The following is a 72,089-nucleotide window of genomic DNA, read 5'->3' on the forward strand; positions in this document are numbered from 1 at the left end:
TCAAGGAAGCGGTGGGTGAGAATGGACACCCATTAAGTTGCCATTTTATAAGAAACAACCTTATACCCCCTTATAGACCGGCTTCGTGAATGAGGCGTACTAGCGGTAAGACGACTTGATCTTATACATATATAAATATTATTAAACTTATAATATTATAAAGTATAAGGGTTGAATTTTAAATTTTAAAATTCTAGGGGTTGGAACTAAAGTTTTTACTATGACTTTACATGTTCCAAAACTTGAGGGCAAGTTTTGTAAACTTTCAAAACTTTTCATTTCTCATAACTTATGAGTTAATGGTTATTAAAAATGAAGACTCTTCATATTTTGTAACCTATGTGTTCTTTTAATGGTTATTTATAAATGTGACTTTTGGTTATCCATAACTTAAGACACATAAAGATCAAGAATTAATCTAATCAATTATTAGCACATACTTTCTTTGATCTTCTAAACTCATATGTTTATGAATGTTCATATCAAAAATTTCAAGAATCGTAAGTACATATACAAAACTTGAAATTTTGATACGAGCTTTTGAACAAAACTTCGATTTTCAAGTTTTTTATTTATTTTTTTTTATTTTATTTTTTTGCATCAAGTATCAAATAAACAAACCAGTCTCTGATACCACTCATGGGTTTTCAGCATTCTAACACTCCTATGGTGTACATGCAACCCTAGAAACCTTGGATCTATGTTTGACTAAGATACATGCAAATAATTATTTTTTCCAAGGTTCTTATCCTAACTAGCATGGCATGGGGTACTTGAATCAAATAAAACTAGTAGAATTACTTACCTTGTAGTAGTAGTTGATTGCTTGGAGTTTGAGAGCCTAGCACCAATAATGTGGATGCCTCAAATGGAAGTCACAAATCACCACAAACTTGGAAACTTGAGAGAATAGTCACAAACTTCTTGAAATCGGCCCTCTTAGTTTACACACATCAACTAGTGCTATTTCAAGAACCAAAGCCTCCTTTATATAGTGTGGTGGATTAGGGTTACATCCATGTAAACCCTAATACCCATGTCTTTTCATTTCCATGAGATCCATGGGTTAAACCTCCATGGAGTATCCATGGACTTTCCATGCAAGCCTAGCCCATTCCAAATAAGCATTAGCCCACAGTATATAAATACAAGAGCCCATATTTAATTAGTCATACTTTTGATCTCTAAATTAATTCTAAATTAATTATAGATCAACACTAATTAAATAATATGATTTTATATTAATATATTAGAACTTATAATATATTAATAAATCATAACTTATACTATTCTCAAAAGATTATCCGTAAATTGTTTGGGTGAAGTGCAACCCAAATGGACCATGCCGGGTCGGGTCAAGTACATACCAAATATAGTTATGGATTTAGACACTATCTCCAACAGTCTCCCACTTGGATAAGTCTAATAACTATAGTTGCAAGTATGACTTCAGGAACCGATCAGCAATCGTAGCTCTTAAAACTCTGTTGAACTATGAAGCGCCATTTTAGATAAGTGATCATATAATCCTCTGTTCGAGATATCAACCGGACAAATACATGGAACATGGTCTTGCTTATTGTCCAGCATTTGTTTCCCGATTTCTGATTTGTTTGACATAGAACTTAACTGAACACATCAATTTAGTTCTGACCGGGCCCGGTACATAGGTCAAAACAAAATCATCGAGGGGCCCAGATATCGCTTCTAATCCTAGAAGGAACAGATAAACTTCGACTCATATATTTGCTCAACTACTTGTTGAACTACACACAAAGGCACGGTTTATAACATCGACTTACCAATGCGTTTTCGTGCAATCAATGCATAACCAACTCATAGGCAACAAATCATATCTCTAGGTTTGAAGACTTATATGATATTACCGTCTCACGATCACTCGAGATAAATTCCATGAAGTGATACAAGTGAGCGTGGGTTGAATCCAATACTCAGAACTTATGAGCACTCATGAGTGCTGTAGCCCCGCTTTGTCTAACATCTTAGACCTCTACAAGCCAACCCATGACAGTCTTGATTCATATCTACTTCCAACATATGACCGACTGTGGAGAGTTTGAATAATATGATATAAACCATAACATAATTATTCTGGAAGTCAAAACATGCAAAAAGAAATAATAGTAAACGATTGACAAGAGATAGCAACACTTTACTCATAAATAACAGCTTTTATTTATCATCAAATGTCAATTACATTTTACAAATTTCAGGATTATCTAACTACTAAAACTAATATCATCCTTCAGCCCTATGCTCCGAGCATGCTGGAGATGCTTAGCCCGAGTCAGTCCCTTCGTGAGGGGATCTGCTGGGTTCTCATCCGATGACACCCTCTTTGCCACGAGGATTCCTTCTTCTATTCGATGTCTGATGAAGTGATATTTTCTGTCAATGTGTCTGGATCTCCCATGATCTCTTGGTTCCTTGGCTAAGGCAACCGTACTATTGCTGTCACAGAAAATTTCCATTGGCTCCTTTATCGCTGGTACAACTCCAAGGTCTCCGATGAAGTTCTTTAGCCATATAGCCTCCTTTGCTGCCTCGCTTGCTGCTATATACTCTGATTCACAAATGGAATCAGCCACTGTCTCCTGCTTGGAACTTTTCCAAGTAATTGCCCCTCCGTTTAGAGTAAAGACCCAGCCCGATTGAGAGCGGAAATTATCCCTGTCAGTCTGAAAGCTAGCATCACTGTACCCTACAACTCTCAAGTCCTCACTGCCACCGAGGGTAAGGAACCAGTCCTTAGTCCTCTGTAGGTACTTGAGGATATTATTTTCCGCAGTCCAGTGTGCCTTGCTAGGGTTCCCCTGATACCTGCTAACCATGCTCAAAGCAAAGGCGACATCAGGTCGAATACACATCATAGCATACATGATCGATCCTACAGCTGAAGCATAAGGTATTCGACTCATTTCTGCTATCTCAGCCTCAATACTAGGGCTTTGTGTCTTACTCAATTTGGTGTTACTCTGGATGGGTAACTCTCCTTTCTTGGAGTTATGCATGTTGAACCTTTTCAATACTTTTTCCACATAGGTGCTTTGACTAAGTCCAATTAGTCTTTTACTCCTGTTTCTCAAAATCCTTATCCCTAAGATATAGGCAGCTTCTCCAAGGTCCTTCATAGCGAAACACTTCCCAAGCCAGGACTTTACTTCCTGCAGGGTTGGGATGTCATTTCCTATGCGTAGTATACAGTACCAAAAAGCTGACTATACTCCCACTAGCCTTGATATAGACACAAGATTCATCTTCACTCCTTGAAAAGCCAAATTCTTTGACTTTCTCATCAAAGCAAAGATTCCATCTGCGAGGTGCCTGTTTTAATCCATAAATGGATTTCTCGAGCTTACACACTCTACTGCAGTACTCTGTACTAACAAAACCCTCTGGATGAACCATGTAAACATCTTCAGCCAACTTTCCATTAAGGAAAGCGGTTTTGACATCCATTTGCCATATTTCATAATCATGAAATGCAGCAATGGCTAACAGAACCCTAATAGACTTAATCTTGGCCACTGGTGAAAAGGTCTCATCATAATCAACTCCCGGAGTTTGAGAATAACCCTTTGCAACCAGTCGTGCCTTATAAGTGTGTACATTACCATCCATGTCGGTCTTCTTCTTGAAGATCCATTTGCACCCAACTATCTTACTATCAGGTACATTGTCAACCAAGTTCCAAACTTGATTGTCATACATGGACTGTATCTCGCTATCCATAGCCTCTTTCCATTTAGCAGCCTCAGGGCCTGCCATGACTTCCGTGTAGCTGTTAGGCTCATCCAGATTTACCAGTGTGTTATCACTGATAAGTGTCTCACCTTCTGCAGTAATATGAAAACCATAATAATACTCAGGTGCATTCCTAACTCTGGTGGAACGCCTCAGAGGTATAGATTCTTCAGTCGGCTCAACAGGAGTTTCCTCCTCAGGTTGAGGGCTAGGGTTTGAGGTTCCTTCACCACTTGACTCTTGAATTTCCTCAAGGTCAATTTGCCTCCCACTGTCTCCTTGGTTCATGAATTCTCTCTCTCGAAAGAATCCTCTTCTTGCTGCAAAGACCACATTATCACTGGGTCTGTAGAAGATGTAACCAAAGGATTTCTGTGGGTAGCCGATGAAAATACACCTTTCGCTTCGGGGTTCGAGCTTATCGTGAGTCTCGCGTCTCACGAAAGCCTCGCAACCCCAAATCTTGATGTGGTCTAGATTAGGAACTTTTCCAGTCCACACCTCGTGAGGTGTTTTGGCAACCTTCTTTGTAGGGACTAGATTAAGGATATGGGCGGCAGTCTCTAAGGCATACCCCTAAGATGAGATTGGTAGCGAAGCTCGACTCATCATGGAACGAACCATGTCCAACAAGGTCCGATTGCGCCTCTCAGCTACTCCATTCAACTGTGGTGTCCTAGGAGGTGTCAATTGTGAGACAATCCCACATTCCTTAAGATAGTCAAGGAACTCAGTACTAAGATACTCACCACCACGATCGGATCGAAGCATCTTAATGTTCCTGCCCAACTGATTCTCCACTTCTTGCTTAAACTCTTTGAATTTCTCAAAGGTTTCTGACTTATGCTTGATTAGGTAGACATATCCATATCTACTAAAATCATCAGTAAAAGTCACATAGAACCGATTAGCATCTCTTGTGGCGGTTCTGAAGGGTCCACACACATCCGTGTGTATCAGGTCCAACAAACCTTCACCCCTAGCACAAGTGCCAGTAAAAGGTGACTTTGTCATTTTACCAAGCAAACAAGATTCACAACTATCATCTGACTTTAGGTCAAATGACTCCAAGACTCCATCCTTTTGGAGTTGGCCTATGCGTTTCTTGCTTACATGTCCAAGACGACAATGCCATAAGGATGCTTTATCTAAGCTAGTGGAAGAATTAATACACAATACATTATTTCCTAGACTATCTACAACAGATACAGTTTCATACACGCCATCACAAGGTAATGCTTTAAAATAAAGAACATTATTAAAGAAAGCATCAATACTACCATTATTATTATCAAAATAAAAGGTAAGACCTTGTTTATACAATGCATGAAAGGAAATAACATTTCTTGCCATTTCTGGCGAATAATAACATTTATTAAAATCTAATGTAAACCCACTATTTAGCACTAAGGAATAAACTCCTATCTTGGTGACAGGTGAAGCTTTTCTGTTTCCCATGATCAAGTTTATCTTTCCCTGCTCCACATTCTCACTTCTTTTTAGTCCCTACAAATCACAACATATGTGAATACCACAACCTGTATCAACGACCCAAGACTTAGAATGAGGTGAGTTATTAGACAATATAGTGTATATACCTGCATGGTTGGGTTTTACTTTCCCATCCTTCAAATCTTGCTGGTACTTTGGGCAGTTTCGCTTCCAGTGCGACTTTTCATGGAAATAGAAGCATTCAGCCTCATTAGGGTTAGCAGAAGGAGTGACAAAACCTTTCTTGGTTTTGATTGAAGAGGGGCCTTCAAGGGTCTTACCCTTGGTACCCTTAGAAGGGTTCTTTCTCTTCTTCCCTTTGCCATGCCCGATTGCCAAGACATTGGCCGCAGTTGGAGTAGGAGTAGGAGTAGTAACAACCGACTTACCCTTTAGACCACTTTCGGCGGTCTTCAAGAGTCCTTGAAGTTTGCTGAGGGTGACTTCTTCCTTGTTCATGTGATATGTCATGCGGAATTGATCATAACACGATGGCAAGGAGTGCAAAATGATGTCTATTGCTAACTCCTCAGGGAAGTTCACATTCAGCTTTAGTAAACGGTCCACATACCTTTGCATTTTCTATATGTGGCCCGTGATGGGTTCACTATCCTTCATTCAGGTTGTTATCATGGAGGAGATTATTTCATATCGCTCTTGACGAGCACTTTGATGGTAGCGGTCCATCAAGTCCTGGTGCATCTCAAAAGGAAAATAGTCCTCATAGGACTTTTGGAGCTCGGCTGTCATGGTGGCCATCATGATGCATGCCACTTTTGTAGCATCTCTTTCTTGTACCTCATATTCAGTAAGCTCTTCAGGAGTAGCAGTTGGCTCGGGTACCTTCAGCTCCTTGTCGAGAACATATTCTTTGTTCTAACACCGAGTGACCATCCTGATGTTTCTGATCCAATTTGTAAAGTTGGACCCATCAAAGATGACTCTCCCACAAAGATTTATGAGAGAGAAGGAGCTAGTAGGGTTTGAGCCAGAAGCATTGTTATTGGAAGACATCTGAAAAGAAGAGGGAATAGATTAGATTATATATAGAGATAGTCCTTAACAAAACACCCAAATGTAATATTAAGGCTAGGACCCAACACAATATTTTATAACTTAGAAGAGGGATGCCGTAATCTAAGCTATAAGATATTTGAAGGTAGGTGAATGGCGATTCACCAATTTCCACCATGAAAAACGAAATATTTAAGTAGGTTTTAATTGGTTTAGAAACTCCTAGATTCTTTGAGATTCATTGAACTTTCTTCAATGGCATGTTTCAATCTCGAGTGTGCCCTTCAAGTTTTGTGACTGGGATGCCGAGGATCACAAAACAAGGTGTGAAGTAACCATACAAATTACTTTGTACCCTTAATGTATTACCCCTCAATCGATGTGCCGGTTAACCACACACGCTCCATCGATACTATGATAAACATTAAGTCACCTTTTACCTACCTTGTTAAGTTCAAGTTAGTGTGCCGGTTAACCACACACGCTCCACTAACGACTTAAACAAAGTGTAAAGTGTAATTTCATGGATTAGCACCTTATTCATATTTTCCTAAAATAACTAAGATTGGGAATTCAATAAAGTTTAGTTACTTTAGTATTATCGTTATAATTTTAATAAGAATTTATAAGTCTTTGTCCTACCCGTTCGGCTAACGACCCTCCACCGATCAAGGAAGCGGTGGGTGAGAATGGACACCCATTAAGTTGCCATTTTATAAGAAACAACCTTATACCCCCTTATAGACCGGCTTCGTGAATGAGGCGTACTAGCGGTAAGACGACTTGATCTTATACATATATAAATATTATTAAACTTATAATATTATAAAGTATAAGGGTTGAATTTTAAATTTTAAAATTCTAGGGGTTGGAACTAAAGTTTTTGCTATGACTTTACATGTTCCAAAACTTGAGGGCAAGTTTTGTAAACTTTCAAAACTTTTCATTTCTCATAACTTATGAGTTAATGGTTATTAAAAATGAAGACTCTTCATATTTTGTAACCTATGTGTTCTTTTAATGGTTATTTATAAATGTGACTTTTGGTTATCCATAACTTAAAACACATAAAGATCAAGAATTAATCTAATCAATTATTAGCACATAATTTCTATGATCTTCTAAACTCATATGTTTATGAATGTTCATATCAAAAATTTCAAGAATCGTAAGTACATATACAAAACTTGAAATTTTGATACGAGCTTTTGAACAAAACTTCGATTTTCAAGTTTTTTATTTATTTTTTTTTATTTTATTTTTTTGCATCAAGTATCAAATAAACAAACCAGTCTCTGATACCACTCATGGGTTTTCAGCATTCTAACACTCCTATGGTGTACATGCAACCCTAGAAACCTTGGATCTATGTTTGACTAAGATACATGCAAATAATTATTTTTTCCAAGGTTCTTATCCTAACTAGCATGGCATGGGGTACTTGAATCAAATAAAACTAGTAGAATTACTTACCTTGTAGTAGTAGTTGATTGCTTGGAGTTTGAGAGCCTAGCACCAATAATGTGGATGCCTCAAATGGAAGTCACAAATCACCACAAACTTGGAAACTTGAGAGAATAGTCACAAACTTCTTGAAATCGGCCCTCTTAGTTTACACACATCAACTAGTGCTATTTCAAGAACCAAAGCCTCCTTTATATAGTGTGGTGGATTAGGGTTACATCCATGTAAACCCTAATACCCATGTCTTTTCATTTCCATGAGATCCATGGGTTAAACCTCCATGGAGTATCCATGGACTTTCCATGCAAGCCTAGCCCATTCCAAATAAGCATTAGCCCACAGTATATAAATACAAGAGCCCATATTTAATTAGTCATACTTTTGATCTCTAAATTAATTCTAAATTAATTATAGATCAACACTAATTAAATAATATGATTTTATATTAATATATTAGAACTTATAATATATTAATAAATCAAAACTTATACTATTCTCAAAAGATTATCCGTAAATTGTTTGGGTGAAGTGCAACCCAAATGGACCATGCCGGGTCGGGTCAAGTACATACCAAATATAGTTATGGATTTAGACACTATCTCCAACAGTCTCCCACTTGGATAAGTCTAATAACTATAGTTGCAAGTATGACTTCAGGAACCGATCAGCAATCGTAGCTCTTAAAACTCTGTTGAACTATGAAGCGCCATTTTAGATAAGTGATCATATAATCCTCTGTTCGAGATATCAACCGGACAAATACATGGAACATGGTCTTGCTTATAGTCCAGCATTTGTTTCCCGATTTCTGATTTGTTTGACATAGAACTTAACTGAACACATCAATTTAGTTCTGACCGGGCCCGGTACATAGGTCAAAACAAAATCATCGAGGGGCCCAGATATCGCTTCTAATCCTAGAAGGAACAGATAAACTTCGACTCATATGTTTGCTCTACTACTTGTTGAACTACACACAAAGGCACGGTTTATAACATCGACTTACCAATGCGTTTTCGTGCAATCAATGCATAACCAACTCATAGGCAACAAATCATATCTCTAGGTTTGAAGACTTATATGATATTACCGTCTCACGATCACTCGAGATAAATTCCATGAAGTGATACAAGTGAGCGTGGGTTGAATCCAATACTCAGAACTTATGAGCACTCATGAGTGTTGTAGCCCCGCTTTGTCTAACATCTTAGACCTCTACAAGCCAACCCATGACAGTCTTGATTCATATCTACTTCCAACATATGACCGACTGTGGAGAGTTTGAATAATATGATATAAACCATAACATAATTATTCTGGAAGTCAAAACATGCAAAAAGAAATAATAGTAAACGATTGACAAGAGATAGCAACACTTTACTCATAAATAACAGCTTTTATTTATCATCAAATGTCAATTACATTTTACAAATTTCAGGATTATCTAACTACTAAAACTAATATCATCCTTCAGCCCTATGCTCCGAGCATGCTGGAGATGCTTAGCCCGAGTCAGTCCCTTCGTGAGGGGATCTGCTGGGTTCTCATCCGATGATACCCTCTTTGCCACGAGGATTCCTTCTTCTATTCGATGTCTGATGAAGTGATATTTTCTGTCAATGTGTCTGGATCTCCCATGATCTCTTGGTTCCTTGGCTAAGGCAACCGCACTATTGCTGTCACAGAAAATTTCCATTGGCTCCTTTATCGCTGGTACAACTCCAAGGTCTCCGATGAAGTTCTTTAGCCATATAGCCTCCTTTGCTGCCTCGCTTGCTGCTATATACTCTGATTCACAAATGGAATCAGCCACTGTCTCCTGCTTGGAACTTTTCCAAGTAATTGCCCCTCCGTTTAGAGTAAAGACCCAGCCCGACTGAGAGCGGAAATTATCCCTGTCAGTCTGAAAGCTAGCATCACTGTACCCTACAACTCTCAAGTCCTCACTGCCACCGAGGGTAAGGAACCAGTCCTTAGTCCTCTGTAGGTACTTGAGGATATTATTTTCCGCAGTCCAGTGTGCCTTGCTAGGGTTCCCCTGATACCTGCTAACCATGCTCAAAGCAAAGGCGACATCAGGTCGAATACACATCATAGCATACATGATCGATCCTACAGCTGAAGCATAAGGTATTCGACTCATTTCTGCTATCTCAGCCTCAATACTAGGGCTTTGTGTCTTACTCAATTTGGTGTTACTCTGGATGGGTAACTCTCCTTTCTTGGAGTTATGCATGTTGAACCTTTTCAATACTTTGTCCACATGCGTGCTTTGACTAAGTCCAATTAGTCTTTTACTCCTGTTTCTCAAAATCCTTATCCCTAAGATATAGGCAGCTTCTCCAAGGTCCTTCATAGCGAAACACTTCCCAAGCCAGGACTTTACTTCCTGCAGGGTTGGGATGTCATTTCCTATGCGTAGTATACAGTACCAAAAAGCTGACTATACTCCCACTAGCCTTGATATAGACACAAGATTCATCTTCACTCCTTGAAAAGCCAAATTCTTTGACTTTCTCATCAAAGCAAAGATTCCATCTGCGAGGTGCCTGTTTTAATCCATAAATGGATTTCTCGAGCTTACACACTCTACTGCAGTACTCTGTACTAACAAAACCCTCTGGATGAACCATGTAAACATCTTCAGCCAACTTTCCATTAAGGAAAGCGGTTTTGACATCCATTTGCCATATTTCATAATCATGAAATGCAGCAATGGCTAACAGAACCCTAATAGACTTAATCTTGGCCACTGGTGAAAAGGTCTCATCATAATCAACTCCCGGAGTTTGAGAATAACCCTTTGCAACCAGTCGTGCCTTATAAGTGTGTACATTACCATCCATGTCGGTCTTCTTCTTGAAGATCCATTTGCACCCAACTATCTTACTATCAGGTACATTGTCAACCAAGTTCCAAACTTGATTGTCATACATGGACTGTATCTCGCTATCCATAGCCTCTTTCCATTTAGCAGCCTCAGGGCCTGCCATGGCTTCCGTGTAGCTGTTAGGCTCATCCAGATTTACCAGTGTGTTATCACTGATAAGTGTCTCACCTTCTGCAGTAATATGAAAACCATAATAATACTCAGGTGCATTCCTAACTCTGGTGGAACGCCTCAGAGGTATAGATTCTTCAGTTGGCTCAACAGGAGTTTCCTCCTCAGGTTGAGGGCTAGGGTTTGAGGTTCCTTCACCACTTGACTCTTGAATTTCCTCAAGGTCAATTTGCCTCCCACTGTCTCCTTGGTTCATGAATTCTCTCTCTCGAAAGAATCCTCTTCTTGCTACAAAGACCACATTATCACTGGGTCTGTAGAAGATGTAACCAAAGGATTTCTGTGGGTAGCCGATGAAAATACACCTTTCGCTTCGGGGTTCGAGCTTATCGTGAGTCTCGCGTCTCACGAAAGCCTCGCAACCCCAAATCTTGATGTGGTCTAGATTAGGAACTTTTCCAGTCCACACCTCGTGAGGTGTTTTGGCAACCTTCTTTGTAGGGACTAGATTAAGGATATGGGCGGCAGTCTCTAAGGCATACCCCCAAGATGAGATTGGTAGCGAAGCTCGACTCATCATGGAACGAACCATGTCCAACAAGGTCCGATTGCGCCTCTCAGCTACTCCATTCAACTGTGGTGTCCTAGGAGGTGTCAATTGTGAGACAATCCCACATTCCTTAAGATAGTCAAGGAACTCAGTACTAAGATACTCACCACCACGATCGGATCGAAGCATCTTAATGTTCCTGCCCAACTGATTCTCCACTTCTTGCTTAAACTCTTTGAATTTCTCAAAGGTTTCTGACTTATGCTTGATTAGGTAGACATATCCATATCTACTAAAATCATCAGTAAAAGTCACATAGAACCGATTAGCATCTCTTGTGGCGGTTCTGAAGGGTCCACACACATCCGTGTGTATCAGGTCCAACAAACCTTCACCCCTAGCACAAGTGCCAGTAAAAGGTGACTTTGTCATTTTACCAAGCAAACAAGATTCACAACTATCATCTGACTTTAGGTCAAATGACTCCAAGACTCCATCCTTTTGGAGTTGGCCTATGCGTTTCTTGCTTACATGTCCAAGACGACAATGCCATAAGGATGCTTTATCTAAGCTAGTGGAAGAATTAATACACAATACATTATTTCCTAGACTATCTACAACAGATACAGTTTCATACACGCCATCACAAGGTAATGCTTTAAAATAAAGAACATTATTAAAGAAAGCATCAATACTACCATTATTATTATCAAAATAAAAGGTAAGACCTTGTTTATACAATGCATGAAAGGAAATAACATTTCTTGCCATTTCTGGCGAATAATAACATTTATTAAAATCTAATGTAAACCCACTATTTAGCACTAAGGAATAAACTCCTATCTTGGTGACAGGTGAAGCTTTTCTGTTTCCCATGATCAAGTTTATCTTTCCCTGCTCCACATTCTCACTTCTTTTTAGTCCCTACAAATCACAACATATGTGAATACCACAACCTGTATCAACGACCCAAGACTTAGAATGAGGTGAGTTATTAGACAATATAGTGTATATACCTGCATGGTTGGGTTTTACTTTCCCATCCTTCAAATCTTGCTGGTACTTTGGGCAGTTTCGCTTCCAGTGCGACTTTTCATGGAAATAGAAGCATTCAGCCTCATTAGGGTTAGCAGAAGGAGTGACAAAACCTTTCTTGGTTTTGATTGAAGAGGGGCCTTCAAGGGTCTTACCCTTGGTACCCTTAGAAGGGTTCTTTCTCTTCTTCCCTTTGCCATGCCCGATTGCCAAGACATTGGCCGCAGTTGGAGTAGGAGTAGGAGTAGTAACAACCGACTTACCCTTTAGACCACTTTCGGCGGTCTTCAAGAGTCCTTGAAGTTTGCTGAGGGTGACTTCTTCCTTGTTCATGTGATATGTCATGCGGAATTGATCATAACACGATGGCAAGGAGTGCAAAATGATGTCTATTGCTAACTCCTCAGGGAAGTTCACATTCAGCTTTAGTAAACGGTCCACATACCTTTGCATTTTCTATATGTGGCCCGTGATGGGTTCACTATCCTTCATTCAGGTTGTTATCATGGAGGAGATTATTTCATATCGCTCTTGACGAGCACTTTGATGGTAGCGGTCCATCAAGTCCTGGTGCATCTCAAAAGGAAAATAGTCCTCATAGGACTTTTGGAGCTCGGCTGTCATGGTGGCCATCATGATGCATGCCACTTTTGTAGCATCTCTTTCTTGTACCTCATATTCAGTAAGCTCTTCAGGAGTAGCAGTTGGCTCGGGTACCTTCAGCTCCTTGTCGAGAACATATTCTTTGTTCTAACACCGAGTGACCATCCTGATGTTTCTGATCCAATCTGTAAAGTTGGACCCATCAAAGATGACTCTCCCACAAAGATTTATGAGAGAGAAGGAGCTAGTAGGGTTTGAGCCAGAAGCATTGTTATTGGAAGACATCTGAAAAGAAGAGGGAATAGATTAGATTATATATAGAGATAGTCCTTAACAAAACACCCAAATGTAATATTAAGGCTAGGACCCAACACAATATTTTATAACTTAGAAGAGGGATGCCGTAATCTAAGCTATAAGATATTTGAAGGTAGGTGAATGGCGATTCACCAATTTCCACCATGAAAAACGAAATATTTAAGTAGGTTTTAATTGGTTTAGAAACTCCTAGATTCTTTGAGATTCATTGAACTTTCTTCAATGGCATGTTTCAATCTCGAGTGTGCCCTTCAAGTTTTGTGACTGGGATGCCGAGGATCACAAAACCAGGTGTGAAGTAACCATACAAATTACTTTGTACCCTTAATGTATTACCCCTCAATCGATGTGCCGGTTAACCACACACGCTCCATCGATACTATGATAAACATTAAGTCACCTTTTACCTACCTTGTTAAGTTCAAGTTAGTGTGCCGGTTAACCACACACGCTCCACTAACGACTTAAACAAAGTGTAAAGTGTAATTTCATGGATTAGCACCTTATTCACATTTTCCTAAAATAACTAAGATTGGGAATTCAATAAAGTTTAGTTACTTTAGTATTATCGTTATAATTTTAATAAGAATTTATAAGTCTTTGTCCTACCCGTTCGGCTAACGACCCTCCACCGATCAAGGAAGCGGTGGGTGAGAATAGACACCCATTAAGTTGCCATTTTATAAGAAACAACCTTATACCCCCTTATAGACCGGCTTCGTGAATGAGGCGTACTAGCGGTAAGACGACTTGATCTTATACATATATAAATATTATTAAACTTATAATATTATAAAGTATAAGGGTTGAATTTTAAATTTTAAAATTCTAGGGGTTGGAACTAAAGTTTTTACTATGACTTTACATGTTCCAAAACTTGAGGGCAAGTTTTGTAAACTTTTAAAACTTTTCATTTCTCATAACTTATGAGTTAATGGTTATTAAAAATGAAGACTCTTCATATTTTGTAACCTATGTGTTCTTTTAATGGTTATTTATAAATGTGACTTTTGGTTATCCATAACTTAAGACACATAAAGATCAAGAATTAATCTAATCAATTATTAGCACATAATTTCTATGATCTTCTAAACTCATATGTTTATGAATGTTCATATCAAAAATTTCAGGAATCGTAAGTACATATACAAAACTTGAAATTTTGATACGAGCTTTTGAACAAAACTTCGATTTTCAAGTTTTTTATTTATTTTTTTTTATTTTATTTTTTTGCATCAAGTATCAAATAAACAAACCAGTCTCTGATACCACTGATGGGTTTTCAGCATTCTAACACTCCTATGGTGTACATGCAACCCTAGAAACCTTGGATCTATGTTTGACTAAGATACATGCAAATAATTATTTTTTCCAAGGTTCTTATCCTAACTAGCATGGCATGGGGTACTTGAATCAAATAAAACTAGTAGAATTACTTACCTTGTAGTAGTAGTTGATTGCTTGGAGTTTGAGAGCCTAGCACCAATAATGTGGATGCCTCAAATGGAAGTCACAAATCACCACAAACTTGGAAACTTGAGAGAATAGTCACAAACTTCTTGAAATCGGCCCTCTTAGTTTACACACATCAACTAGTGCTATTTCAAGAACCAAAGCCTCCTTTATATAGTGTGGTGGATTAGGGTTACATCCATGTAAACCCTAATACCCATGTCTTTTCATTTCCATGAGATCCATGGGTTAAAGCTCCATGGAGTATCCATGGACTTTCCATGCAAGCCTAGCCCATTCCAAATAAGCATTAGCCCACAGTATATAAATACAAGAGCCCATATTTAATTAGTCATACTTTTGATCTCTAAATTAATTCTAAATTAATTATAGATCAACACTAATTAAATAATATGATTTTATATTAATATATTAGAACTTATAATATATTAATAAATCATAACTTATACTATTCTCAAAAGATTATCCGTAAATTGTTTGGGTGAAGTGCAACCCAAATGGACCATGCCGGGTCGGGTCAAGTACATACCAAATATAGTTATGGACTTAGACACTATCTCCAACAGATTGGGCCAAACATGTGTGAGGATACGAGGGTATACCATCCTTGGGATGACTGGACCCGTCGTAGGCGTACCTGGTATTCCAGCCCGAGGCTGATTGGGCCAGGTATGAGCGTTTATGTGATATAGCTGGTTGTTCATGGGAGTTGCCCGGAAGCTGAAGGATGCATCATCCAGTCAGCGCGGAAAGGGACTAGATTCAGGAAGGGGACATGATGAGTTTCCAATATTGCAAGTTACTCGGGTTATCGCCAGTTTTGGAAAGGGGAAGATAGATTAGTCCTGTGAGGGAGCCCGGTGAATTATAGTAGTATCAAACTTTCGCAAGTCACGAAAGTGTGTTCATGACATGAAGGAGTTGTCCTTAGAAGGGACGCGGTAGTAGCGCCTGAAGAGATTTGGGCTGGTTTGGGAGACCGGAGGCTGCAATGTAGGAGTGTTATCTGAAATTGTGTGCTGCAGCAGGCTTCGAGGACGAAACCTAATTTAAGTGGGGGAGAGTTGTAACATCCAAAATTCAGGAATATAATTCTGGGGTGCTATGTGTAAATAAAGGAGTAGACTCGACGAGTAGGTATCTTAACTCGTCGAGTCGGAGCGGGTGTTGGGCATGAAATAAGTGACCCGACTCGCCGAGTCAGCGGCTGGACTCAACAAGTCAGTGCTGGGAAGATAAAACCCTAAATTTAGGGTTTTCACCCTATTTAAAGGACCTTATGTCCTCACCCCAGCCTCTTTGTTACCCCTTGAGAGTCAGTAAACCCTAAAATCGTGTGTGAGCCATTGGTGAGAGTTTTTGAGCTTTGGAAGGTGGTTCTAGTGAAGGAAGCTTGTAGATCAAGAGGCTAGCATCAAGGAATTCGTGTAGATCCAGAATCTACTTCAGCTTGGGCACACTTTGGAGGTAACAAGTCGTTGCCTTGAGTTCTTCCCTTCTAGATCTAATCATGGATGATGATTTGGGGCTATTTATCATGTTTAGGATGCATTTCGGGTTTTGGGACTAGATCTGACATTGCAACTTCATATCTAGACTTGTCTTGGTCCATGGAGGCATAAAGTATCAGCCTTTTTGCATGTATGTGAGCATTCTTGTCTTGAACCCTCTCTCTAGCTTGTATTGAGCCATTATCACCTTGCATGCACGTAAAGATTGCAACTTTACGTGATAAACATGCCTTGGGAGCCTAGATCTACTGTTTGGAGCTTTGAAGCAGCTTAAAATCGTGTGAATGAATGAAGGACTGAAGGGACTCGGCGAGTGTCATAAACGGCTCGGCGAGTCCGATGAAGATTATCGTAGACTCGGCGAGTTATATGAACGACTCGGCGAGTCCGATGAAGAATGCCTTGGGCTCGGCGAGTCAGACGAGTGACTCGACGGGTAGGCAAGTTATGCAAGGAACTCGACGAGTAGCTAGGGGTACTCGACGAGTTAAGGTCAACATGGACTGTTGACCTTGACAGTTGACTTTGACTTTGACCAAGGGCTAACCAGTTGACTTCTGAGGGTATTTTGATAAACTGGAGATTTATAGCAAAGGGCATGGGTGAATATAGGTGTTAGAGTTGGAGCTACATTTGGAGGAGTTTGACACTACCTTCTGAGCTACGTCCGAGGTGAGTTATCCTCACTGTACCCAAGGGTCTAAGGCACCAAGGCCGGCCCTTTGCTCTGTTATTTGGAATGGTCTCTATTATGATATGTTACTACGGTATCCTGGTAGATAGGATGATTATATGCTTGTATGATCTGTTAGATCGGTATCCGGGTAGATTGGATGTGGTTATACCTAGTGACCTATAGTTGGTCTGACTGTCTGTATGCTGGTAGGAGATTACCTGTTATATATGCACATGCTTGATATGGTAGATGAGGGTATTCCATCCCGAGGATGATAGGGCCCTAGTATGTTGTCTGGTAGACTGTTATATGATTATCTGATATAGGTGCAGATGTTTGATTGTTATGTGGGCAATCCAACCCGATGGTTGTGGGCCGTGAGTATTCCATCCCGAGGATGATTGGACTCATAATATGTGGGCAATCCAACCCGATGGTTGTGGGCCAAGAGTATTCCATCCCGAGGATGATTGGACTCATAGTAGGTTGGCATTCCAACCCGATTGTCGAGGGCCTAGGGCATCCGATCCCGATGGATGATTGGACCCATAGTAGTTGTTGTATGTATAGGAGTGTGGGCATTCCAACCCGTTGGTTGTGGGCCGAGAGTCTTCCATCCCGAGGATGATTGGACTCGTAGTATGTTGGCATTCCAACCCGATGGTTGAGGGCATGGGGTATTCCAACCCGATGGTTGATTGGACCCATAATATGCTGTTCATTGCTGTATATATATGGTTATGTGTATATAGGTATTTTGGGGGTAACTCACTAAGCCTTTGAGCTTACATTTATCGATTATTGTTTCAGGTACATCAGGAGAACGTGGCAAGGAAAAGGCGTGATCATACCGCTCCTCACTTTTTATGATTCTGTTTATGGGATACTCTGATAATAAACTATTTGGAAACCTTTTTGTAATAACTAATGGAATTTGGGTTCTTTTTGAAAGTTTAAATTGCTTTGAAATTTTTGGGTGTTACAAGTTGGTATCAGAGCCTTGATTTGAGTGAATTGGAGGAACATTCGTGTGAATCCAGACTCAAATCAAGGAAAGGTTTTCAAAATGATTTCTAAAAATGGTTTTCAAAATAAGTAAAGGAGGATGCAGGGTGTATGTGTTGGATTAATGTCTAAGTCCATAACTATTATTGGTATGTACTTGACCCGAGAGTAGCATGGTCCATTTGGGTTGCATATCATCAGGACAATTTGTTAGGATGGACTTTTGAGAGAAGGTTATTTATGGTTTATTAATATATTATAAGTTATAATATATTAATATGAAATCATATGTTTTAATTAGTATCGATCAAAAATTAATTTGGAATTAATTTAGTGATCAAAAGAGACTAATTAAATCTATGGGGACTAATTATGATAATTAGTTATATTTATATGTGTTGGGCTTATGATCCATGTTGGACCAAGTTTATGTATGGATACATAAAGAGTTGGGCCACATGAACCATGGATCATAAAACCCATGGGTATGGATTATGGGTTATACCCATGACCCTTGGAATCCTACATATAAATAGGTTACTCCATAGCCAAAATCACCACTTCTTTTCTTAGAGAAATATGGAGGTGTTTTGGTGCATGGAATTCTCTCTCAAGAGCCACCTTTGTCCTAGGTGTGTTGTGATTCCATTTGAGGCATTTCATACTATTGGTGCTAAGCTCTTAAGGCCAAATACATCAAGACTTCAAGCTACATAAAAGGTATGTTTCCCTAACTAGTATATTATATGGTTTATGTCAAATGCATGCTAGTTATAGGTTTAATGCCTTGGAAACCATTTGCATGTATAATAGAGAAAACATAGATCCAAGGTATTTAGGGCTGTATGTGCACCATAGGATGTTGTAGTATACTAAAACCCAACAGTGGTATCTGAGCCATGGGTTGATTTCTGTTATATTTGATGCAAATGTATTTTTTTTTTCAAGTTGAAGGAAAAAAAAAAGAAAAAAAACATGAAGTTTGTCAAATTTTATGATAATTACTTGATTTTATGAAAAACTAATTATTTATAAAATTTGAGTCACTTTACTACAAGAATTGAATTAGGTCAATTTATTAAAAGATAGAATGATATGATTATTTTATTTGTTTTAAAAGTTTGATCTAAATGGTTTTAAGGAGTTACAAATTTTGTCATAAAATTTTGGAACTCAAAAGTTTTTTTTAAAGTTATGATCTTAAGAGTTTTGAAACTTCCATAAGTTATGGATGTGAAATGTCTCATTTATTAACTCTTTAGGTTATGAATTCCAAGAGTCTTCAAAGGATAATTGTCAAAGTTTTAAGATTTGTATTAGTTTATATGATTATCTAATTTCTTGAAAATTGTTGATGTGAATTATCTTTACTTATGAGTTTAATCTAGATCATAGAAAAATTATTTGATTATTGTGTTAATTGGAATATTTGATCTTAATGGTTTTTATGAACTCCATAACTTGTCCTCAAGTTATGGAAAGTGAAGAGTTTTTCTTTTTAAAGTTTCATTAAGTCTCATAGGTTATGAAAATAGAAGAGTCACTATTTTTAATGTCATCATTAAATGATTTAATGTCTTCCATAACTTGTCCTCAAGTTATGGAACTTGAATTTTTTTTTCATTAAACCTTAATTAAACTCATAAGTTATGAAAAATCCAAGAGTTTTGAAAGGTTTCAAAACTTGTCCTCAAGTTTTGGAATTTGTAAAGTTACCCCCCATGTATACTTTAATTCCAAACTAGACCTCAGAATTTTAAAAGTTTAAAATTCAACCCTTATACTATTATTATAATTTTAATTATATATATATGTATAAGATAAAGTCGTCTTACCATTAGTAGGCCTCATTCACGAAGCCGGTCTATAAAGGGGGTATAAGGTTACTGCCTATAAAATGGCAGTTTAATGGGTGTCCACTCTCACTCACCGTTTCCTTGACCGGTGGAGGGTCGTTAGCCGAACAGGTAGGACAAAGACTTATAAATTCTCCCTTCATTATAAGTATAATGATAAATACTAAGTAACTAAACACTTATAAATTCCCAATCTTAGTTACTTAGGAAAATGTGAATAAGGTGCTAATCCATGAAATTACACTTTGCACTTTGTTTAAGTTGTTAGTGGAGCGTGTATGGTTAACCGACACACTAACCAGGACTTAACAAGGTAGGCAAAGGGTAACTTAATGTTTATCATAGTATCGTTGGAGCGTGTGTGGTTAACCGGCACATCGATTGAGGGGTAAATATTAAGGGTACCAAGTATATTTGCATGGTTACTTCACACCTTGTTTTGTGATCCTCGGCATCCCAGTCACAAAACCTAAAGGGCACACTCGAGATTGAAACATGCCATTGAAAAGTTCAACGAATCTCAAAAGAATCTAGAAGTTTCAAAACCAATTAAAACCTAATAATACATTTCGTTTATCTTGGTGGAAATTGGTGAATCGTCATTCACCTACCTTCAAATATTTTATAGATTGGATTACGGCATCCCTCTTCCAAGTTATACAATAGTTTGTTAGGTCCTAGCCTTAATATATCATATTGGGTGTTATATTAAGGACTTAAATCAACTTTACGTGAATTTCTCCCATTGTTGATGTCTGGTTTAGACAACAATGATCTTCCCAAACCAAGCTTTCCTAATGAATATGACTTCCCGAGTTTGGCTCATGGAAGTCATACTTCTCTTCCTCCACCTCCTCCAATTATTCTCCCTAACCCACAAGTTCAAGGTCACTCAAGCCCTAATGGCAAGCAAGGTCTATGTGTGATCACATCTTAGAGATGAAGTCACATATTGACAAGCCGGGAGAGTTGGGTGTCAAAGTCTTGAGAAAGTTGGATGTTCAATCACTTTCTAAGTCACATAGTGAGTTCCTTTGGGACTACTATGAAACAGACTATGACATGAACCTTAATGATCATATCTATTTGCTTGGTGCTGCTGAATCAGCAATGATTTGGAACGATAGTAAAGCAAATTTGATTAGAAGATCAACTTCCAAAAAAATTTATGGACAGTGACAATGGTGACACTGGAAATCCAGAAAAAAACATTCTCTTCCCAATGGAAAGGGATTGGCCATAGTCAACCTGGTTGACCAAATGGTAAAGATAAAGGCTAAGTCTGAGATAGTCACATTACCAAAGGGTCAATATGTTTATTTTGCCAAAGGAAGGGGCGTTGATTGCAAAGCTACCAAATTTACCTAAGGATGTTAAAGTCAATAAGTTTGACTCTACATCAGGTAGAGCCCATTATCTAACTCTGTTAAGTTCTATTCTGAGATCCTCATTACATGATGTGACTGGGTCACATGTTGATGTTTTAAGAATCAAAGAATAGAGAGAAATCTTAAAGGAAGTATATGCTGATTCTGATCGCGAAGGTGGATTTCGATCGCATCAGAATTTTGAGCAGTTGCTTAAGAAGTTATGATATATTGCTAAGGAATAGATAACAATAATTTTTCATGTGGATTGTAAGGATAAGTTTTTCCGCAAAGTTTTAAAATAAAAGAAAATTGTTTAATTTTATTTATTTGAAGTATTCTTACAATGGCATTTGTGGAAAATTGTTGCTTATATGATTCCACTGACAGCAATATTGGAAAATGGATTTGATTCTTTCATTTGTGGTAGTGTCTAAATTTACCAAATCAGGAAAGTTCCTCATCACCCAAGTTTCAATTGGACCGAAACTTGGAATCATGCAAGTTGAATAGTATGATGAATGAGAACTTTCAAGCATTGGAAAATCAAGACTAATTACTTGTTCACATGGATGTGTGAGTCAAGTGAAGGACTAAAGGGATCGAGTACACATTCTTGTGCACTGGTCATGTCCACCACAAAGCTCGTTAAGACTATTTGATTTACTAAAGTTTAGTAAATATGGTTATACTTACAAGTTTAAGTATAATTCTGAAACATTGGAAAAGTCTCAATGTATGGCAGAACGAATGGGAAGAATCAAATTAGGCAGAAAGATAAAAGTTTCTCAAATCTGAAAAGATGGGAGAGTAATTTAGTATCATGTTTGTGATCATCTTAATGATTTAGAAATCATATCACAATTAGTCCTCTAAAGGTCATCTTAGTGCATTCTTATGACTAAGAAGAGGAGTCATGAATTGTTGAAATGGTTAGATCAGGAAGATGAGTCATACTTCATTCCAAAACAATTCTTAGAGTCATACTCCAAGATTGTAACTTGAGTGACATATCTTAAAGAAAGGTTTAAAACACTTGTCAAATGTAAGAGTAAAAGTGTCCTACTCTTGTACATTTGAAATTGGTAAGTTGTGATGTTTTGGATAAAACAAAGACCAATTAAGGCCAATTGTGTGAAGTGTTTGTCTTGATAAAGAATCTGCACTATCTCTTGAATATTTGGCAAGATAGTCTTATATGTGAAGAGGATAGTGGGAGTCTTAAAGATCCTAAAAAGAATTTCAAGAACTAATCAATAATAAAACCTGAGGTTCTTCACTAGCACACGACTTGAGGTTTATAACCTATTGTGTTGACATATTATGTGCCCATTCCAGTTAAAGTTGGCTTTGCATAGGAGTTCTGAAAGTTCTCAATTGGTTGCATAACAACTTGGAAGCAATGGTAGGCCCTGTACTGCCAGGTGGCAAGAAGTTAAGATTGCATAAGTTCAGTCCATATGAGTTTGTCTTGTGACTATGGTTTTGACGATTCACATAGATAAGAACACATACACCATAAAATCTAAGGGTCATAAGGTTTCTCTCCGATTCATGAAAATGATGGTGAAGAAACACTTCCACCAAGTAGATTTGAAGCAGATGGCAAAAGGTCTAAACAATTGAGACTATGATTATGACATCCCTTTTCATAGTTCTGAAATTGTTTAGACACACATGCATGCTATCTAAGGAAAGGTGTATGATTTTGATAAAGTTTTATCAAAGCATCTCGTATCAAAAATCTGAACTTTGGTAAGAAAGTCAATAAAGTATTGATTTCTAGAAGTCCAGCTGATTTCTGAGTACATGTCAAATCTAGTGGGAGCATAAGTGTTATGCTAATAATCATCATGTTAGTGGGAGCATGATAATTATTGTTAGTGTTGCAAGTTAGCAATGTTAATTATAGAAAACAAAAGTTTCAATTCGTGAGGCTGCAGGGATTGAAAAAGTTGTTTTGCTATAATTAAGGGAGAGGATATACTTCATTTCAATTCTAAAGGCTTAGATTGAGACCTTAATCATCTTTAGTCAAGAATATATATATGAATTTCATGTTGGATTGGTTCAACTTAAGGAAATTCTATATATTGCGTTCTCAAAATTCGATTATGATTACGGCATCCCTCTTCATAGTCAAATTTTGAAAACATGGCAAATAAAAATATTGTAGCAAAAGACTGGTCTAGAATCATGTCTTTATATGAGACATCATGAATCATGTACCATTTGCTTTGGGTACAGGATCGATTGCATGTGCTATAATATTTGTCATTTCTAAATTTTTCCAAATGCCCAGAGGCATTAAGAAGGGAAAAGGTCTAGAATTGGATATGACTAAAATGATTAAGCAATTGTCGAGGACAATCTGAGGTTTACCAAAGATTGGTTGCTCAGGGACAGTTGGAAGTATAGTGCTAATTTTGGAAGGACTATATTGACATATTCTGAAAAGAGGCATCTCTTATTCAGAAGTGATAGTCAAAATGAGAATATGGAGTTGTCTCCATAGGTGGAAGTTATCTGTGTAAGATTAGAAAACTTAATGCAAGAAGCATGTCCAAAGCAATGTACTTTGAATATGAGACTTAGTTTCCATGGAGTTGATATCCATTGGAATACTTTATAATGATTGTTGACAAGTCTTTGTGACTTTGTACATATTCATTACAGGAGGGTCAGTGCATATAAGTTTAAAATCTAAACAGATTTCGATAAATGATAGGAATTTGAAATTCTCACATTTTTCGATAAGGATTTGGGAGTGTGAAATTAGAATCATTGAAATTATATTCAATTGGTTTATTTCACAAAGTAAGGATCATAGACAAACATAGAGTGCATACTTGGTGTATGGCAAAGCTATTGTTTAAGAAAAACATAGTGTACATGCTTGGAGCATGGGACAACTAGTGTTTTTAATTCAAGTATAAAGTTGATAAAACCGAAACAATGAATAATGAGTAATCAGTATGGTGATAAATAAAAGTATTTATTTATATTCATAGGGCTTGATACCATATTTGATTCATTTATTCTTGTGTTTCACTTTGCATGTTTTGACTTCCAGAATAACTAAGTCGCTCTTCCTGAATGATTAAGTTATTCAAACCATCCACAGTCGGTGATATGTTGGAAGTAGATATGAATCAAGACTGTCATGGGTTGGTTTGTAGAGGTCCAAGTTGGTGGACAAAGTGGTGCTACAACAATCATGAGTGCTCATAAGTTCTGAGTATTGGATTCAACCCGCGCTCATTTGAATCACTTCATGGATTTTATCACGAGTGATCATGAGACGATAATATCTTATATTCTTCAAACCTAGAGATATGAGGTGTTACTATGAGTTGGTTATACATTGATTGCACGAAAACGCATTTGGTAACTCGATGTTATAAAACGTGCCTTTGTGTATGATTCAACAAGTAGTAGAACAAGCCATATGAGTCGAAGTTTATCCATTCCTTTTACCTTCGGGATAAAAGCGATATATGTGGGCCCCTCGATGATTTAGCGATGACACATGTGAGTGCTTGGCCAAGCCAGGACTAATTTGATTTGTTCAATCAGTCAGTCATCGTAAATCGAAAATCGGGAAACAACAAATGGACAGAGAGAATGATTATAATCCATGTCTCGGTCCATATGATATCTAGAATGGAGGAATATATGATCCCTTATCTAATGGACAAGTTATTGACAAGGTCAGAGTTCGACAGCAGCTTTAAGAGCTACGATTGCCAGTTAGGTTTTGAAGTCATACTCAATAATAGTTTTAGACTTATCCAAGTGGGAGACTGTTGGATTAATGTCTAAGTCCATAACTATTATTGGTATGTACTTGACCCGAGAGTAGCATGGTCCATTTGGGTTGCATATCATCAGGACAATTTGTTAGGATGGACTTTTGAGAGAAGGTTATTTATGGTTTATTAATATATTATAAGTTATAATATATTAATATGAAATCATATGTTTTAATTAGTATCGATCAAGAATTAATTTGGAATTAATTTAGTGATCAAAAGAGACTAATTAAATCTACGGGGACTAATTATGATAATTAGTTATATTTATATGTGTTAGGCTTATGATCCATGTTAGACCAAGTTTATGTATGGATACATAAAGAGTTGGGCCACATGAACCATGGATCATAAAACCCATGGGTATGGATTATGGGTTATACCCATGACCCTTGGAATCCTACATATAAATAGGTTACTCCATAGCCAAAATCACCACTTCTTTTCTTAGAGAAATATGGAGGTGTTTTGGTGCATGGAATTCTCTCTCAAGAGCCACCTTTGTCCTAGGTGTGCTGTGATTCCATTTGAGGCATTTCATACTATTGGTGCTAAGCTCTTAAGGCCAAATACATCAAGACTTCAAGCCACATAAAAGGTATGTTTCCCTAACTAGTATATTATATGGTTTATGTCAAATGCATGCTAGTTATAGGTTTAATTCCTTGGAAACCATTTGCATGTATAATAGAGAAAACATAGATCCAAGGTATTTAGGGTTGTATGTGCACCATAGGATGTTGTAGTATACTAAAACCCAACAGTACGATCAGCCGGAGCCAGTAAGTAGACACCAAAATACCATACAGTTATTTGATTATGTAATATGTTAGAACAGCATGCTAGTGATAAGATAGGGATCCTCAGGAATTGTATGATAGAACTGTGTGACCATTGATGCCTTATCTTATGTAGAGTACCTCATCGAGTGTTGTATGACTCTTTCGTGTGTGAACTATCTATTGGGTGAATACTCTAAGTCACATGCTATAGGGGTTAAATGGTCTTAGGGTAAGGGATTCAGTCCTACTGCGCAACTCTTGTCTGAGTCCAACCGTTGTAGGATTGAATCATTTGGCCTAAGATTATTTAAGTCGTGCGGTATGTGATTGTATTCATGCAATGGTTAACTAGCACCAATGGAGGGTCGTGTGGCAGTTGGTGGTAGGGTGGGTCGTGAGAGGCCGAGAGGCCAGTTATGTGATATTTAGCCTTCCTCTAGGGGTGAGGTCGAGCAACCAGTATGTGTGTACATGTATAGTGTTAGGGTGTTATGATGATACTTGAGACAAATATGGGTAGGTGTGGAAGGTAGTATGGGCCCGTACTACTGAAAGCACAGGACCCATACGCGTAGCAAGGAAGTCACAACCCCTAGGGTTTAGAAGGGAGTTTGTCCCCGGTTATCTAGGCGGATTGTCTGATATCTTCCTCTTATATTTTATGTATGGTGGTTCCGAGACGTTTCGGGGCGGGATCCGGATCGGGATCAGGATTAGGAGAGGGTGGTCAGGATGGATCAGTACCACCCGAGGTCGTTGGTTAGATGAGGACAGATGAGTTGGATGCCATGATTCATGAAATCCTGTTTGATGAGGTTGTTGCTATGTTCCGGGCTCAGTTACCGGAAATGTTCGGGTCTATCAAGACCGCTATGATGGAGTACTTCGATGATCGTTATGCAGCTCTTACTGAGACGGCTGCCGCGGCAGCTACATCGGCTGTAGCAGCGACAGGGGGAGGAGCCGGAAGGGGCTTCCAGTACCGGGACATCGATAATACGAAGCCCCCTACCTTCGACGGGGTTCAGGATCCGATCGTTGCTATGAGATGGTTGTCAGATGTTGACGGATGTTTCTTCACGTGTTAATGCCCTGCTGAGCAAAGGGTGAGGTGTGCTTTGAACCTTTTTAGGCTCGGGGCGAATGATTGGTGGAGGTTGACTACGGGATCATACTCTGACGCGCAGTGAGTTGCGGTGACTTAGGATCAGTTTCAGAATATTTTCAGTACTCGTTATATTCCGCGGGTAGAGCGGGAAAGATTGGCTCAAAAGTTTTTGGAGCTGAGACAGGATTCAGAGTCGGTGACGGAGATCACCAGGATGTTTACGGAGAGGGCGATGTTTTTCCCTGAGTTTGCTTCGGAGCAGGATCAGATGACCCGGTATCTGAGCATGCTCAAGAGGGACATCAGACAGTTTGTGTCCACACTGAGATGTGATACTTTATTGGAGTTGCAGGAGGCCGCCAGGCGGCGCGAGTTTGAGATTGAGCTCCAGCTGAGGGAGCAGAGACAGGCCCCGGTGCAGTCACAGCCTGCGCCGGAACGGTTGAGGGCCACTGATTATCGACAGGGAAGTCAGAGGAGTCGCACTTGTGGGAAGTGCGGCAAGGTGCATGATGGAGGTTGTGGGTCTTCTTCTGGGTGCCACAAGTGTGGCAAGGAGGGTCACATAGCCAGGGACTGCAGATAGTAGACTCCACCTGCTGGAGTCCGACTTTGTTATCATTGCGAGCAGGTGGGCCATATGAAGGCCCAGTGTCCTCTTTTGGCTGCCAGGCCAGCGCATGCTCAAGCACCAGACACCTTGAGGCTTACTGATGGGAGTCAGGGTAAAGCAGAGCCTCCGAGGGCTCAAGGGCGTGCCTATCAGCTTATAGCCGAGGAGACCGGGACAGCGCCAGAGGTGACGACCGGTATGTCTTTCTTCCTATCTTTTGTTCATATTTGAGTTATGAGTTTCCGTTTCTTTCTGCATGAGTTATTAGGGCGTAGGAGATGCTAGGGGGAATGTATTGTTAAGAGATCTTAGATGGGTAGGATCCAGTAGTGCATACAAGAGAAAGAGGTAGGACAGAGAAATCGCCAGACCAGGACGAGCAGCCGTGATTCAGGGATTTAGAAATCATCAGTAGGAGCTCGGATTCTTTGAAGTTCGTTGCCTCGGATAGGGAAAATTGAGTCGCGTACCAGCTTCGCCGCCAATAGACAATAGTTAGTGCTCTAAGTGGGGGAGAATTGGAAATTCTCTGATGCGGCGTTTGCTCTGGAAGATGCTGCATGATGCAGTTTGGATGACGGTTACTAGAGGGGTGCAATAAGGCGGTCTGGTATATTGAGAACTCCGGTGTGTTTTGGTTGATTGGAAGTTGTTATTAGTGGTCGGGCGGAGTTCAAAGGATCTTGGTGATTCCATCAGTTCGGAGTGTCTCCGAGGTTTCATCTGCTTGGATCGGGTAATACTCCACTTGGGGACTGAGAGTGAATCCGAATGGGTATTAGTTAGTTATGGGAAGGTTTGGGATTTGAATATCCTGTCATTCAGTTTCTGGGAACAGGGTTAGACCTTTTCTTGATCGTTTATGGCATTTGGATGGGGTTGAGGCGGTCCTGCTCTATGCAGTAGGCCAAGATACCCGGTGCGGGCCGACTATAAGTCGTAGGCACGGAGGCTCGAAGGGAGCGGTAGGATTGAGGCGGTAGGCCAACAAACCCTGAAAATTTTCAACTCGATAGTTGAATTGATTAGACATGTTGGTATTCTAACCCGAAGGGGGTGATATGGGTTAGATATGAGTGTCGGGCTGGTTGGCCGGTAATGGTGGGTATGTTGTTGATGGTTTGAGTTATCGTGATTCGTGTGTGGTAGTAGTTTTTGTATCGTATATTGTTCGTTGATGAGATCAGCGTCGATTAGGCCCTTCGAGTGGCGAAGGAAAGTAGATACCTGCAGGGTCGGAGTGTTTGGCAACTGAAGTGACGACGGTAGTATCGATCGGTCATCGGGAGCATTCTAGTCATGAGCTGAGGGCCGGGGAGGGCATACCAGACTCATGATGTGGGCTCAGAGGCAATCCAGACCTATGCTGAGGACCACGTAAGGGTGTTCCAGTCATAGGCTGTGGGCATAGAGATGGTGTGATTATGTCTATTGTAGGAGCGCATTCGGATTGGACATATTGTCGAGATTTGGGCGAGCTGTGCTCGGTTATGTCGAATCAGAGAAGTTTGAAGGAGATGCAAGGATAAATCCTTGGATTCTGAGTATGGTTGTAGACATGGGTTATGAATGTGGTGGTATTCCAATTTAGGGTATTTCATCATGGGGCTGACCGGACCCTATGATGGATTGGACCTGATGTGTTTGGTATTCCAACCCGAAGGTTGATTGGGCCAAACATGTGTGAGGATACGAGGGTATACCATCCTTGGGATGACTGGACCCGTCGTAGGCGTACCTGGTATTCCAGCCTGAGGCTGATTGGGCCAGGTATGAGCGTTTATGTGATATAGCTAGTTGTTCATGGGAGTTGCGCGGAAGCTGAAGGATGCATCATCCTGTCAGCGCGGAAAGGGACTAGATTCAGGAAGGGGACAGGATGAGTTTCCAATATTGCAAGTTACTCGGGTTATTGCCAGTTTTAGAAAGGGGAAGATAGATTAGTCCTGTGAGAGAGCCCGGTGAATTATAGTAGTATCTAACTTTCGCAAGTCACGAAAGTGTGTTCATGACAGGAAGGAGTTGTCCTTAGAAGGGACGCGGTAGTAGCGCCTGAAGAGATTTGGGCTGGTTTGGGAGACCGGAGGCTGCAATGTAGGAGTGTTATCTGAAATTGTGTGCTGCAGCAGGCTTCGAGGACGAAGCCTAATTTAAGTGGGGGAGAGTTGTAACATCCCAAATTCAGGAATATAATTTCGGTGTGCTATGTGTAAATAAAGGAGTAGACTCGACGAGTAGGTATCTTAACTCATCGAGTCGGAGTGGGTGTTGGGCACGTGTTAAGTGACTCGACTCGCCGAGTCGGCGGCTGGACTCGACGAGTCAGTGCTGGGAAGAGAAAACCCTAAATTTTAGGGTTTGCACCCTATTTAAACGACCTTATGTCCTCACCCCAGCCTCTTTGTTACCCCTTGAGAGTCAGTAAACCCTAAAATCGTGTGTGAGCCATTGGTGAGAGTTTTTGAGCTTTGGAAGGTGATTCTGGTGAAGGAAGCTTGTAGATCAAGAGGCTAGCATCAAGGAATTCGTGTAGATCTAGAATCTACTTCAGCTTGGGCACACTTTGGAGGTAACAAGTCGTTTCCTTGAGCTCTTCCCTTCTAGATCTAATCATGGATGATGATTTGGGGCTATTTAGCATGTTTAGGATGCATTTCGGGTTTTAGGACTAGATCTGAGGTTGCAACTTCATATCTAGACTTGCCTTGGTCCATGGAGGCAAAAAGTATCAGCCTTTTTGCATGTATGTGAGCATTCTTGTCTTGAACCCTCTCTCTAGCTTGTATTGAGCCATTATCACCTTGCATGCACGTAAAGATTGCAACTTTACGTGATAAACATGCGTTGGGAGCCTAGATCTACTGTTTGGAGCTATGAAGCTGCTTAAAATCGTCTGAATGAATGAAGGACTGAAGGGACTCGGCGAGTGCGATAAACGGCTCGACGAGTCCGATGAAGATTGTCGTAGACTCGGCGAGTTGTATGAACGACTCGGCGAGTCCGATGAAGAATGCCTTGGGCACGGCGAGTCAGACGAGTGACTCGACGGGTAGGCAGGTTATGCAAGGAACTCGACGAGTAGCTAGGGGTACTCGACGAGTTAAGGTCAACATGGACTGTTGACATTGACATTGACAGTTGACTTTGACTTTGACCAAGGGCTGACCAGTTGACTTCTGAGGGTATTTTGATAAACTGGCGATTTATAGCAAAGGACATGGGTGAATATAGGTGTTGGAGTTGGAGCTACATTTGGAGGAGTTTGACACTACCTTCCGAGCTACGTGCGAGGTGAGTTATCCTCACTGTACCCAAGGGTCTAAGGCACCAAGGCCGGCCCTTTGCTCTGTTATTTGGAATGGTCTCTGTTATGATATGTTAGTACGGTATCCTGGTAGATAGGATGATTATATGCTAGTATGATCTGTTAGATCGGTATCCGCGTAAATCGGATGTGGTTATACCTAGTGACATGTAGTTGGTCTGACTATCTGTATGTTAATAGGAGATTACCTGTTATATGTGCACATGCTTGATATGGTAGTTGAGGGTATTCCATCCCGAGGATGATAGGGCCCTAGTATGTTGTCTGGTAGACTGTTTTATGATTATCTGATATAGGTGCACATGTTTGATTGGTTATGTGGGCAATCCAACCCGATGGTTGTGTGCCGCGAGTATTCCATCCCGAGGATGATTGAACTCATAGTATGTGGGCAATCCAACCCGATGGTTGTGGGCCAAGAGTATTCCATCCCGAGGATGATTGGAGTCGTAGTAGGTTGGCATTCCAACCCGATGGTTGAGGGCCCGGGGTATCCCATCCCGATGGATGATTGGACCCATAGTAGTTGTTGTATGTATAGGAGTGTGGGCATTCCAACCCGTTGGTTGTGGGCCGAGAGTATTCCGTCCCGAGGATGATTGGACTCGTAGTATGTTGGCATTCCAACCCGATGGTTGAGGGCCTGGGGTATTCCAACCCGATGGTTGATTGGACACATAGTATGTTGTTCATTGTTGTATGTGTATGGTTATGTGTGTACGAGCATTTTGGGGGTAACTCACTAAGCCTTCGAGCTTACATTTATCGATTATTGTTTCAGGTACATCAGGAGAACGTGGCAAGGCAAATGCGTGATCGTACCGCTCCTCACTTTTTATGATTCTGTTTTTGGGATACTCTGATAATAAACTATTTGGAAACCTTTTTGTAATAACTAATGGAACTAGGGTTGTTTTTGAAAGTTTAAATTGGTTTGAAATTTTCGGGTGTTACAATTTTTCTTATGTATTTTTCGTAGGTAAAACCCTTGTTTTCTAGTAGTGTCATACGACGACTCATTAGAGGCAACACACGAGTATTAGCGACAATTTCATAATTAACCATGGTCATAATTAAGTATATTTTTTAAATTATAATCTACTAATTAAAATTTGAATACAATTTAATAATTAATATATAAAAAAATTATAGTGCTATATAATAATAATAATTTGAAAAAATATATTACTTTTTCAAAGATATCTCTTTTAAAATAAACAAAAACAAATGCATCGTTGATTTAAAGTCAACAATGATCTACATTTCCACGAAAATAATAAAATCACGCGGCATTTTTGACCACTTCAGTCATCTTTAGACGTTCATCCCTCCATAGTCCAGATACTTGCTGCCATCATTCCACCTTACCTAGTTAACAAAAATGAAGAAACTTCAAGTTTTTCGTATTGTTATCTCGATCTTATTATCAACAGCATCAACAGAAGCTCTTGATTACGCCAAGACAGGATGCAAAGATAGTTGTGGGGGAATCGAGATTCCATTCCCTTTTGGGATTGGATCAAACTGTTCTGTGAACGAATGGTATGCTATTGATTGCAACTCTTCAAAACCATATCTATCTGCATTCCACAACCTGGAGGTGTCAAGTGTGAGTTTGCAAGAGCAAACAGTCACAGTTAAGGTCCCAACAATCTCTGGTTGCCCGAATCCATTGAAGAATAACTCTCTTATCCCAAGTGTCGACCTTGGTGAGAGCCCCTTCCTATTTTCCAAAACTCATAACATATTCGTGGTTGAGGGGTGTGGTGATGCTGCTATCTTGGACGATCAGAACCATTTCACTGGATGTTCAACTACTTGCCTCAATGAATCAATCAGTGAAGAAAATAATTATTCTGGCATCAGTTGTCAAACTACAATTCCTCATTATTTACAGTCCTACACTGTGGATCTTTCGCGTTTACAAAGGCTTGATGGAGGTGGACATTGTGGGTCTGCCTTTTTGGTGGATGAAATATATGATGACCAAGTGTATGAAGATTATCGTGTCAAGAATAATTCTTTTATTCCAATATCACTTATGTGGACCCTAAAACACAATGAAATACCAAATTGTTGGGAAGGAAAGGTCAGGAGACTAACGCTGGATTTGGGTAACGGTAGTTACGTGAGTTCTAAGAAGTGCTACTGTGGTGTTGGACGAGAAGGAAACCCTTATTTGCACAATCAATGCCAAGGTATATAAGTTTGTGTATTCTTTTCGCGTTAATTGTGTATGTCCAGGCAACTTAATTACGCTTTGTGTTATGTGAATTTAGAATTTCAAAGCTGTAAAATGTGTCGGGATTCTGGACGAATCTGCCAGTATGATGAAAGAGATGTGAATGATATAGATTCCGGGTGGGATTTCTTTTGTGTTTATCCTTCCGTATATAGAACCGAAGATCTTTCAAGAAGCAAATCACCGATAGGTGTTATTCTAGGTAATATACTCTGATCCTAGGAGATACATATAAAACATCATAATTGATGCTTGAATTGAATTAAATTGATAAATTTATTCAAACTTGGGCTTTAAGGTAAATAGGCTGTAGTTGATACAATTGAAAATATTACAACACTGCTAGATAGGTAGTATAAAACCTTACATGTTCCTTTGAAATTTATTAAGATCGATGTTTAAAACTTATGTTTCTAGGACTTAACTAACACACCTATACCTCCTAAATCTACACCGAAGCAAGACTTGAATCAGTAAGCACATGTTAAGGGACTTCTTTAAGATGTTTACAAATTGTGAAACAATTATATGTGATCATTTTAATAGTAATGAAAAATAATCATGCAGTTGAATCAGTAGATTTGAATCTCGTTGTTATATTTTTTTTCTTGATAACCTTATTCTGAAGTATACTCCGTAATATATAATGGTTACTGGTGTTCATATAAACTTTCTATGCTCTATGCACATACGGACATAAGTATTTTTTCTTTCTATTATGAGGTCCGGGATTCAAGTCTCATTTGCAACATCGGTGAATTTTAGATGTAGAATAAAAGTAGATTAGATTTTCGTTTAAAAAAACAAAAACATTGATACATTATTTACCTAAAATTGTCAATATTTTTCTTATCTTCCATGCATGATAATGGGAGACGATTTTCTCATCGACCAAATTTTCTAACAGAAATATAATGGCTCATATTGTAATTCATTATATTTCCTTAATAAAACCCCATTCCACTAGTAAATAAATTTAATCTACAGGGAAAAGTACATTTCTTATGTAACAGATTATTCTATTCAATCGAGTTTTTCATTCTATATTTCTATTGTAATACATATATCTATTCTAAAATCCCAGATTCCTTTAATTTGAAATGTTGACTATAATGAACAATTTAAATTGGTAATATAATTTTGTTGTATTTGCCTCTTTTCAGGTATTAGCATATCCATAGGGTTGCTCTTCCTAGCAAAGATCATCTTCGAGTTGTACAAACTAATCAATAAAATAAAAACCAAGAGACGGAGAGAGAAGTTTTTCAAACACAATGGTGGCCTACTTCTTAAACAACGAGAAGCAACTGATACTAGTTTAGTTGATAAAACCATACTTTTCACCGCTACTGAGTTGGAGAAGGCGACTAACCATTTTGATGATAACAGAATTCTTGGACGAGGAGGTCAAGGCACAGTGTATAAAGGCATGTTATCAGATGGAAGGATTGTGGCAGTTAAGAAATCAAAAGTTGTTGATGAGAGCCAACTAGAGCAATTCATCAATGAAGTTGTCATTCTTTCACAAATTAATCATAGGAATGTGGTCAAACTATTGGGATGTTGCCTTGAGACAGAGGTTCCTATACTTGTCTCTGAATTCATCCCAAATGGAACATTGTACGAACTTATTCAAGGCCATACTAATGACTTCCCACTTTCTTTGAACTTGAGATTACAAATTGCTGTAGAGGTATCTGCGGCACTATCTTACTTACATTCTGAAACTTCTATTCCAATCTATCATAGGGATGTTAAGACCACTAATATACTTATGGATGAAAAGTATAGAGCCAAGGTTTCTGATTTTGGAACATCAAGGTTGGTATCAATAGATCAAACTCACTTCACGACCTTAGTCAAAGGAACATTTGGTTATTTGGATCCAGAGTACTTCCAAACCAGTCAGTTCACCGAAAAGAGTGATGTCTATAGCTTTGGAGTTGTTTTGCTAGAACTTTTGACAACAGAAAAGCCAATTTCATTTACAAGATTTGGTGAAAATAGAAATTTAGCTACACACTTTATGCTGGCCATGGAAAAAGGCCATGTGATGTCTATTTTTGATGCAATGGTTGTGAAGGAAGGTTCTAGGGATGAGCTCTTGGCCATAGCTGACTTAGCAAGTCGATGCTTGGATGCTAATGGAAGAAACAGACCAACAATGAAGGAAGTAGCCATGGCGTTGGAAGGTATGAGAACATCACATGTGTCGTCAGCTGTTCAAATGATTTTTGGAAAAGTGAACTCTAGCACAAATATATTTATGCTACCAAATGATGAGTCAATGTCAACAACAATTAATTTCAGAGAAAGCATTAGTAAATGATGAGGTAATTTGTAAGTTTATGAATTATGTGTTAATTTCTCGGATAGTTATGTGTTTATCGACAAGTTATGAAAGTTAAAAAGTATGTTCTCTTTCTCCGTGTCTCTTAAACTTTCCAGTTTTGGTATGAGTAATGATAATTCCATTGTATCAAAAGGATCTTCTCCATATGATATTTTCGTTCTCATCATCCACTATACAATAGCTATAAGCCTATAACCATCTTTTAGGGCATTCATAATGCATTGAACTTCCTAGAATTGAATGGATTGTCACATAATTTTTTACATTCCATACAACTTTATCAATTTTTTTCTACAATGCATTGAACTCTAAAAGTTCAATAGAAAATTACAAAAGCTAATTTATACTATATATTTAAGAATTAAAAACTTTACTTTTTCCCATTAAAGAGTTCAATGTCCATTGAACTCCAAATCCATTGAATGCCATTGTGGCATCTCGTTAAGGTAGAGTTTAATCCATTGAATGACAAATTGACTTGCCACCTCGTTCAACTCTTCCTTTGAAATCACCATTTTGGACGCTCTTAGTTTAGTGGAATAAATTTATGAAGTGACAAATGATTTAATATAGGAAAATTGAGTAAACTAACCCATATAAACGAGTAATTTAATAATAATAACCAACTTAATTTTGTTTATTACTTTTTTTTTTAAACTGATCACTTTTCTCCGGAATAGAGCATTCCGGAGTCAGTGTATTTATTCTAGAGTGCTGCTTGACCACTTTCTCTGAAATAGAGCATCCTAGAGTAGGGGTGCTCATTTCGGAGCTCTGGTCTGAAATAACACTACTAGAAAACAGAGTTTTAATGACACGTGAACACTGACACACACGGATTTATGATACGTATTTCGCGAGTGTCCTAAAAATAATGTCAGCTTTCCAAAATTTAAAGGATAGAGGACACGCATTTATGCGTGCCCTAAAATTAAGTGTCCAACAAAAAAAATTCAAACACAGAGGGCACTTAAATTAAACGGGTGTCATGTAGAAATGTCGTTTTATAAATTTGAAGTACCCCGCCTTCCTCTTCCTCTGCACTTTCTCCTCTAGATCTTCACCCACGCATGACCTGCATTCCATCGCTCCATTCTCTCTACAAACTCTAAGCCATCACCACCACCATTGAACCCTAAAATCACAATCTGCCTTCCTCTACCTCTGCACTCTCTCCACCCACCAGATCGACCTTAATTCTCTCCCTCCTTCTCTCTACAAATCCCTTCTACCCATTGATAATCACATTGACCCAAAATTACTTCCATTCCTTCTCTCTTAAAACCCTAATCCAACATATCACACTCCATATTATATAACGAAACCTATCATAGACCCTCCATCTACTTATCTTGATCGTTGGCTCCTCAAGCGACGCTGCTCGCCGCCGTTAGCCATCGCCTCCTTGTGAAGCCACCACCGGCCGGAGACCGTCACACCCCACAGCTACGCCGGAGACCTTCGATTCTCAGCTATAGGTACGTTTTTCTTCCACTTTTTTCTAGTTTCATTCATCTTTTTTTCTTGGTGTTGGTCTTCCTTCTTTTATATGCTTTTCTGTTATTTCTTTCTTGGAGTCGATAAAAACCCACAACCGTCTCAGGTGGTGGCCATTACTCAGCATATGCAAAGGTAAAAGAAAAGTATTTTTTATTTTTTTTATTTGACCCTTTCATATACTTATCTTTACCCCTACCTTCAACTGGAACCCATGTAGAATTGGTGATTAAATATGATAAAGAAAATAATTGTAATTCTCACAAGGATTCATGTTGATCCACAAGTTAGTAGAGACACACATATTTTCTTTTGTGGTGGGTAGAACATTCGTCTTAGATATCGAAAGGTTAAAAGTTAGCAATAAGACAAGATCCTTAGAGATTGAATGTGTGATAAGTTTTTTCTCTGAGGATACTCAGGTTTGTATTGATTCCAACTCACCACCTACAAATTTTTTCTTAATTTTAACCTAATATGATTGTTCTTTTTTCGTTCTTATCCAGGTATTGGTTCTTCTTCTGGCCAATGACAATGAAAGAATTGATGAATACATAACAAAGCACCAACTGGTAATTATCACATTCTGTTATCCTGAAATAAGCTTGGGTTAATCAAGATTCACTTCTCAGGGACGCTCTTTCACACCACAGCGAGCCATTCTTACTGGTTATAGTGGTAATTATATGCTGAACTTGAACAACTTCTGATTCTGCGGGTATAAATTTGTATTAGCTCTGAACTTCAAATGATTTTATTATATTTTTTTGTTACAAAATTACTTTCAAATACTCATTTAAAACCGGGGAATTTGCAACGTAGTAAATTTCTAAGATTTTTCTATTGTTAAACTTTAACCTCATAGTTATATTATGATATATGTAGACCTTGTTGTTAAGTAAGTAGTATTAATAGTTTGCTACGATTTTCACTAAGATTTCATCTTGTCATGATTTGATAGGTTGAATTCAATTCTGGAAAATCAACTTTCATAAATGCTCTTCTTGGTAGAAAGTAATTAAAATACGGAGTTGTCCCTACAACAAATGAGATAACCTTTTAAATATATTCAGTTTGCATTAGTGTGTAGTCCTTGCAGCTACATCTTTCTACAAAAGAATATGCATGTAGAACTCCGCAAGAGAAGGTCAATATAGATAAAACTATTTATAGCATCTAGACATCTGTGAAGCATAATAATTTCAAGTCGGAATTTGAAAATTCTATTTATAACTATTGTAGCAAATGTATTACACTTATCTGACAAGATGTCTTATGTTATCTCTATTGTATTATGCTTAACTCATCCGATAGATTTAAGTTCATGATAAACATGTTGATAATTCTGGGGCAAGAATCTTGAATTTATTCTATCTGATTTTGATAAAAGGAAGTGTCAAACATGTACCCTTTTGCCTCTATTAGATATTTTAAAGGAAGTGTCTGATCCATTTGAATGGGGTTTGCTAGTTTATGTGAATCTAATGGTTGCATGATTCAAATTTTGTAGGTCTTGTAGATGTGCATAATATCAAGCAAATTAACTCGGATGTCGTGAATGTGGTCAATAAGTTCTTTTAGTTCAACTATGATTTGTTGATGATTTTCATCTCTTTCTCATTTGATGTATTACATTCGTCTGCTATTGGAACGATTGTTTGTATGACATTAAATTATGTGCAATGGATTGTTTTTTTTGTATATGATATTTTATTTTCTATTATGAGAAATTAAATGAAAATTTAATTTGTGTCATTAAATGTATGAGCCTTGACACACATTTGTGTGTCATCTGTACCCTTTTATGACACGTAATATGTGTCATTAAATGGTATTTTTCTAGTACTGTAAGAATCTTCATACATTCCGGAATACCACTATTAGAAATAGGAATCTATGTATGATTGTCAGGCTCATACACGTTTCGACCACCCATTCCGGGCAGTTATTCCAGATTAGAAAACTCAAATTTTGTCCCCTACATATATATGTGTCTGCATATACATAGACGCTTACTTCCGATCATCCGTAATTTTCTTTAATAATTTCTTGAAGTTGAGTTTCTCAGAGAGTAAGCACGAAGAAAGCTTTAACAACATGCCTATTTACTTACATAACCTTAGGCGAACCAACCCGCATACTTACACTTACATCAAAACTGATGTGATTGATCGCTTCTAAGCTTGTTTTGTGGCTATTGGTAGTGTCGTTCTAATCCATTTTAAGGCCTCGAGCAACATAAATAAATGAGGCCCTTAGACTATTTCCAACCCAACACAACTTTTTATAGCAAAAATAATATTGTAAACTATATTCTTTTTTTGAACTTATATAAATTTGTCAAGCACACCCTTCAACTAATTAATTAGGTCTTAACATATTTATGTACAATTTTTTTTTGTGAAACTTCATAAAATATGTTTATTATAAAATTATAACCAAATTAATTATTTGTATATTGCAAATTCGAAATATATGTTATTTTATTAAAATGAAATTTGTTAATTAAAAAAGTTATATAAAAAATTGTGTAAAAATTGAGCTTTTGTATAGGTTAGATATACCCTTATAGTAAAAAATATAAAAAATATACTAGAGAGTGGCTTTTTTATTTTTTTTAAATGAACCATTGCTATAAATTTCTCCTTATATCGTTTTTTTATTGTATTAGTTGTTCGCTTTTTTTCCTTTTCTCGCTACCTGATAAATGTTTTGCAGGCAACATGTCATTATTTTAAACTTATGAAAAAATAAGAAAAAAAATCAAGTAAAGGAAACAAAAACAATTAATTGTGATCTTGTGATGTTAAATCATTTTCAGAATTGTTTTCCAACAAGGATAATGATTTTTGATTTTTTTTCTAGACTCCAACAACATGGATTTCAATACTTGTTATGTTGAAGTTTCATGTTATCTACAAAAAATCAGAATTAAAACACATAAATTAAGTTTTTATCAGAAAACTAACATGAAAGAAGTAAAAAACAATAACGAATCTTACAATTGACATGAATAAAAAATCAGTTGAATCCAATAAAGCATTTAAAATTAAAACATTTTAGTTATCATCATACAACGAATGAGAAGGCAAACGGGCAACAAGTTGCGCCGCTAAGCCCTTTTGTATGGTAAAGCCAATTCTTTTGAAGACTACATCCATAGATCTAGGGGATATAACATTGCTATGCATGATCCGTTGTAGTCTACTAAGAAGCTCCACCGCATCCGGCGCAAGGAAACCAAATGTATCAAATGCAAATGGTATGAACGTGTGTTGATTTTCCATGCACGGTTTCTCATGTTTGGTAACCTTGCATGTAGCAGCTTTTAATGTAGCATGTACCGTCGTAAAACCCCCAGCCCTCAAGGTTACGAGAGGGGATACCTCTGTAAGGTCCACACATGCGTGTTTCCCTCCCACCCATCCAAAAATCAAAACATCAGCCGGCCTAAGGGTTGACCTTCCTTCTGTCGGTCAGTCAGGAAATTCACAGGAGCCTCTTTCTTGGCGGAAACCCCGGCACGCTTACATATGTCGACCAAAACATCCCTGTTGGGTCGAATAGTGTTGCGTCTTGGGCTCGATCCTTAGCCCGGTTTTGTTATCCGGTTTGGGCCTGTCCAACCATGTTTGTTTATTAGGGTTTAGTATTTAAGGTGCATGCATGCATCCTTTATTGAAAGCGCTTTCATTATCATTCAAAGTATTGTACTACAAACCCTAGCTCGCCTCTACAGTGGAAGTTCTTCATCGAGCTCTGCTGAGGCGTGACGACATTTGAATCATTAAGCATTATTTGATTCTATATTGTGTTTACTGTGTTTGTTTGATATTCTATTATTTAGCCTGTTGAAGATCTAATCGATCTAAGAGTTTTTCAACTCATCAATTGGTATCAGAGCAGGAGACTGTGTAATTCATACACATATCTTCTGTTGAAGAAGATCTTAGGGTTTTCCACTTTGATTGATATTACTAGAGCCGTCATCTGCTATTGACGTTGTTCTTTAAATATTCGATCTTACCCTAACGTTATTTACAAGTCTGATCTTAAGCACGTTTTAAAAAAACGGCGACACATCCATGGATGATTCTCAGTCAAACCCAATCAATATATCCAACAGCATAGGATCGACGACAAGGATTCCTATATTATACACTCAGGATTATGAGGTCTGGGCGCATCACTTTGAAGACTACGTGATTGGCTCTGAAGACAATGGATACTTGATCTGGAAGGCGATCACTGTAGGTCCATTCGCTCACTCAAGCTCTTCTAGAATCGTTAAAACTCAAAAGGAGTACAATCAACTCATCAGCGACGTGAAAGATATACCCCAAGATGAGAAGAAAAGTTTCAGTGCAACATCAAAGCCTTAAGGATGATTAGGTTTGCTTTACAATCGGACACGTTTCGGTTGGTAAGCTCATGCACAACGGCAAAAGAAATTTGGAACAGGCTGAAGGAATTGTACTCTACGGATGAAGATCTTGAGCATTCAATCCAAACATTGTTGCTCTCAGAATTTGGTGACTTCAAGCAGAAGCCTGAAGAGAAGCTCGTTCAAGCCTTCGACCGCTTCAATCATCTCTTAAGTAAGATGATAAAGCATGGGATTGAAAGGAAGGTCATTGAATAGAAGGTAACATTCATGAATGGCCTTAGATCAAATTGGATGGCTGTGGTGTCTACAGTAAAGGCACATGAACAATTCAAAAGTTATTCTCTTGCAAAACTGGTGGGAATATTAAAGTCGCATGAGAGTGCCTTGACTAAAGAAACGAATGTTGTTTCTGGCATGGCATCCTTGGCCCTAATCTCCAAAGGGAAGAATGCTGCTGAGGAAGAAGAAGATTTAGATCTCTCAGAATATGATCTAACAAGTGAAGATTATGCCTTGATGGTGTCAAATCCAAGAAGTTCATCAAGAGAAGGTTCTCAACAAATAAGAACCGAAACTGGAAAGGCAGATACAGTGCCGAGAAAGCAAAGGAGGAACCGAAAAGTGTTTCTCAGACCGAAGAACCAAAGAAGGAAGCGAAACTTGGAGGTGACTCGGGCTTTAACTGTCACTACTGTGGAGGTAAAAATCACTTCGCCAAAGACTGCATGCTGAGAAATATGTCTGAGAAGAACGAAGATGAGGATGAGGAAGCGAACCTCACACGACGTTTGGAGGAAATCAGGAAGAAGAAAGCTGGATCTAACAATACTATGAATGCTCTTATTGTGCAGGGAAATATTATTGACGATGAGTTCGGTAGTGTTGAAGTTTGGTCAACCGATTCAGAAGATGAAGAAGTAAGGAAGCCTACTCATAGCAGAGCTCTGCTAGAAAGAGGCGAGAATGTTGCAGGAAAGTGTCTAATGGTGACTTCTGGGGTGTCACAAGCGAAAAGCTACACCGCTGATGGTGGAATGGATGAAGCAAAGGAACGAGAGGACAGGTGCTTTGCAGCGAAACCTGTCAGTGAACAGATCAACGAATATGATGAGTTGATCAAGAAGGTACAATCTATTCTTGTTTCCTTACAAATTCCAATCACTAACTACGAAAAAGAACTAAATGGATTAAAATCAAAATTTTCTAGTATAAGCGGTAGTTTATCTCAAACTCACGTCACAAACTCTAACCTAATTGATCAAATCAGCAGGGTATCATCGAAGAGTGAGGAGAGGCGTATGTGGATTGAGCAGAAGGAGAAGGAGTTGATTAGGTCTAGGGATGAAACAATTTATTTGCAAAGAGATAATTTAAAGCTTTTGAAACAACGAAATGTTTTTTGTTTAATTGCTAAGCGGTTATATACCAATATTACTCAATTGCATCTTGATTGTGAAATAGGAAAGAAGATACATCGTATGATTTTGCCCTTCCTTGAGTTAAAGGAGGACGAAATCGATGCCGATGCATATAACTGTGAAAGCGTTGTTTCTTCTGATGATATTTCTCCCGTCTACAAAATTGGTCTTGACAAAATAGAGTCCTTCATTCAGTCAAAAGACCATAAGGACATGCTCAAAAATTTGTTGGATGAAAATGACAAATTGAAAATCAAAACCGAAACAGTGCAGAAATTTGACTCTTTGAATGCCAAATTGAGTTCAGAAAATAAAATTGATTTTGAAAATTCTTCTGAATTCAATGAGGATGATGATATGAGTGTTATTTTTAAGAAAAAGCCGTTGTATATAAAAAGGTTCAAACAACTCCAAACCAGGTTTACAAATTTCATGGAGTTACTCAGCAACAGACAGCTGAACTGACAGCATTAGTAGCAAAAGATAATGTTGATGGCTGTGATGAGTTTTTCTGGTCAGCACCAATTGATAACGTCGATGAAACAAAAGGTTTGTCTCAGAAAACATCATGGAGAGTAAAAGGAAGGTATGTGCCCCAACCTCTCAATGATCCTACACGTTTTGATGTGCCTAGTACAAGCGGTACCAAAACTCCTTCAGATGAACCGAACAAGGTGTCAAGCGAAACTCCATCACCAAAGAGTGAGCCTCATACTCAAAAACCAGAGAAGAAGTCCAACATCCACAATAATCCGAAACAGGTGTTAGACCGAAAGCATCAACGAAATTTGAGGTACAAGAAGAATCTCACTGAAAGCAAACAATTCTGGAGATCTCAAAACCCAAATTATGTGCGCTATGAAAAACCTTCTAAGTCGAAGGAGGAAGGAAAGGCAAACTCCGGTTCCTGTACTCAACATGGCGAAAACAACCAAAAACAGAGTTTCGGTCCTCAGAACCAAAACAACCGAAAGAAGAGTTTCGGTCCTCAGAACCAAATCAACCGAAAACAGCGTTTCGATCCACAAAGGCATAGTAACCGAACAAGCAGTTTCGGTCCTCATGATAAGAAAAACCATAAGAGTGGTTTCGGTTATAAATCAACATGTGAGAGGAACAAAAGAGAAAGTAGTTTCGGCTCTCAACCATGCAAGAGCATTGACCAAAACCTTAATTCAAATCCCAAATCTCATCTCTCTTGTTTCCACTACTCCTCACAGAATGATCGAAAGGGAAAAGGGAAGCTCTATCCAGAAGACGCCAGGAAGACGTCAATTAGACCTGACGCTGATAAACAAAAGTCTCCTAACGTTAAATTCTCGAACTCAAAAACACCACCTAAAGTGCCTAAATCAGATAAAATCAAAGTTTTTACCTTAAAAAGAAAAGATGAAACAACTTTAACAAAAAGAACATTTTTAGTTGATGTTTCTCTTGCAATTCCATGTTCTGTAAAAGGCTCACGAGGACCCAAGAAACTTTGGGTTCCTAAATCTGCTTAATTTTTGCAGGTTATAGGTGACAAGCAGTTTGACGACGAATGGTACATAGACAGTGGCTGCTCGCGTCACATGACGGGAAGAAGGGAAGAACTGAGGGAGTTTCGGTCCCTTACAAATGGTGGAAGTGTCAAGTACAGTAACAACTCTTTTGGCACGATCAAAAGTTATGGAATGATTACCAATGGCGAGTTCTCGATACGAAAAGTAGCGTATGTTGAAGGTTTGCAACACAACCTTATCAGTGTTTCTCAACTGGTGGTTGGTACCAGGCTAAAAGTTTCATTCGATGACAAGGGATCAGAGATTATTGAAAAGAAGTCGAACAATATTCTGCTAAAATCGAAGCGAAAAGGAGAAATGTACCCTCTGAATCTCAATCCCATACGAGGGAAACCAGCAATCTGCTTGCTAACGAAGGCTCAATCAAACGAAAGCTGGCTTTGGCACCGAAGACTCTCCCATCTGAATTTTAAAGACATCAACAAACTGGTGCTTGGGGATCATGTTCGAGGTCTTCATGTTCTGAAATTCGATAAAGAACACCTTTGTGCTGCATGTGAAATGGGAAAGCAAAGTCGACAGAGTCATCCTTCTCGAGTCAACACAAAAATTATTGAACCACTTGAATTACTTCACATTGATTTATGTGGTCCTTCTTCAATCGAAAGTATTGGCGGTAACAAGTATATACTTGTCATAGTGGATGACTTCTCTCGGTTTACTTGGGTATTCTTTTTGAAGCAGAAATCAGAGGTCACTCCTAAACTTAAACTCTTTATCAAGCAGGTCGAAGTTCAGCTGCGAAAGGTAGTTCGTAACCTAAGAAGTGACAACGGGTTGGAGTTCAAGAACAAAGACTTTGAAGAATTTCTTGCAGAGAAAGGAACAACTCACAATTTCTCAGCTCCGTACAATCCACAACAGAATGGTATTGTCGAAAGGCGAAACCGATCTTTGTGTGAAGCAGCCCGAACCATGCTGAGCTTCGCCTCTCTACCTCTATACTTTTGGGCTGATGTCATTGCTGCTGCATGCTTTACGCAGAACAGATCTTATCTCAACAAACGTTTCTCTATCACTCCCTACGAGATCTTGAACAACTGAAAACCTAATGTAAAGTTCTTTCACGTATTCGGTTCAAGATGCTTCATCTTCAATTCAAAGGAGCACAGAAACAAGTTTGATGCGAAAGCAGACGAAGGAATCTTTCTGGGTTATTCCTTAACCTCCAAAGCATATAGGGTCCTCAACAAGCGTTCAAAGAAAATTGAGGAAACCTATTATGTTACCTTCGATGATAACTATGTCAAGAAACTGAAGACAACCAAAGGGTCTGTGGAGGAAATTTTTCCAATCTCTGGTAAAGTGACGGTACCCATTTCAAATCTTTTTGAACAGTACCTCCTACTGTTTGATGAACCAGAAAAGGCTATTCATTCGGAATCTGAAGCTGCAGACAATAAGGTAGATAACTTGAAGAAGATAATCGATGATACGACGCAGAAAATGGCAGAAGAACAACCAGTACCACCCGAACAGCCAAAAACAAGCAAACCTCCAAAAGATTGTTCTAATACTCAGGGGGAGGGTTCGTCGTTTCAACATAGCCAAGATTCACAATTCCAGGGGGAGAGCTCTTCTTCATTCATTCCAACCGAAAGTCAAGTCCAGGGGGAGAATTCTGAACCTGAAACTGAAGAAGTATCATCATTCGAGGGGGAGAATGCGAATTTAAATGATGATGATACTCAGTCTGAACTTGAAGAAGAAGTAAATGCTGAATTGGACCCCTCATATGATCCTAATTACCCTCCACTCATCAAATGGACCAAAGATCATCCACAAGCACATATTATTGGTGATTCGGCTGAAAAAGTTCTTACACGATCACAACTGAAAGCGAAACAAACTGCACTTTTCTCTAAAGTTGAATTTTGCATGTTTAATTCGTTTGTCTCCAAAGTCGAACCCAAGACGGTCAAAACTGCACTCGATCATTCCGATTGGGTACAGGCAATGCAGGACGAAGTCAATGAGTTCGAAAGAAATAAAGTGTGGAGATTAATTCCTACTCCAAAGGATGCTTCTGTGGTTGGTTTAAAGTGGGTTTTCCGGAACAAGATGGATAAGGAAGGGAATGTGATACGCAACAACGAAAGACTGGTTGTGAAAGGTTACTGTCAAGAAGAAGGCATAGACTATGAAGAGACCTTCGCTCCAGTAGCAAGACTGGAATCAGTTCGTATTTTTCTCGCCTACGCTGCACACAAGAACTTTGAAGTATTCCAAATGGACGTGAAGTGTGCCTTCCTAAACGGAGAACTGGAAGAGACGGTATATGTTGAGCAGCCATCGGGTTTCATGAACGAAAAGAATCTCGATCACTGCTACATTCTGGATAAAGCAGTTTATGGTCTCAAGCAAGCACCGAGGGCATGGTATGAAACTCTGACTAGATTTCTAAAAATGTCTAAGTTTAAACAAGGTTCGGTTGACCCAACCTTCTTTCGTAAAAAAAAGAGGGTAACCACCTTATGATCGTTCAGATTTACGTTGATGATATCATCTTCGGTTCCACAAATCCAAGCTTAACAGCTGAATTTAGGAAGTTGATGGAGACTAAATTTGAAATGAGCTCAATGGGTCCTATTAACTTTTTCCTTGGCTTGAATATAAGACAGGGACCCGAAGGCATTTTCATTAATCAAGAGGCTTACACGAAGACCTTGCTCGCAAAGTTTGGAATGATAGGTGATTCCAAAGTAAAGGTTCCTATGGCATTTGGCACAAAGCTAACTCCTTCTCTGGACAAACCGGCTGCTGACATGACCCTTTATCGTCAGATGATAGGGTCTCTTATGTATCTAATAGCAAGTCGACCAAACATAATGTTATGTGTGTGTTATTGTGCCAGGTTTCAAGCAAATCCACACGAACCTCACCTGATAGCTGTCAAGAACATTTTTCGATACCTGAAGCGAACCACTTCTCTCGGTTTGTGGTACCCAGTCAAATCAGGGTTCTTTGTCCAAGTATTCTCAGATGCTGATCTTGGGGGATGTGGACTGGATCGAAAAAGTACCACTGGAGGATGCCAATTTCTGGATGGAAAACTTGTTAGCTGGCAATCCAAGAAATAAACGTGTGTATCTCTCTCCACTGCCGAAGCAGAATATATAGCCGCAGCATCATGCACATCTCAGGTAATTTGGATACAAAGTCAACTTCGAGACTATGGCCTGAACATGAAGAAAATCCCACTATATTGTGACTCAGAGAGTGCAATTAGGATTTGTCATAACCCAGTGCAACACTCAAAGACAAAACACATAGCACTGAGGTATCATTTTATTAAAGATCATGTGGAAAATGGTAACGTAGAAATTCATTTCGTAAGAATCACTGATCAGTTGGCTGACATCTTCACTAAGGCTTTTCCTGAAGCAAGTTTTAATAAAATCCTTCAAGGCTTAGGAATGATGGAAGCTGAATCTGTACCGAAATCACTTTTGTCTTAATAAACGTTGGAAGGGAAATAGAGCGAACGCTCGGTCCATTTCGGGTTCGGTTCTTTTGTGAACCGAAATGCACCGAACGCTCGGCCTATTTCGGGTTCGGTTTCACCGGGCTCGGTTCGCCTCCTATCTCTAACTGATGGTTTCAGTTGTATAGTATGTATATTCTTTTCTCGCAATTTATTTTATGTTTTTCCTTTAGTTCTTATAAAATTCAAAAATATTTCCCTCTTTCTGTTTTAATTCTTTTTCAGAAAAACTTATAAAATTCAAAAATATTTTCCTCTTTCTGTTTTAATTCTTTTTCAGAAAATCATATGAAATCCAAAAATACTTTCCTTTTCTTTTCTATTTACTTTGTGTATACAGATCATTCTCAATGATGGGGTTGGGGCAGGTATAATTCTTTTTCCATGTACTAGCTAGGTGTCCCTAGAAGCATGCTGCTGCATGTTGTCCCAAGCCTCAAAAGATTTTGAGTGAAGCCTTAATGACTTGATATATACCAATCTTGTCTTCCCAATCAGGCTGTTACATTCACTCTAATCATGAGCTACCTTACTCTACTCAAATTGAGTTAAGAGTTGTTCTGCTTAGTCCATCTTTTGTAGCAGAGGTACATTCGCTCCTTTATCCACCTCCAATATCTTCTCCATCACATTTCATCTCATTTCTGTAACCCTTGAGACTCTCAGCTTTACCGCTGAGGTTTACGGTTACACAACTTCTGTGTTGATGATCTTGGTTTCATGCCACTATGTGCCAAGTGAAACCCAAAATTCAAAACCTTTAATGCATTGACGGTAAACAATTAAATGTTCTAGTTTTCACCCTTGGAATTAACGAAAATACTTTTTGTGCATGTTCACTGAAATCTCCTTTTATTTTTTATTTTTTTTAAGAGATCCTTATGAAAATGTTTTTTTTACCAAGACTTTTCTTCCCAAAGGATCCAGATTTTATTTTTTTGAGATTTCTACTTAATATTTTCACCAAGTCACTGAATATGTTCCCTAACTACTTGTTTAACAGGCCACATCGGTCTCACAAGTACTTCGTTCTATTTCGGTATTATATCAAGTATCGAAATCAAGAATTGAAGCGAAAGCCACCCTTAATAGCCTTATATATAAAAGATGCTTTTCAATGCTTCTTAACAAGTACTTGATCGTAATTCAACGGGAATCCAAACAAGCACTTTGAAGTCTCTCTTGACTTTGAAGGAAGAGATCCGTGCCCGGGATCCACTGTTTTGTGTCTTAAATGACATCACTTATTCCCACAAATAGTTTGATTTATCTCTTTATCTTTCACACTCTCTTGCACGAAAATCTTGTATTTTCCAAAATTCTTGTTTGGTTATTTATAAGCTATTTATAGCTTTGGTTCTTAACGAAGTATTGCAGTTATTCTCAAAACAATGAGATGCGTCACAGAAAACGCCTTTGGTGATTATAAAATTAAAGATTTGATTGGCAGTTCAAGCGGTGACTCAGCAGGAAGTTTAAACGCTTGATAATTTGAATTGTGGATAAGTTTGGAAGGCGCCAGAATTTGAAGCGTTCCTCATCATGCGTCATCACTACTTTATCGGGGTTGCAAGTTGTCAAATCAAGCCTTTTTAGGCATCGTTTCCCAGATTTAAGGAATCATTGCTTGTGATTTTTCTCTCTCTACAAAATCGTATATAAGGGTTTGATTTTTGTGGGGTTATTCTTTACCACACTTCAAATCTCTCAAGCAAAACCACGCGATCCAATTTTCACTGTTCATCTTCTTCCTCGACAAGCTTCATCAATGGCAGAATCTTCCTCTGTTCAAGAAACCACTGCACGCTCCACTCTTCTCGCAATCAAGCCAAATCAGAACTTGCTGATCGATCTAACACCGTTTCTCTACGATACGTACATGTATCAAGTGGTGGAATGCTTGAAATATTCCCCACTCGTCAAAGCCCTAACAACAGTTAAAGTCATCCCGATGTCCTGTCTCTCTCAGATCTATTCCTCTGCAACGTACGACAAAGGGGCAGACAAGATTTACTTCGACATCCTTAACCAGAAAGCTTCAATCTCCACGACTCGTTTTTGTTCTCTGCTGGGGCTGCCTTATGAAGAATCCATGTTGAATCCTGATTCGATCGCAACAGGTCAGCTTTTCTCAATGTTCTACAACATGGGGTACACTGAAACCCTAACCACTGTGACAAAGTTCAAAAAGTCCTGCCTTCGTCCTCAATGGAATGGCCTCTTCACTCTTCTTTTCAAAGGGCGTTCTGAACGAAGTGCCGGATCTGACGGTGCTAGCAAGTCTTTTATGACTCTGCTTTATGGGTTGTACCATGGTCTCAATCTGGATTATGGAATGGTCTTGTGGCTTCAGCTTGTTCAGAGTTTATCATCTTCTTCTCGCCACACGGAAATCTCATGTGCCCGCTTCTGGACTATTATAACTCAATGGGTAATGGACCGTTACCATGTTCCTATCATGGCGGACTCAATGCTTTCTTCCATTGCTACGTTTCATACCACAAACATCATTGTCACTCGTCCTTCAAAGTTTATTTTTGTTGGCTCCATTCCTGAGACAATGTATGCTTATGTGTCTCCTTCAAGCAAGATTATTCAGGAATACCAGAAGCTTCCCTCTTCTGGTCCAAGGGAACTCACTGCTGAAATGGTGAAATCTATTGAGGAAGCAGACAAACCTGCAAAGAGAGGGAAGAAGCAATAAGCAAAAAAGGGGGATAAAGGAGGTCAAGTCTCAAAATTTCAGACCCCTAAGAAGCGAAAGTCTGAGAAGGCTGCGCCATCTCAACCTAAGCAGAAGAAAGTCAAGAAACCTGCTCGAAGGCTCATTCTTCAATCATCCAGTGACTCTGACTCAGAATATGTGGCTCCTGGTCATCAATCAACTCTTCCTAGTGAATCTGAGACCGAAAGCTCAGAGGATGAAGGTTCGGTTCGTGGTGATACACCACCTCGTTCGCCTATACCAGAGGTACCTGTTCGCTCCAAAGCAACTTCCCCTCCACCTGTTTCCATTCCTATCTCATTACCTCCCACTTTCCCTATCATCACATCTCAACCTTCCTCTACCATTCCCATCTCTACACCTATCTTCACTGAAGCTACTACCACCACTACTACTGGAGTTCGGACCAACATATCTGATACGGGGGCTCGTTCTTCAGCACCCGAAACCCCTGTTACCATTAAACCTCCATCTCCTACTCCCTCAACAGAAACTAATACCGTTCTTGGCGGTGAGGACTTGGAGTTTGATTCCACCTACTTCAGTCCTTATCGTGTCCAAAGTGACGATGATGACGATGCTCCTATTACCAAGCGCCATCTGAAGGTGGTGACTGATAAGATCGACCAGCTACTATCTTCCTCCTCCACTGGTGCTTACTCAGACGCTGCTCTCAAAGCTTTGTTCTCTTCGGTGGTACAAGAACATGCTACCTCTATCTCTGACGCAGCAAAGGCTATTGATGCTTCTACATCTCAATGTCAGAAGGCTTCACTTGCTGTTGAAGCCTCAACAAAGGATTTTAAGGAAGCGACCGCAAAAGTCGAAAAACTAATTTCTGAGGCTCAACTATTCTTGGATTCTTTGCAAGCTACTGCTCAGAAGAACGCCCAAACTGTGAATGCTTCGGTTGACAATCTCACACGTTTCCTAGAAGCTGAAAAGACTAATCTTGAAGTCGCTCGAAGAGCCATTGAAGCTGCTAACGAAGACCTTCATACGAAAGTTGATGAGCGTTTAACTCAGCTGGAGGCTGAACTTGCAGTTGAAAATCGAATTATGGATGAGCTGGACAAGCGAACTTCCCAGCTCAAGATTCACAGTTTAAAGCTCTGTACTGCCACAAAAGAGCTTGATGATTTAAAGTCTGAACGGGAGGTTATTCGAAGCTCCGTGGGATGTTCATTCCATTTTGTTGCATCTTCTTGACGCCCACGACTCCATCCTGACTATCTCCATTTGACGCCATTTAGCCGAAAAGCTCAAACCTGCTTTGGATATCCTAAGTCGGATTGAGGGTGTTCCGGAGACTACTGTCCTTCCGAAACAAGGGGGAGAAAAGGTTCCACAAGGTAAAGCAGCTCATTCCCAACCCCCTCCAGAACCACAATCAACAGTTGAACCGAAGGATAATGTAGCTTCGGTCAGTAAGAGGAATAAGAAGAAGAAGATTATTGGTGAAGACGATGAAGATGATGATGATGATGATGATATTGAAGACACCATCATTGGGAATGCTCCTGAACCCAATCCAAAGATTAAATCCACTGATAAAAAAATTGAGGAGAGAATTCTGAAGGAAAAGGTTCTTATCGAGAAGGAGCTGAAAGAAAAAGAGCTCTTAGAGAAAAAGAAGTCCATGTTTCCAGAATGGACCATTAAATCGCTCTAGAGGGAAGTTATAGATGAACTGAGTACTCACTGGCTCGAACCCGTTATGTCGTTCGGTCTTGAGGACTCGAAGGACGCTCAGTTTGATATGTCAATCACCCGAAAGGCATTTATCTTTCATTGCTTCAACTCAACAGCTGTCATTTCCTCTCCAGACCCGAAGGTAGATCGGGATCTGTTGGAGTTTTATCTGGAGTTCGCTCAGCCTCAGTACTTGACCTGGAGCACACAGAAGATTACGATGGTCAAGGTACTGAAGCCTTATTCAGCTGGGAAATTTGTTAATGTCAAGTTCAAAGTGACCCGAGGCTCAGATAGCTCGGTCCATAATTTTTCCCTGGCTGATCTACCAAACCTGAACCCACACGACTGGATACTCCTCAACAATATTCTACTGTCTAATCCTCAGGAGTATCAGCCAATTATTGATCATGTCAAGCGAATGCTTGTTTGCTACATCCATGAAGTAGCAAAGATGGATCAAGAAATCGCATCTGCCATCCACAAGCGACCTACGATCAAACCAATTGGAAGAACTGGCAATGTGAACGTGATGGTCAAGGGCAAAATCGATCCAAAATTTCATATAGTGATGTTCATTAGGAACGATGGTCAAAAGTGCCTGTTCGCTCTTATTGACAAGCACCTGTTCTCAACCGCTTGCTTGGAGCATATTTTGGAGATCATTCACAGGTGTAATCAGAATACTGCAGCTGACAAGAAGTTGTTTACCGATATGCTTCGCTGGTATATTCAGTTTCGGCAGACACTTCTTGCTATCATTCCTCGGCTTTTCAAGGTTGTGAAGAAGGTCAAGGTTACGCAACAGAAATAGTCTCTCGCCTCATTTGACGCAAAGGGGGAGATTGTTGGGTCGAATAGTGTTGCGTCTTGGGCTCGGTCCTTAGCCCAGTTTTGTTATCCGGTTTGGGCCTGTCCAACCGTTTTTGTTTATTAGGGTTTAGTATTTAAGGTGCATGCATGCATCCTTTATTGAAAGCGCTTTCATTATTATTCAAAGTATTGTACTACAAACCCTAGCCCGCCTCTACAGTGGAAGTTCTTCATCGAGCTCTGCTGAGGCGTGACTACATTTGAATCATTAAGCATTATTTGATTCTATATTGTGTTTACTGTGTTTGTTTGATATTTTATTATTTAACCTGTTGAAGATCTAATCGATCTAAGAGTTTTTCAACTCATCAATCCCTAACCATATCGTGCCTGTATTTGAACCCCGGGAGTTCTTTGCAATGAACTGCATGCTCGCCGAAAGAGTCGAAACATGCCTTACGGCACACCGGACATATCCCATCGGCTGAGAATATTGGAATCATGAGTCGATATTTGAGGATGGTACGATACTCCATCGGAGACATATGTTGGTCAAGCCCATCTATAGGGATAGCTAGAAGAAAATCTTGAGCATGTGGTGCACGTAAACACTGGAAAACTGCTTTCTGTCTAGCCGTCATATTAAAATTCACTTCCATATCTTGGATAATTTTACTAAAAAGGGCACTCGCCAGTGTATTCTGGGATTTCGGGTGGGCGGTGTCCTTAGTAGTAAAACTGCTAAGGTCAATGTCCGGAAGCTTGTTACGAAGAGAATCTAAGGCACAAGCATAATCAGAATCCATACCATAAATGTCGCTATCCCGTAACATGTGGTCTTGCAATACCCAAGATTGGGCCCTTGAGGCAACAAAAGCATATGAGGTAGCCTCTACTGCCGAGTATAAATCCAAACCACCAAACCGAATGGGTAGGGAAGCAAGTCGCCAAAGAAGGGGCCACCACAAACCACAATGTCCTCAATCGCCTCGTGTAATCCATTATCGAATAACAACGCCGCATCCTCCATGTGAACGGGTTGGCACGTCCTTAGCCCAAAGAAAAGTTTAGCAATACACATACAAGACCGAAGTAGAAGGAGCTCACTCTGTGGGTCAGACAATTGTGGAAGAAGGAGCATCAAATTCACAGCGCCTTCAACTCTCTTTATGGCTAAGTTGCTAATGAAACCAGCATCTCTGCTAACAGCTCCCCCGAGAAGTTTCACCCCCAATGGCGGCCCCCCGATGCCAACCAGGAATAACCCCTCACGCAGCTTCCTTCCATCATACGAGGGCCAAAAGAGCTCGTTTTTATTGATATTCAACTGAAGACCCAATTTTGGGCCAATAGCCTTAATGATGTCTAAGGCTTTTGCCACCTCCTCAGAATCTCCAATAAGTGTGCCTTCACCCAGGTACCATGCATGGAGAAGAAGTTTGCAATTGTCTCTAATATTATGCAAGAGCGGGTGCAACACAAGGGCAAAGAGAAATGGTCCCAAGGGGTCTCCTTGTTGAACTCCAGTACAAGACCAAATATGTGTGTCCCCTAGATATAACCTTGCTGCTTGACCATATAGGAATTCTACCCACAAGGATATAGAAGGGCACCTCAATCTGACCTCATGAAGTAATGTGGATCTGTCAACAAGGTTAAAGGCATTGGAAAAGTCTACAGTAAGCATGGAAAGAGAACCGTCATTGTGGCGTTCACTCAACACCCTGTTGCCGCTATGTAATACGGCTTCAGCGCCACCCGACACCCCGACCCGAACTAAAAATCATTGAGATACTTGGCCATTTCTTTACCAACACCTTTCATAGCCAGCTTGGAAACCAAACGTCTCCATATAGTTCATACTGAAATAGGTCGTATTCCCTTGTCAGGTTTAAGAAGCGGTGTAAGATGGGTAGAGGCAACAAATTCCGCCAAACTCTTAGGGCATCTCCCCCTAGCCATAATTTAATCACACATGTGATAGAGCATAGGAGGTATTTGGCAATTGTTGAACCTTCTCCACAAAGAGCATCTAAAATGTGTTGAGATCTGAACCCATCTCTCCCACACGCGGTTACTTTAGGGAATGATTTAATGCCCCTAAGGACATTGTCAATATCAACCACAAGGGGAGGTACTGAACATATGGTACTCGGCATGGATGGTGGTGGCTTGTGTGGATGCTTATCCTCCAGTGCCTTCGTGGTAGCATCCACGTATGGAGCGAGCCCCGAGGAACATAATACTTTCACTGCTGCTGTGAAATTCCCATCAGAAACCTTACGAAGACATTGTCTGACGTTAGCATCACCCTGTTGTCTATCCTCCTGAATGTACTCTTCTTTTTTGCCTTGTTGCTCCATCCTTACATTGTCAACCAAGTTTTTAACAAGCTTGGCTATACCATCTTCTGTACCCCAAGTAGCTAATGCGCTTAAGATGTTACGATGTTGCAAGGACTTCCTATTCCCAGACCTACTTTCTTGTCTATTCTTGGGCCTGAACACCTAAAGAATACACCTAGGAAGAATTAACAATGTAACCAATGCTTCAATGGACCCAGGATGAGCAAAAACCTTGGAAAGGGCTGCTTTCAAAGCCTGAGAGGAAGCCATACGACAGTTATGAAGGATGCATTTGACTGTGGTGATAGGTAGCTTAAACACAAGATCAAGGAGCTGAGCATCCAACACCAACCCCTCATTGAGGTTGGCATCCGGTTCATTGGGTGGCGGCATTTGAATACCAACAATATGTCTGCTCATGTCATCAACATCACCATTAAATTTAACAAGACCACCTGAGTGTCGACACGAACGGCTTAGGGCATGGAGACTCATACATTCTCCACATATCCATTGACCAAACTCCTTCAATGTTGTTGCCACTGACATAAACAATCCAAGGTCTAAAGAAATAGCATCCCGCAACACAGCTCTACGCTCATCCGTAGAGAGGTGCAAACTTTTGATATGAGAAATCATACGAGATATCCCCTTACCACCCACTTCCCTGTTCGGGCAGCAATGAAACCCCCGAAAAGGGCACGGCCAAGTTCCGCTCGCATGTGTATGAGAAGACGCCATAAAAGCCTCAAGGGGAGGCTCGGAATGAGAAGCAAAAATCCAAAGTAAAGTGTGACACTCCAACAAAATGTTGAAGTGCACAATGAAAAAACACCCCGGAAGAGACTCTACATCTTTTTGGGTGCTAAAATGGTTGCAACACTTGAAAAAAAACCTTTAGACATTTTATCGAACACCTGGCGGGCAGAAAAAGAAGTGTATAATTTTCACCAATTAGGCTTGAGAATTTAACCCATGTATAATCCCCCACTTTAGTGATTAGGTTTTTTAACTGTTGCACCAATATTTTGCGTTCAAATTATAGAGATCCAATGGGAATGCAGCGAGCTTGGTGTATCAACTCAAATCTGCCCGTGAAGCACTCAAGCACATATAAATGAGATAGTTGCAGAAAAAGAACTGGTGCGTGAAGGTGGAAGTGCGTGAAGGTAAAAGGAAATTATTTTGAAAAGGAAATTAATTTGCATAAGGAATAAGCCCATCATATAAAAACGGAGCTTCATTTCTAAACTAGGGTTTGGGGCAAACAAGAAAAAAAAAACTCAGACAGTGAAGAAATGAGGCGGCAGAGGGAAGGGATGTTTCGTAAGGGTTTGGCGAGAGCGTATGCAATCAAATTAACACAAATAGAAGATCATTTTTTGAAGGATGTGTGAAATCATATTATCAGAATCTATGTATTAAGAAAGATTGAAATTAGAAATTAGAAAATGGGAATTGAAATTAAAAAGTAGAATGTTGCGTAAAAAAACACATAATCGACTTATAGAGTCCCTCGATCGATGGTGGTGAGGGGCGCAATGTGATGATTATTCCAGAAGAATCACACATCCCTAAGTCTTTACTGCTGTTTTTGTTTATGAGTCCGTTTTATTTTGTTTTTTCGCGCAACTACTATACATGATATATCAAGGTTTTTTATATACTAACAAAATAAGGTATATCAAAATGTGCCCCCTAGAAATTTTAAGGCCCTGGGCCATCGCCCATGCCGCCCCACCCATTGGCATGACCCTGGCTATTGGATGTTTGGTAAATTTTTTTCCACATTTCTATTGTTTCTTTAAAATTAATAATGTTTCTACATCTAAACTAATTGTTTTGTGTTCCAAAAAAATACAGCTCCATCCATTCATAGGCTGCTTGTTGCCTATCATCTTCATAGGTAGTGTCCTTTTAACAGGGGACTACATATACACAATGTTCATAGCGGTTTCTATAGACGGAAACAACCAGACCCTCCTTATAGCTTTTGGTCTGGGCATGACAAATAATGTCGACACTTGTACCTAGTTCCTAATGAGGTTGAAGGAAGCTCTCGGAGAGGGTAGGGAAGTCTAATTCATAACCAATATAGATGATGTCATTATTTCTTGCATAGGTAAGGTATTCCTTGATTCTTATCATAGGTATACTTCTAAAAGCATGTTCATGTATATGCGCACAAGAGTTGGTGGAAACAGAACATTGGAACCTTTGTTCTGTATGAAATCCAACTCATATACTATGTTTTATACTGAACATAACTTCTATCGACTAACCAATGATGCACGTGAGGTGCTTTCCGACATCGGTCATGTGAAATGGGCAACAACTTATTTCCCTAACATCCGTTGGAATGTAATCAAAATTCATATTCCAAAATTTATGTTGGTGTATCTGTTAATCAATGCAATGTACTGATAATAATGATTACCGAGTCAATTCATGACTACATTCAAAGGTGTTTTGTTGAACGTGGTTTAATTGAAGGTAAAATACCATAAAATATTAACTTATTTTTTACTTGTATAATAACCTCAATTCATAATATTTACTTTTCAAGGAGGTTGACTAGTGTACTCTCCCGAATGCAGAAATGGTTTGAGACGATGATTATGCAAGGAATAATGTTCATTGGTCTGTTGTAATCAGTGAAAGAAATGCTAAGGATTCTGGTTATCTCGTTCACGGATGTGAAACATCAGTAAGGGTATATTTTGGGTTCGTTACTAGATTTAGGTTGAGGTTTGTGTTAGGACCTCCCTGCTTTTTCTTGTCTGATGAACGCTCTAGGGTTCGAAACATGACCCTAACACGTGCTGAGGTTTAGCAGGTTGGTAGGCAGTTTTGGAACTGTTGTAGAACTGCAGGGTAGCCATAACATTCACTAGGTTGGTACGCAGTTGTGGAAGCGTTGTTAGACTGCAGGTAGCCATAGCATTCACTAAGTTGGTAGGCAGTTGTGGAAGTGTTATAAGACTATGTGGTGACCCGTAGCATTTACTAGGTTGGTAGGCGGTTGCGGAAGTGTTTTATGTCTATGACTTGGCTCGTAACATTCACTATGATGAGTTAGACCATCCTAGTAATGGTTGTGAGACTGTGGGTGGGACACGTCATTCATAGTATTGGGATACATCGTAGGCTAATTTGGGGCCGAGTGTAATGTACGACTACGACTTAGCCGCAAAATTCAACTGTAGTGCAACAAAGTTGTTTATGGTACGTGTGTTGGTTAGTTCAGTCGTCCTTTGTTTAGGTTGGAGGGCGGTTGGATCCGTGTTGATGGATAGGTAGGCTAGTCTTTGTGAGTTAGACTCTTGGTCGGAGTCTTGTTGTGCAATCGTGTGGGAGGTTGTCAGTTTCAAGAATCAATCATAGATTTTGTATCTCAGTTTATTTGTAGGACAACATGGAATTAGGAGATCTCAAATTGACCGAATATGCGAATTTTGGTTAACAAGATGTGATGTATATGTTGGTATGGCACCAATGGTTGAGACTCATGTTGGGAGTCACTTCTGTATTCGAGTGTAAGGTTATCGACGACCCATGGTCAGGAAATCCGTTTTCCAATTATTAATGAGATAATTCAAGGTCAAAGGGGTTTGTTTCGTTTGGGTTGCAGATTGAAGTCATTATGGATATGGTTTGAATGGTTTTGTTTTCCTAGAAGTTCGCATAGTATAGGGTTTTCAGATTCTGTGCAGAGTAGTTGTATTTTCTCTTTGTTGATTAAGGACATCGTTTTAAGGTTCATTTCTCCGTCAGGGTATGTGATTTCTGCGAAGATTGGGTTGCGGTAGTAGTGATGGAAGGTTGTCGTCTGTGTGAGATGATTTCTCGGTTCTATTCTAAATTCAAGAAAGTTTAGATGGGGTTGGATGGTGTACCATAGTAACTTGTAAGGAATGATCTCAGGGAAGAAATCTAATTTAAGTAGAGGAGAGTTGTAACACCCGTTTTCCAAAAAAGATCGGCTTAGGGCATTAAGGAGTCAAAAGCATGGTTTTTAGGGAAAACCGAGTGTCATAACGTGACCATAGGGAGGTCACGATGTGATGAGTCAATTGGGAAGCACGTATCCGGGAAGCATGTCACGATGTGACATAAGTATGGCCACGTTGTGAGGATAGCTGCAGCCCAATCCCATGATCTTTTAGGGTTTCCTCCGTATTTAAGTCATTAAACTCGGATTTGGGGTTTCATTTTCAGCCTTCATCACCCTTTTGAGCGTTGAAGCAAACCCTAATACTATCCACTTCATTTATGAGCTTATCCTTTGTGTTTTGGAGACCTTGGAAAGAAAAAGAAGTTGTGGGAAAAGAAGCCATTTCTGGATCATTGTAAGTGTCTTAGATCCAAACTTTATGATGATAGCTTCCAGATCTACGCTTTTTGTCACATTTTCCTTCATGTTATGGATGTTTGGAAGGAAGGATTCCATAAAGTTAGCAACTTTATGGGTCCTTAAGGTCCCTTAAGGGTTGTGGTTGTTGGATTTGGAGTTTGGCTAGGTTTGGAAGTTATTCATGTGATTGTGGTTCCATTCCATTATCATTTTGACCTAATATGAGATCATGACATGCATTGGACATGCATGTCTATAAAGCATCGATTTTGAGGAAGATTTTGAAGTAATCAGGCCCTCTGGAAAGTTATAATCGATTAATTTGTCCCTTCTTGTTGTAGTCACGACGTGATGATGTGGTTGCCACAACGTGATGAGGTATTTTCTTAGTTGTTTTGGACTAACTTGGTCACAACGTGAGGGGATGACCATCACGACGTGACAGTGGTTTTGATCGCGGTTGAGTTGTTCGAATCTAGAGTTTTGGTTCGGATCTGAGCTCATTGGTAACGACATGACCAACGGTTGGTCACGACGTGGGAAGCAACTGTTAGTGATGTTGAGTGTTGACCTTGGTTGTTGACTTTAACTTGGACCGCTAACTTTTGGCATGGTTTGACTTTTGGCCAACTTTCTACTTTTTAGAAGGTAGACTTAAGGTTTACCTTGTGTGGTTTATTAGGAGGTGTTTAGCACCCATTCATTGGTTGTGAGAGCTGTTAGCTGTGGATTGCATTGGCAAGGTGAGTCTTCTTACTATATTGTGTAGGATGCTAGTTGTCTTTGTGATACTTGAATGGAAGATCTCGTGGGTAGCCTATGGAATTTGTATGAAAAACCAAGGGGGTAGCCCATGACACTTGTATATAAGACCATGGGGTAGCCATGGCAATGCGAGGAAAGACCATGGGGGTAACCCATGGCACTTGTATATGATACCATTTAGGTTGCCCATGGCAACTTAAGGAAAGACCATGGGGGTAGCCTACTAGCCCATGACAGTTGTATGCAAGACCATGGGGATAGCCCATGTAAATGTATGTATGATATGCAGTATTGTGGGGAACTCACTAAGATTTGTGCTTACAATTTTTGTGGTTTAAACATTTTCAGGTACTTCCATTTCAAAGGGAAGGGTCCGACTTGACTGCACATCATATCCTGATGGCTTTTTCAGTATTGATTACTTTTGATTTACTATGATGTTTGAAAATACGTTTTACCTGGTTTGGTTTTGGAATAAATGGTTGTATGACTTGATGGTTAAGAATGAAAAATTTTATTTGCATTTTTGGGACGTTACAGGTTGTTGATCATATGTTTCTGTTAAGAGTTATGTTTGATTAGGGTAGTTGGGGTAGTCTAGTTATTCGAATTATGTATGACTGACCAATGAAGGATTTGATTGAGAAGTGGTCAATGGCAGGGTAACTAGGGAAGACTAGTTGCAAAGAGTATGGATATGCTAGTATATATTCTGAGTTCATGTTATATTGTTATGTGGTAGTAATAGCTTAGGTTCTACGTAGTCTAAGTTGGATAGCCTGAGAAATCTTTTTCTAATCCCTGATTGTGATGTTCTTGTCTGATTGTTTGCTCTCGGGTGGATCATCTGTTCGACTGTCTATCTGATCCCTCTCTACATATGACTTTGTGTATTGCAGGGAAAGACTATGGGGGTAGCCCATGACAATTCTATGAAAGACCATGGGGGTAGTCCATGAAACTTGCTTATAAGACCATGGGTGTAGCCCATGGCATTGTAGGAAAAAAGCATGGGGGTAGCCCATAACACTTGCTTGTAAGACCATGGAGGTAGCTCATTACATTGCATGGAAAAACCATGGGGGCAGCCAATGGCACTTGATTATAAGACCATGGGGGTAGCCCATGACATTGTAGGGAAAGACTGTAAGGGTATCCCATAGCAAGATGTAAGATTACGATTTGGCCCATAGTATTCACTCGAGGTTGGAGCAGACCCGTTATTTCATGTCTAATTGTTAAGTATGTTTATGTGGATAAGGGATTTGGCTATTCGACGCTAGAGCCTCAGACTTGTGTGGATGTATTGTATGTATAATGGAATATGTGTTATACCAAGGAACTCCCTAAGCTTTATGCTTACAGTTTTGGATTAAAACATTATGCAGGTTGTTCGTACGAAGCGCTCGGTCGGACTGTACACATGCATCAAATATACTCGTTTCCACGATTTTATAAATTTAACTCTGATAATTAATTGTTTCAATCAATCAAATGTTATTCAATGGTTTTTGAAGCAAATGTTTAAATCAATTAATATATATTTTGAAAATGAAAATTTTCATTGTAATTATTAAGACGTTACATGCTTTCTACTATTGTATCATGAGAAACAAACAGTCATATAAGGTGAATTTTTTTTAAAAGGAAATTGTATTAAATGCATGTCCCAGTAAACAAATTTTACTTGTTTTTTGGTGCAATTTTGGATTATATTTTCCTAATAAATAAATCCCGAAAAGCAAATTTTCCGAGACAATGATGATTATATTATTTTATTACATGGTGACGATATTTTGGTTGGATCTGGTATAGTGAACTTGATTTCGATTTCATGTGATCCATGTAATGGTTTGTAGCTTAAGAATCTACTCAAATCTACTGTTGCAATATAATATTTCTAATGTCGAAAAAAGTTTAATTGATCCTTCGATAATGACAAATTTGAATTAATCAAGTTTGAACTTTCATGAAAATAACGTTTGTATTCATACTTACGTAACTACAACTATCTTTTTGAAGAAATAAATTTAATAATTTTAAATATTTTTTAACGAACTTATGTGGCTGCTAATCAATTATGTGTGTGATTTTAATATCTACATGTTATATTTCCAACTTAGACACGTATTAACTATGATTGCATCTCTTTCGGCACTTTTGTTCTTTATGGGTTGTACTACTTTTTTTTTAACACCAAGCATCTTTTATGTTAGAAATTTGGATATGGAAACTGGAAAGGCTTGAAAATTTTGAGAATTTTGATTATCACTTTCAAATCGAAGTATTTTGGTGGTACTCCCAAATTCTCAATTGGATAAGACTCAGAGAGACAAGAACAAAGAATGTTTGATGATATTTTCGTATGTATCAGAAATGAGACCAAAACCAACTTTAAGATCTTTGTCTGAAAATTGTCATATGACAGTTTTAAACTGTCATAAAACCATAAAAACTCTCATAAAAACGGATATATGGATAAGGGTCAAACAAATGGTCAATTATCTAAAAACTGTCATATGACGGGCTCTGCCCCTTGAACCCCGCCAGGGGCTGCCGCCCCTTGGACCCCGCTCCCAGGGGCGCTGCCTCCGGACCCTCGTTCGTTCAGCGGCTTCGCCTCTAAATGACAGTGTACTTTGAAACTTGATCAAACTTAAACAAGTGTGTACTCCACACTTTCCTTACTTGTTTAATATTTATCACGTTCACTTTTGGTCAACAAAGTAATCCCATTACACTTAAATAACATTGATGATAACAAATCACCAACAAACCTCCCGCATTTAAGTGTAATCTTGATTAACTTAAAATGAAACATAACACCAACAAACTGATGCATAAATGAAATATCGTGACGATTGAATTTCACATTAGTATATTACTCATTCCAAATATTCGAATATCAAGGTGTCACTAAGGATTGAACCCTTTCTATTCTAAGTGAATACATGAAGATAATATACACAACAGTTTACATTCTCAAAGTTCTAACTTGACACTATATTTTACTAGCTTGTGTCCCATCCTTCAATAAGCATATCAAAGTCAAGTCTCAACTTCTTGAAGCAGCTAAACTTGGTGCTTATATAGGTAGTTCTTTTGTTCTTGCACCTGCAAATGCAATTTTTCAAAGAACTACGAAGAAATTAAATTTCAACCTCCTTAACTTGCAATACCGAACACATACCTTGGGATGATGATAATAATGTGTTACAATCTTCAAATATCAAGCTTTCCACATTGAATATCAAGCTTTCCACATTGAATTCAACATTTAATATTGCATTAGATGGGAATTGGGTATCTTAATATAAAAGATTTTACGGGGACTTTAAACCCATCCCTTGAAAGAACCCCTTTCTAAACTTTCGTATTTCTGAAAGACCCAAACTTTCAGACTCGACAATTGTTACTCCCAAACATGTTATATGCATATTTATAAATAATATTTTACATTGATAAAGTGATTACAAAAGATTGGATACAAACCGACTATGTTTTAATATTTTACATAACTACCCAGGATATTGTAATTTTATACAAACATAAACCGAAATACAAAAGTAATACTAAAAACTATTCTACATCTTCCGACAGTACATAACCATACTGGTGACTTATCTCCTGCAATTGTTAAACACTGAGAGGGGTAAGCGGTGACACTTAGTGAGTTCAATAATAGATACAATATAACGTTATGTCATATATATACTTCAATATGGCAGAAGCAAAGAGGAACAAGGAACAACAAAGGCGTATGTGAATCATGAGACAAACTTTCCATATCAATCAATGATTTGATTCAAAGATATACGATCAATGAGACATGACAATTTATATACTTGATATACACCAATAAAGCTTCGGCCCAATTGGCACAGAAGACATACACTTTCTGATTTAAATATTTCGGTAGATTTCAGGCTTATAGCCCTGTCTAACCATCTGCCAATGCCATAGAATAGAAGTCATTCTCTTACGGAGACATGCTCTACATGGCCAGAGACTACGTACCGGTACCACCGTGAATCTAAGTCCTTTCACTGATCACATGGTCAAAGGTATAACTTTGCTATCATAAATAGCAGAAATAAAAATAACACGGAAAAATAACCCGGAATAATAATACTAAAAAGCATATAGCACATATAACACATAATATACAATTGTTCCTATATATTAAACTCACCGTGAAATAACCGGGGGTTAAAATAGTAATTTGGGCAGCACTTCGTTACTATAATTAGCTTTCTTCGTTGAAAATCGGGAGTTTTCTTGAAAACTGGGCCCTGCGAGGGTTGGGCTTCAAAACCGAAAAGAAAAATTTTTGGGGCTTCTCGGGAACTTCGGGGGGTGTTTCGGGCGTTGGAAATAATCTCACGGCTTCGGGGGAAGTTGATTTGCAAGAAATATTGATGTTTGGGTTAAAAAGTGGCAATTTCAAAGTTTACCCAGGAGATCTCGCAGCCACTATATATAGCTGCGAGTGTCGGATCCGACGCAAGGAGGGAGAGGCACATGGCTCGGATCTTCGGCCGAAGGAAGAACACGCGGCAGCAGCAGCGAGCTTCGGGTGCGAGGCAGGTGGCACGCTCGGATGCGAGGAGCTGGCAGACACGCGTCGGAACCGGAGCTGCACACGCGTCGGACCTGCGAGGATCTTCGGATACGTAGCGCGCGTGACTCACCGAGATCGGTCTTATCCATGCGAGGTTCCTCGGAAATTGAGCCCAAATCTTCAAAAATCCATAACTTTCTCATACGGGCTCCGTTTTTGACATTATTTATATGAACGCGTAGGCGGGAATATATTCTACAACTTTCGTTTAGACTTTGTCGGCTAATTTTGACTTTATTTTTAATATTATTATTTTTAACAGACTGGGACAGGAAAATCCGTTAAAAAATCATAACTTCTTTTTCGTCTGTCTTTTTTACCGTTGTACTACTATTGACGAGACCTTCAATTCCCGTTTAGGTTGTGTCAGCTAAAAATCACTCGATCTAAAATTCGAGTTTTTAGCTGTCTACTGGTAAGCTGAAATTTAGAAAAATCATAACTTCCTCATACGAAGTCAGATGTAGACGTTCTTTCTATCAAAATTCTCGGTTTAACAAATACTACGACTTTCGTTTAGATCACAAAGGCTAAAAAGTAGTTTATCAAAAACTTACTTTTTACGTCATTCGGCGCCGTGCCGGTTTTGTCGCGGATCTTCGATTGGTCATAACTTCTTCGTTATAACTCGGATTTCGATGAGGTTTTCGCCTAAATGTTTCTAACGAGATTCTTTACAACTTTAAATAATAAAATTTTACTTATTTCAAATTTTATATTTTCGTTAAATTTCGATATTTGTCTTTTAATTGGAATCTCATAAGACTTCCAATATTTTCCGATTGATTCTAAACATAGTTTTACTTCATTTCTAGTAAAAACTATCCGTTAGAACTGAATACTCATAATTATATAATATTTCATAATATTATTTACTTAAAACACGATTTCAAAACGTGTATGTTACAAATACCTCCTCCTTTTGAGGATTTCGTCCCCGAAATCATAACGATAAAAATGACTGGGAATATTTCGCTCTTATCTCATTCTTATTTTCCTAATTATAATTTGGGCCTCGATGGTGTTTCCACTTGACGTTCATCAACTCCAAGACATATGCACAAAGCATATCTTCTACCGTTTGAATTATTCTCTCATCTGACCATCTGTTTGGGGATGATAAGCTGTGCTGAGGGCAACTCGAGATCCCAATTCACGTTGGATACTCGCCCAAAAGAGAGAAGTGAAATGAATATCACGATCAGAAATAATCTTTAGTGGCACACCATGTCTCGCCACAACTTTGTCTAAGTAAACTTGTGCGTATTTCTCCATTGGAGCCATTTTACGTATGACGAGAAAATATGCACTCTTAGTCAGCCGGTCGACAATTATCCAAATGTTATTATTCTATATAGCGGTCTTTGGCAATTGGAGCAGCATTAGGTATAAGATCAATTCGGAATTCTACTTGCCTATCCGAGGGTAGTTCAGACAATTCGTCGGGGAAAACATCAGGGTATTCATTAATGACGGGATTATCAATTACAGTTTTCTTCCCCTCTTTTGAGATATCAACTGTATAAGCCGGATAAGTAGAATATCCCTTCGATATAAATTTACGAGTTTTTAAGAAATAAATTATTATTTTCACCATCGACATAAATAGAATCTTCCCTTTCGATAGGGATGAGAACTATCTTTTCGTAGCACAAGAATTTTGCGCGGTTCTTTGACAACCGATCCATGCCAAGAATAATATCAAAGTTGGCAAGGAGATAGGAATTAGGTTAGCAAGAAGATTATAACCTTCAATTTCTCTGACAATATCTCTATAGACTTTTTCAGCAAGTAATGATATACTTCCTATGTTATCTATATGAAATGATTGGACAAATGTGTAACAAACGATTTCAAAAGAATATTCGAATTCTCGAGACACAAAATAATCTGAGGCATTGGAATCAAATAAGATGTGTACAGGTCTAGATTTGATGAGAAATATACCAGTCACAATATCCAGGTTCTCGCGTGCCTCTTCTACGGTAATCTGGAATACACAGCTTTTAGCTTTTGGCAGCTCCTCCTTTTTAGTTGGAGTACTCTTTGATTGTTGAACGGAAACTTGACTCCCCGCCATTTGACTAGTAAGAGTAGGGTAGAAACGTTTCTTGTGGCCAGTAACACCACATGCATAGCAAGTAACATCTCTAGCTAATGATTGCTCAATCCTTTAATGAAGATCGTTATATTTCTATCGACTACCTCGACCATCTACTTCTTCAATATTCCTACTGAAGTTTCGTCACTATACAAGACATGGTTCTCTGAACCAATCAACCCCTTTTGTGGATTTATACTAATCGGACTGGATTCTTTATGACCATTAAGGTTCGAATGGAAATCGTCTCCTTAGTCATCACCGAAACAAAGGTAATGACATACTTGAACAAAAACGGAATCAATTATTAGCTTCTTGGTAACCTTGTGACTTTCCCTGATCCAAGTGTGAGTCATGTGCTTCCAATAGTATAGGCCTCTACTACTATTCACACCTACTCACACTCGTCCCAAGTATTGTCTCGCAGTTATCCAAGTCACCATTTAAAATCACAAAGCAACTTATCACACATGAACGTGTTTAAACAAATACATACAACAATTTCTCCTAGACTCAACTAGGGTTTTCGCGTTTCTATCAAACATATCTTGGATTACCTATACTCGCCTTCTAGGATTCTTCTCATGCATATGCTCGATCTAGCATATTCTAATACTTTTCCATAGGTCGATAGAAATTTTACTTCCATTTCTTCATATATATTCTTTATCGGGTAGTGTCTACTTTGCAAGACACACTATACCAGAATTTACTCTAGTATCGTGGAGACAAACGGTCTTTAACTATCTGCATCATCTTCTAATTCATGCAAGTCACCATGCACATTTGTTCATTTCTGTATATGAGTAAGTCTTCTTCTCATGAGTGTATCGTTTAAGTCTACTTCATAGGAATCTATCCTAGGAAATCCGCATTATAGCTGCATCTCAGCATGTTCTACTAGCTTCAACTTGATTCTCTGTCATTCCTAACTACAACATCTCTTCTCATATGATAATATGAGTGTATATCTTCTTCAACTAAGTACTCTACCTTACTCTAACAAGTAAGCCGCCCAGCCTTTTCACAACCAAATAACCTATTTCACCATCCTAATCATGTATGTTAAAGTCGACTTAACACACAATGGAATTTCTATAAGGATGTGATAGAAGTCATTTTGTATTATTAAATTCTAAGTCTGAACATCATGTATAGGATTACTACTTGAACTACACACTATATAAAAATGTTTAGGCAAAGCCTTGGCCTATTGAGTCTGAAAAACTTCATTAGCCTTTCCTTTGATCTTTAAATCTTCTAAATCTCGTACAACATCAATTGCGATACTGCCGAAGTATTGATCACCATCTTCGGTTCTTCTTACTCTATAAGTAATCACTGCTTCAATCTGGACAGCGGTAGAACAAGTTCATGGTTTTGTACCAACACATTTATCTTGCCCAAATGTGTTTCAAACGCACATCTTTCTTCCAAAGATGTTATTATATATCAAACATACTTTAAATGTATAGTACCACTCCATTGGAATTAATACACTATTTACGATAACACTTCATATTTATTATTTTACGATATCCCACGGTTGTTTATATATAAACTTATCGATGTCAACTATCATAAGTCTCTTTTTATCACTTCGAAAAGTTTCATATCAGTTCTGATATAGAAATTTTTAATCTGGAATACATAAAATTTCCTTTCCCATAATATGGTCGGCAACAGACCTTAAACTTTCTCAAGTAATAGCAATATAAGCAAGCAACCTAAGGCATGCTATATTCATTTATCATTTAGCACATATTAGAATATAAGGCATATCTCCTCTTAATATTCTAGTGCTTGTGTCCATTAGGTATTCAACCTAAAGTATACTAGATACATATCGTATCATCTTCACTTAACAATCCATGTTTAAATCTAGAAATTCTCAAAATTCCTCGTTCACATAAACCAATTCTCTGAAAATTTTGAAGTAACTTAATATCTTAGAATACTAGGGTTTATCACTACCCAATACCCCACTTAAGTATTTCCTATGGTTTGTATCCATATATTTACAATGATTCAGTTCATATATTGAACTTCCAATAGTTTAAGTCTAAATACCAATCCATGGAATTTAGTTCACTTAAACCACCGCTATGATACCATGATTGAAAGAACCCCTTTCTAAACTTTCGTATTTCTGAAAGACCCAAACTTTCAGACTCGACAATTGTTACTCCAAAACATGCTACATGCATATTTATAAATAATAGTTTATATTGATAAAGTGATTACAAAAGATTGGATACAAACCGACTATGTTTTAATATTTTACATAACTACCCAGGATATTGTAATTTTATACAAACATAAACCGAAATACAAAAGTAATAGTAAAAACTATTCTACATCTTCCGACATTATATAACCATACTGGTTACTTATCTCCTGCAATTGTTAAACACTGAGATGGGTAAGCAGTGACGCTTAGTGAGTTCAGTAATAGATACAATATAACGTTATGCCATATATATACTTCAATATGGCAGAAGCAAAGAGGAACAAGGAACAAAAAAGGCGTATGTGAATCATGAGACAAACTTTCCATATCAATCAATGATTTGATTCAAAGATATACGATCAATGAGACATGACAATTTATATACTTGATATACACCAATAAAGCTTCGGCCCAATTGGCATAGAAGACATACACTTTCTGATTTAAACATTTCGATAGATTTCAGGCTTATAGCCCTGTCTAACCATTTGTCAATGTCATAAAATAGAAGTCATTCTCTTACGGAGACATGCTCTACATGGCCAGAGGCTACGTACCAGTACCACCGTGAATCTAAGTCCTTTCACTGATCACATGGTCAAAGGTATAACTTTGCTATCATATATAGCAGAAATAAAAATAACACGGGAAAATAACCCGGAATAATAATACTGAAAAGCACATAGCACATATAACAAATAACATACAATTGTTCATATATATTAAACTCATCGTGAAATAACCAGGGGTTAAAATAGTAATTTGGGCAGCACTTCGTTACTATAATTAGATTTCTTCGTTGAAAACCGGGAGTTTTCTTGAAAATCGGGCCCTGCGAGGGTTGGGCTTCAAAACCGAAAAGATAAATTTTTCGGTCTTCTCGGGAACTTCGCGGTGTGTTTCGGGCGTTGGAAATAATCTCGGGGCTTCGGGGGAAGTTGATTTGCAAGAAATATTGATATTTGGGGTAAAAAGTGGCAATTTCCAAAGTTTACCCGGAAGATCTCGCAGCCACTATATATAGATGTGAGGGTCGGATCCGAAGCAAGGAGGGAGAGGCACGTGGCTCGGATCTTCGGGCGAAGGAAGAACAAGCAACAGAAGCAGCGAGCTTCGGGTGTGAGGCAGGTGGCGCGCTCGGATGCGAGGAGCTGGCGGACACGCTTCGGAACCGGAGCTGCACACGCGTCGGACCTGTGAGCATCTTCGGATACGTAGCGCGCGTGACTCACCGAGATCGGTCTTATCCATGCGAGGTTCCTCGGAAATTGAGCCCAAATCTTCAAAAATCCATAACTTTCTCATACGGGCTCCGTTTTTGACGTTCTTTATATGCACGCGTAGGCGGGAATATATTCTACAACTTTCGTTTAGACTTCGTCAGCTAATTTTGATTTTTTTTTAATATTATTATTTTTAACAGACCGGGACAGGAAAATCCGTTAAAAAATCATAACTTCTTCATCCGACATCCGTTTTCGTCTGTCTTTTTACCGTTGTACTACTATTGACGATACCTTCAATTCCCGTTTAGGTTGTGTCGGCTAAAAATCACTCGATCTAAAATTCGAGTTTTTAGTTGTCTACTGCTAAGTTGAAACTTAGAAAAATCATAACTTCCTCATACGAAGTCAGATTTGGGCGTTCTTTTTATCAAAATTCTCGGTTTAACAAATACTACGACTTTCGTTTAGATCACAAAGGCTAAAAAGTAGTTTATCAAAAACTCACTTTTTACGTCATTCGGCGCCGTGTCGGTTTTGTCGCGGATCTTCGATTGGTCATAACTTCTTCGTTATAACTCGGATTTCGATGAGGTTTTCGCCTAAATGTTTCTAACAAGATTCTTTACAAATTTCAATAATAAAATTTTACTTATTTCAAATTTTATATTTTCGTTAAATTTCGATATTTGTCTTTTAATTGGAATCTCATAAGACTTCCAATATTTTCCGATTGATTCTAAACATAGTTTTACTTCATTTCTAGTAAAAACTATCCGTTAGAACTTAATACTCATAATTATATAATATTTCATATTATTATTTACTTAAAACACGATTTCAAAACGTGTATGTTACATCCCTACAACCACCTTGTGCACAAGATCTCTAGCTAACCCTTTGGTCAAATGATCGGCTAAGGGCCTGTTTGATGCACCTTCCAATTGGGTCCAATACTTGGACCCGGTCAGAAATCTCCAGTCCGTGTGTTTGATTTCCAGCTACAACCTTGGTTTCGGTCCAAAATGCTGATTCGGTTCTCATTTTTCTGTTGATTCGATCCAAAGAAAAAACCTGGCTGATTGGAGAGGAATGAAGAAAAAGACATGCTTTTCCCTCTACCGGCGACGCTCCTTCACTTCTCTTTGAGGATTAATATTCTTCCTTCATTCATTCTTTTCCTGCGATGGATGAAGGATACCTTTTTTAATCTTCAGAATTATGTTTTATAACCATCAAAATCGAAACCTATATCCCATGCCACTACAATCGATCCTAATTGATTTCTCCAATCGTTTCATCATCTCCAAGCCAAGGTATGCTATATTGCTATATTAATATTTTGATCTCTATAATTAGTTTTGTTTAGTAATTTGCGATTCAAGTTTTGTTTTGTAATTTGCGATTCAATTGTATTAGTGCTATTGCGATTCAATTGTATCAGTTATTGCTTAGTTGAAGGAAAATTTTGAACAAGCGATGATCAGGAATGATGTAAAAGCTATCAA

At 38.8% G+C, this 72,089-nt stretch overlaps 1 protein-coding gene across 2 annotated transcripts; it reads left to right on the top strand.

Annotated features, from left to right (window-relative positions):
* Positions 1-32,084: 32,084 nt before the first annotated feature.
* On the top strand, positions 32,085-35,434 carry LOC145159812 (wall-associated receptor kinase-like 2). 2 transcript variants are annotated; one of them, XM_079078857.1, is made up of 3 exons: positions 32,085-32,967; positions 33,049-33,213; positions 34,175-35,434. In XM_079078857.1, exons 1-3 carry the CDS (start codon positions 32,151-32,153, stop codon positions 35,338-35,340), a joined length of 2,148 nt encoding a protein of 715 aa, XP_078934983.1. In that variant the 5' UTR covers positions 32,085-32,150; the 3' UTR covers positions 35,341-35,434. The 2 variants fall into 2 exon arrangements, with proteins under 2 accessions (XP_078934983.1, XP_078934984.1); XM_079078858.1 differs by lacking the exon at positions 33,049-33,213.
* The last annotated feature ends 36,655 nt before the right edge of the window (positions 35,435-72,089 follow it).

This window comes from Lactuca virosa, chromosome 2 (assembly GCF_052849685.1).
Source record: "Lactuca virosa cultivar CGN04683 chromosome 2, Lactuca_virosa_CGN04683_v6, whole genome shotgun sequence".
Classification (NCBI taxonomy): Eukaryota; Viridiplantae; Streptophyta; class Magnoliopsida; order Asterales; family Asteraceae; genus Lactuca; species Lactuca virosa.

Excerpts from the sequence above, each read along its gene's own strand:
- LOC145159812 (XM_079078857.1), top strand. The coding sequence starts at position 32,151 with ATGAAGAAACTTCAAGTTTTTCGTATTGTTATCTCGATCTTATTATCA. Across the intron at positions 32,968-33,048 it reads TTTGCACAATCAATGCCAAG|AATTTCAAAGCTGTAAAATG; the intron begins GTATATAAGTTT and ends ATGTGAATTTAG. Across the intron at positions 33,214-34,174 it reads ACCGATAGGTGTTATTCTAG|GTATTAGCATATCCATAGGG; the intron begins GTAATATACTCT and ends GCCTCTTTTCAG.